This window comes from Bos taurus, chromosome 14 (genome assembly GCF_002263795.3).
Source record: "Bos taurus isolate L1 Dominette 01449 registration number 42190680 breed Hereford chromosome 14, ARS-UCD2.0, whole genome shotgun sequence".
Taxonomy (NCBI): domain Eukaryota; kingdom Metazoa; phylum Chordata; class Mammalia; order Artiodactyla; family Bovidae; genus Bos; species Bos taurus.
The window spans coordinates 30,468,352-30,540,440 of NC_037341.1; the positions used below are offsets into that span (position 1 = coordinate 30,468,352).

Below are 72,089 nucleotides of genomic sequence, written 5' to 3' on the forward strand. Positions count from 1 at the left end.
CTGTTTTACATTTTGGTTTGCTGGCCATGAGGCCTGTAGGATCTTAGCTCCCTGACCAGGGATCGAACCCACACCCACTGCATTGGAAGTTGAAGTCTTAACCAATAGCTGCCAGGGAAGTCCCTAAAGCTTTATTATACAACTTAAAACAACAACAAAAAAATTGAATCATCAACTGGTGTTTAGATCTTTTAGAATTTTGTGAATAGTTATATGGTGAAAAGATTTGAAATCAGCTTTTAAGTTGGAACTTTTCCCATTTCACAACCCTAACAAAAATGAAATATTTACCACTAAGCAAGTCTTTTTAGTCGCTTACCCTTGTGAAGCCAGGATAATGATATTCAAGGCCTGTTCTGTTTGCTTTCACCGAAGACAGTGTGATCATGCTACTTTTGGTGACTTGCTTCCTAAAGTCTCACTGCAGAAAGGGCACTGGTTTCACAGTGAGACTCCTGGACTACATTCTCCCCAGTCCTGGAAGCCCATCACCAAGTCCTTCCTGAGCGCTCACAGAGGGCATTTGCATTTGTTGTTGACAACTGTCGGCTTCACCTCTTCTTATAACCCCGTCTAAATGGGGTTTGTAACACTCCCTCCCACCCACTCCCTTCACTCCCTGGGGAGGGAATGCTGGCCCCTGTTCTCTGTCACCTGTCAGAATCTATCCTGCTGTCACTGGCTTATATGGACAAGTCAGTCTGCTATCACGTGACCCACGGCTGCTAAAAACAGCTCGAGGGCCACTGTGAATCTGGGTCTGAAACAATGTCCTCCGCCGAAAGAAACGCAAAGGACACTTGATCACCCAATCCTTGGAATTATTTCCAGGTATCACTTGCAGAAGCTGTTCGGAGCAGCCTTTCCCTGGCAGAGCACACAGGGACGGCCAGGAGATGAGCGCATCTTTGAATTACAAGTCTTTTTCCAAAGAGCAGCAGACCATGGATAACTTGGAGAAGCAACTCATTTGTCCCATTTGCTTAGAGATGTTCACCAAGCCTGTGGTCATCCTCCCTTGCCAGCACAACCTGTGTAGGAAATGTGCCAGTGACATTTTCCAGGTAGGTTTGTTGGGAATGCAGACGGTAGAAAAGGTTTCCCTCTTCTCCAAACCCAGTGCTTCACTTTGAGGTGAATTTCTTTAGAAAGCTTTATAAGGTTGCATTTGTTTAAAAAAAAAAAAGTTTTTAAAGTGATTTGCTTTGTGCTTTGGTGTCAGCCTTCTGCTCTCAAATCTAATTTTATTTCAATACTAAGAATCATATTTGTTTTAAAAAATGGATTCTGTTTCAAAATCTTGGGCAGTAAATGAATTACTGGAGTTTCTAGCTGGAACTTTTGGTTATGAAAATGCTGGGTGGAAAAGAACTTATGCTGAAAATGGTCCACCGCACTGGACCATGTTGGCCACTTGCCAACCACTTGCTCATAAAGCCCTGTGGGGTGATCTTTAGCAAGAGAGTTGATATTGTTTGTAGTGACAGAGAGGGAGAGAAAACCTGAGGAAAGCTACCTACGGCACTACTCAATCCCTCTTTTCTTGCTTGGCAAGAACAGGCCTCTAACCCATACCTGCCCACAAGAGGAGGCACCACTGTGGCCTCCGGGGGCCGGTTCCGCTGCCCATCCTGTAGACACGAAGTGGTTTTGGACAGACACGGGATCTATGGGCTTCAGAGGAACCTGCTGGTGGAAAACATCATCGACATCTACAAGCAGGAGTCCACCAGGTATGGTTCATCGTGCGTCAGACACGCTCGACGCTTGTTTTTATTGTTTGTTTTAGTGGGTCACTCTACCGAAGGAGGAAATGGCAACCCACTCCAGTGTTCTTGCCTGGAGAATCCCAGGGATGGGGGAGTCTGGTGGGCTGCCGTCTATGGGGTCGCACAGAGTCGGACACGACTGAAGTGACTTAGCAGCAGCAGCAGCAGATACTGAATGCTTATTCACCAATCATGAGCTAATTGGTTTATGGGGAAATGTTTTTCCAAGTCAGTCTTTCCCAGTGGGAGTGAGAGTTCCTCTTGGGAGGAGAGGAGGAAACTGATGCCCCTGCCTTTGTATCGATTTAAGACTGAAGTAACTCATTAACACTAATCTAGTTCAGACGGTATTATTGAAAGAGGCATAATACTGCCCCCACCCCAGCCTTGTACTGTGTGTTAGTTGCTCAGTCGTGTCCGAGTCTTTGTGACTCCATGGGCTGTAGCCCACCAGGCTCCTCTGTCCATGGCATTCTCCAGGCAAGAGAGCTGGAGTGGGTTGCCATTCCCTTCACCAGGGAATCTTCCTGATCCAGGGATCGAACCCAGGTCTCTTGCACTGTAGGTAGATTCTTTACCATCTGAGCCACCAGGGGAGTACACCTTGTACTACTGTCCCTTGTAGATGTTTCTGCATGTCACAGGTCCTTTACAGCTCCAGAGTCTACACAGCCAACAAACTAGAGTACAAAACTCTACAGAAAATGAAACAGAAATGGCATCTTCCAAAGTCAGCCCGTTATTAGTTCAGACAGTCTCATTTTGAACTACCTAGAGGATAATAATAAAAACAAAACCCTCTAACAGAGTTAGTCATGGTATTGACTCTGGGAAGTAGCAAAGCAAGGCAGAATTCCGGGCTTTAGCAACTTAAGAATTTAGAGACACGGGAGGAAAAAAAAAATGGAGCTCAGGTTATGTTTCCCTATTCTCTAGATTGTTCTTATTGTATATGCTTGGCATGTACCTGCTTATTGACATGCAGCATCTGCATCAGTCATTTTATTTTTTTTGAAAAGGGCATTTTTACTCATCGAATCACACTGGCTATAGAATTCCTTTCCTAGAGACAACACTGCGGGAGTCCATTCCTAGAAGGCCTGGTGGGAAGGGCCCTTTTTCAACTGTACACAAGTTAGTCTGGTCCACAACGCTTGATAGCGATACTGGGACCATCTAGAAATGACCTCACTGTGCTTCCTAGTAGGAGACACAGATTCATGGAATATCTGCCGGGCTTGAAGAGCCTGGGGCTCTTAGAAGGAAAGCTGTTCCATAAATAGAACATATAATTATTATAATCGCTATGGTTATTCATTTCTGCTTAAGATTCAAAACTAAATTAGATAGCGCCACGATATAGATGGCACTGGGAGGAAGAGTTGCCGATGACAGACTGAGTCAGCAATTTCCCTGGCTTCCAAAATCTCTTGAGAAGGAAAGCACCACTGTTATAATTAAGATCTGATCTCCTTTTATTTCATTACTTTAAGATACACACATCTATCTACTTTTTTTTTAAGAGACGGTGTACCTGTCTCTTAAAAAAGGTACACTGTCTCTTAAAGAAGTTAATTGGCCAATTAATAACCAGCTGATTATTATGGCTGTTTATATACCATCTGATTCAGTGTCCGAGACAGTGCCTTGCACAGAATAGTTGCTCCTGAAGTGCCAGATGAACAAGCAACACCATAGATCTTCCTACACATTCTACTTATTGCAACAGTTTTCTGTTTTGCTATTTGCCACAGTGAGAGCTTGAATGATGTGGAATAATAACCATAACTGTTACGTAATCCAGAGAAGAGGAGATGTTAGCATTTGTAGCATGAGTAAAACGAGACATAGGCTGGTTTTAACTTTAAAGTCAGTGAAGCACATCTGCCAACAAATAATGTACAGGTGAGCAAACCGTATAAAAACAAGGAACCAAATTTCCAACATCGAAGCTCAGAGCTGAGTAGACTAGTTTTTGTGATTATCAAATTCTTCTTGAACCTCAGACTTGCTTTTGGGGCACTTTTAATTGGTAGCAGAACCACCAATTGTGCTCAGGGCTTGGGCACATGTTTGGATACAAACACAGTTGTTTCCTGAGGGCTGGCAGCTTTACCAGCCCAGAACCCTAAGCCTCAGGGTACAAGAGGAGACTCTGAAATCACTTGGATATACACAATGAGATAAACCCTGGCCCACATTGGGGTGGAGGCAGAAAGGGCAGGTGCTGGTCAACTCTGACCTCCCACAGAATGGCTAGAAATTGTAGATCTCGACAAAGCCTGGCCTTCTTTTCTGGGGATGGGAGGCCCTCCGTGAAATGCAGCATGTGGGATCTTAGTTCCCTGACCAGGGATCGAACTCATGCCCCCTGCGGTGAAGCATGGAGTCTTCAATGCTGGACCATCAGGGAATTCCCAACCTGGCTTTCTTATCGAGCCTTCTGCCGGGTGCTAAACTAGCCACAGTTCAGGGTGGAGGTGAGGTGATGCGAGAAAGAACTAATTTCACCAACATTAATAATAAACATGATGAAAGTGAAAGTGTTAGTGGCTCAGTCCTGTCTGGGTCTTTGTGACCCTGTGGACTGTAGCCTGCCAGGCTCCTCTGTCCATGGGATTTCCCAGGCAAGAATACTGGAGTGGGTTGCCATTTCCTTTTCTGGGGGATCTTCTCAACCCAGGGACCAAACCAGGTCTCCTGCATTGGAGGCAGATTCTTTACCATCTGAGCCACCAGAGAAGCCAATGAATACGATAATTAACTTTAAAATACAATAAGCCAAACTAATATGTGTTGAATATGTATCAGCCACTGTTCAGGGTGCTATACACATGAATCATGTATAATTCTTTAATTTTTACAGTCTTGTGAGGTTGTGATTATTATTGTTGTTGTTCAGGGGCTCAGTCCTGTCCAACTCTTTGTGACCCCATGGACTGCTGCACACCAGGCTTCCTTGTCCTTCACCATCTCCCAGAGTTTGCTCAAACTCATGTCCATTAAGGCAGTGATGCCATCCAACCATCTCATCATCTGTTGTCCCCTTCTCCCCCTGCTTTCCATCTTTCCCAGCATCAGGGTCTTTTCTAATGAGTCGGCTCTTCGCATCAGGTGGCTAAAATATTGGAGCTTCAGCGGTAGCATCACTCCTTCTGATGAATATTCAGGACTGCTTTCCTTTAGGATTGACTGGTTGGATCTCCTTGCTATCCAAGAGATTCTCAAGAGTCTTCTCAAACACCACAGTTCAAAAGCATCCATTCTTCAGCACTCAGCATTCTTTATGGTCCAACTCTCATATCCATACATGACTACTGCAAAAATCATAGCTTTGGCTATATAGACCTTTGTTGGCAAAATAATGTCTCTGCTTTTTAATATGCTGTCTAGGTTGGTCATAACTTTTCTTCCAAGGAGCAAGCGTCTTTTAATTTCATGGCTGTAGTCATCACCATCTGTAGTGATTTTGGAGCCCAAGAAAATAAAGTCTCTCACTGTTTCCCCATCATTTGCCATGAAGTGATGGGACCAGATGCCATGATCTCAGTTTTTTGAATGTTGAGTTTTAAGCTAACTTTTTCACTCTCCTCTTTCATCAAGAGGCTGTTTAGTTCCCCTTCACTTTCTGCCATAAAGGTGGTGTCATCTGCATATCTGAGGTTATTGATATTTCTCCCAGAATCTTGATTCCAGCTTGTGCTTCTTCCAGCCCAGCATTTCACATGATGTACTCTGAGTATAAGTTAAATAAGCAGGGTGACAATATACAGCCTTGATGTACTCCTTTCTCAATTTTGAACCAGTCCATTGTTCCATGTCTGGTTCTAATTGTTGCTTGTTGATCTGCATACAGGTTTCACAGAAAGCAGGTGAGGTGGTCTGGTATTTCCATCTCTTGAAGAGTTTTCCAGTTTGTTGTGATCCACATAGTCAAAGGCTTTAGCACAGTTAATAAAGCAGAAGTAGATGTTTTTCTGGAATTCTCTTGCTTTTTTGATGATTCTACAAATGTTGGCAATTTGATCTATCATTCCTCTGCCTTTTCTAAATCCAGCTTGAACATCTGGGAGTTCACGGTTCCCATACTGTTGAAGCCTAGCTTGGAGAATTTTGAGCATTACTTTGCTAGGATGTGAATTAAGTGCAATTGTGCAGTAGTTTGAACATTTATTGACATTGGAATATTCTTTGGCACTGTCTTTCTTTGGGATTGGAATGAAAAGTGATCTTTTCCAGTCCTGAGGCCACTGCTGAGTTTTCTAAATTTGCTGGCACATTGACTGCAGCACTTTAACAGCATCATCTTTTAGGATGTGAAATAGCTCAGCTGGAATTCTATCACCTCCTCTAGCTTTGTTCATAGTGATGCTTCCTAAGGTTGTAGTGATTATTATTATCACCTTATTAAAATTTTTAAATATTTTATCCTGGTGGCTTAATGGTAAAGAATCTGCCTGCAATGCCAGAGATGCCTCCTACACAGGAGACATAGGTTGATCTCTGGGTCGGGAAGATCCCCTGGAGAAGGAAATGACAACCCACTCCAGTATTCTTGCCTGGAGAATCCCGTGGACAGAGAAGCTTGGTGGGCTACAGTCCATGGGATTACAAAAGAGTTGGACACGACTTAGCGACTAAACAACAGCAAGGACAACTCAAAGCAATTTCTGTACATATGCATAATTTTAAACATTCCAGTAGCACTACAAAGCCTCTGAAGAAAGCAGCATTCCTGGCCCTACGGTCTCTTGGCTGCTAAGCCTCACCTCCCAGAGTCAGCCATGTTTAATTCTTTCCGTTTTTCTTCTGCTGTTTATCACCTAGAGCCCTGTGTCCACTGCTAGTAGCTCCTCTCCCTGGATTTTTCAGTTTTAGACATTACTTACTGACTTCACTGAAGACAACGAGGGCTAAACCCTTTCGTGGTTGGGCTTCACTTTCTATGATACTTTTACTTTCCCCTGGGATGAATCCCTTGTTTCCTGGATCCTTTGTCATCTCCTTTATTGGTTTACTCTATTGTTTTTGTGGAGCACATCCTCAAGTAATCCCCTAAAGTGTGCAAAAAGTCCCCCTTTCAGCCCTCCCCACACTCTCACCTTCTGGGTACCAGGACTCTGCAGTCCCAGGGCCTTTACAGGGAAACCTGTAAAACTGAGGCAGGTTGCTTCCTGCTTGCTTCTCTCAAGAAGGCTATTGGCAAAAAATTAAAAAAAAATTAAAAAAAAATTAAAAAAATGAGAAGAAGGCTATCGGCAGAACTAAGATGCAGTTCAAGCAGGTGACTTCTCTTTGTCAGATGTTCACAATTTCCAGCACTTGCTGCCATTTCTTCTTTGCTGTCACCTTGCTCATTTTTTTGTCCTTATTGATTTCTACCTTTTTATTCCCTTACTCTCATTGTAGTGGGATTTCAGCAGGAAATGTAAATAAGTAAATGCCTATGTTATCCTGGCATATTTAATTAGAAGATCCTTAGTCCAATTTTCAGATATGAGGAAAGGCTGAGCCTGAAAGAGCTGAAGGAACTTGCCTAAGGCCCCAAAGCCACCACATGGTGAAACTGAACTGGGATTAATTAAGCTTTGAGATCAGTTTGACTCCAAAGGTGATGCCTGAAATGTCAGCACCAGATGCCTATCCTTCAGGAAACTCCAGGATGGTCCCAGAAGTCCCAGAGAGCAGAGGGAGAAGGCTACAGACTCTCAGAGACCAGTTTGTATGGAACAGTAGGGGGCCCACAGCCGGCATTTGGCTCTGAGTCCCAAACCACAGCTAAGAGCTTGGCCACGCTCACCTCATGAAGTTGCCTTTATATCTTTATTCTATGCGCCATGTTGGTCCCAAGTCTGTCACGTGTTGTGAGGTGTCTGAATGTTTTCCTTCCACACCCAGGTGTAAGTGGGGGATGCCCCTCAGGCTGTGTAGCCACTCTGAACAAGAAAAGCCTAATAAGGAATATTGTAGGCAGTCCTTGGTCTGTATTGCATAATGAAAAAGTCATCTCAATCAATAACTACATAAAGAGGCCTGTGGCTGTTTCCACAATATTGCACACACTGCAAATGTCTGAGCTCTACAACATTATCTGTGATCACAGCTGCTGACTTCGGAACAGCACATGGGACAAAGGCCACTTTTGGGGAATGTCTCAGGGGAAGGGCATCAGCAGTACCATCTCCCAGGAAATGTGCTCCAGACTCTCGCTGACATTTATTCCGAGGTGGAGAGACACAGAAGGGAAGGTTTTAGAGGTGGTGAGGCCTTTGATGATGCAAAGACCAAATCACCACTCCTAGTCTCTAGCTAACCCCTGGAGGCCTTTGTCATCTAGTCTTAAGATATTTATTTATTTGGCTGCACCAAGTGTGAGTTGTGGCACTCAGGATCTTTAGTTGCAGCATGGAGGCTCTTAGTTGAGGCACGTGGGATCTAGTTCCCTGACCAGGGATTGAACTTGGGCTCCTTACATTGGGAGCACAGAGTCTTAGCCACGGAACCACAAGGGAAGTCCCACCTTTGTTATTTAGAAATGGAGTTTTCAAGATGTTGTCTGGTCTCTTCCTTGGTCAGTAAGGAGAGTCAAGTGACCAAGCTCTCCCCATTGTTCACATGCCTTCTCTAGAGGAGCCGTTTTACTTTAGAGCATGGGGAATACTGGCAAATTCCCTTCCACCTCTCACTCATACATCCAGCAAATATTTACTGAGCGCCCACTCTATGCAAGGCACTGTTTTGGGCACTGGGAACCCAGCAAAAGAAGACAACCCATGACCTCTGCCTTCTTGGAGCTCATATCCCATTGGAGGAAACAGACAATAATATATATAATGGGATAGCGCATACGTGCTCAGTCGCTTAAGTCATATCCGACTCTTTTGTGACCCCATAGACTATAGCCTGCCAGTCTCCTCTGTCCATAGGATTTCCCAGACAAGAATATTGGAATGGGTTGTCATTCTCTTCTCCAGGGTATCTTCCCAACCAAGGGATTAACCCACACGTCTCCTGCATTGCAGGCAAACTCTTTACCACTGAGCCACCTGGGAAGCCCCATAATGGGACAGTACTCAAGTCATAAAAAAGAATGAAATATTGCCATCTGCAGCAACATGGATGAACATAGAAAATACTGTACTTAGTGAAGTAAGTCAGACAGAGCAAGACATTTTATGTTATCACATATGTGGTATCTAAAAAAATAATATAAATGAATCTACATATAAACCACACCTTTACAAACCAGAAGGAGATTCACACCAGACATAGAAAACAAACTAATGGTTACCAGAGGGGAAGGGAAAGGGGGAGGAATAAATCAGGAGTATGAGATGAACAGATACAAACTGTGATACAAAAAATAGATCAGCAACAAACATTTACTGAAAACCACAGGGAATATATTCAGCATCTTGTAATAACCTATAATGGAAAATAATCTGGAAAAAATGCATATAAAACTGAATCACTCTGCTGTACATACCTGAAACTAAAACAATATTGTAAATCAAATATACTTCAATAAGATAAAAATTCTGTCCCAAATCTGAGATGCTTCTAAATAATCATGTGTTAGGGAAAATGAGGAAAGCTTGTGAACTTGTATTTAAATTTTTCAAACACTTGTGAAAACTATTAACAGCCTCAGGCTTTGGATAGGTCATATCCAAATTCCAGATTTTGTATAAGTAGGCTACACCTCTACTTCCAGTAGGCTGGACTCCCCACCATGGTCTCCAGAGGGAGCCTAAAACACCATGCTGCTGCTGCTGCTGCTAAGTCGCTTCAGTCGTGTCCGACTCTGTGTGACCCCATAGACAGCAGCCCACTAGGCTCCTCTGTCCCTGGGATTCTCCAGGCAAGAATACTGGAGTGGGTTGCCATTTCCTTCTCCAATGCATGAAAGTGAAAAGTGAAAGTGAAGTCACTCAGTCGTATCCAACTCTTAGCGACCCCACGGACTGCAGCCTACCAGGCTCCTCCAACCATGGGATTTTCCAGGCAAGAGTATTGGAGTAGGGTGCCATCGCCTTCTCCGCTAAAACACCATAGATGACGCAATTTTGATCTTGATGTAACACCTAAGCCTCCCTGATGGTCAGGAGAGCATACGGCTGTATGAACCTGGGCTCCTCCAGGTGATTCTGCAGCCAACAGTTTATCCTTAAGCACCAATGACTTGTCACTACCCTTCTCTGCCTCTTCATAGCTTGGTCATTTTCTCACTAGTACATACAAATCCAATGCCCCATTATTACCTTGGCAGCTCTGAAAAGTTTTGGTTGGTGCTGACCTATTGGGAAAACTGAAAGTTGGGAATTATCTGTGAAATTTGCACTTCCAGTTTACCACCACATCCCAGAACAGCATTTTACATTTTCCTTTTTGCCTCAAGTATCCAGTATAATTGTTCACATCCACTAAGAACAGACTACCTACTCTTAACCACTGCTGAGTCCTCAGGAAGTTAAATAAATTTAATTTTTTGGGCTAATGGTAGGAGGGGACCCAAACAAATTAACAAAGCACTCGCTGACCTTTCCCCTCTTACATACAACTACTTCCAACCAGCACGGAGGTGAATGATCAGAGATCTGGGCTTCCCCAGCCTAGACCTCTCATTTCTTCTGCAGGGGCCAGAGGCCACAAGGGTGGGGAGATGGGCCTCAGAGCTAGTACACACTTAAGATTTCGTTTTCAGCTGCCTCCTCTTTACCTGGATTTGTAAAATGTCTTTTGAGAGACTCGTGAATTTGGTGCTGAAGCGGCGCCTAAGAATCCAGTACTCAGCCATTAAAAAGAATACATCTGAATCAGTTCTAATGAGGTGGATGAAACTGGAGCCTATTATACAGAGTGAAGTAAGCCACAAAGAAAACCAATACAGTATACTAACGCATACATATGGAATTTAGAAAGATGGTAACAATAACCCTGTATACGAGACAGCAAAAGAGACACTGATGTATAGAACAGTCTTGTGGACTCTGTGGGAGAGGGAGAGGGTGGGATGATTTGGGAGAATTTCATTGAAACATGTATAATATATATGAAACGAGTCGCCAGTCAAAAAAAAAAAAAAGAAATCCAGTGCTCAACTTGCAGGAGTTGCACTAGCTGGTTTTTAAATCTTGAAATCAGCCATGGGGAAGCCCTCACACCACAGAAACTGGCAAAAGCTACAAGTCTGAGTTTCCATGTCCTCACCCCAAGGCTGGTTAAGTTGGTTAATTAGTCAGGACGCTGCTGCTAAACCCATAGGGAATTTGGAGGGTTCTGAGCACGTGAGAGGAGCCCTGGTAGTCGCTGGTGTAGGGTTGCTGGGGGTATGGGCATTGGGGGTGGGGAGGGAGGTTCAGCCAACCACGCTCAGCTATGCTGCAACCTGAGCTGATTCATCCACCTTACCTCCTCCCAGACCAGAAAAGAAGTCCGACCAGCCCATGTGTGAGGAGCATGAAGACGAGCGCATCAACATCTACTGTCTCAACTGCGAAGTGCCCACCTGCTCTCTGTGCAAGGTCTTCGGGGCGCACAAGGACTGCCAGGTGGCTCCCCTCACTCACGTGTTCCAGAGGCAGAAGGTAACACGCCCTCCTGTCCCTCCTCCAAAGCGCCTTCCAAGTGCGATTGAAGGAGAGAGGCCCACAGGCAGGACCATAGGGCCCCGAGGCTGCGGGGGAGAGGGGGGTGTTGGCAGAGCCGGAAGGACTGCTGCATGCCCGGGAGAACGGTGGGGAAGGTGGGAGAGGGAAGGGTGCAGGAGGTCAGGAAGGGGTGTGGAGGGGAAAGGTCGCTATTTTTCCACCATTACAGGTTTAAGATGAATACTATTATGGGGCCTAGTCCCAGCTCAAGCTGCTCAAACACTGAGGTTCAGCCCATAGGAAATAAAAGGATAACTTCTTACTCCAGTCTCAGAATATTTTTCTTTGTTCATCAACCAAAGATTCCTTTGGCCCTCCTCAAGGCCTCTTCTCCCCCTCTCCTAGATGGTGGAGTTACAATGACTGGCATTTTGTTAAATGTTTCCTTAGGCTAGTCCTCATGCCTGGGTTAAACTGACCCCCTAGGTCAGCCCAGAAGGCCTCCTTTGGGTCTGACACATGCCACCCTTGCACCCCCTACTCCAGGGCCTCAGCATGACGCCCTCATTATGAGCAAATATGGGGTGTCCCAGCTTATTGCTAACCTGCCAGCCTACAGCGCACAGGCAGGTAGGAACTTACCCATTTGATGCAAGTGAACGAGGGGTTGTGGGCTCAGCGAGCTGTGGCCGAGTCTTAGCATCTAGGATTTGAGCAGCTCCACATCTCAGCTTCTTCCTCTAAGAATCACAGATTACACAGTTAGTGTTTTACTGACCAAATATAGAACGGGAATCAAATTTGGAAGTCAAACCTTTGGGTGACACCAGTTACAACCAGTGAGTACTAACTGCTAAAGAAGCAGGATTTAGCAAAATAGCTATACAGTTATTTATTGTTCTATCCACTTATGACTTACCCACCTTTTCCTTTTACCTGCTCCTCCCCAAAGTCACAGCCTATTAGAACTGAATGGTACCTGGGTCACGGATGGATGGAGGCAGGCTGACAGGACTTCCGTTCTGCTCCTGTTTGGCCAGAGCAGCATTATTTGATCCATTGGGATTATATATTAGCTCCCATTTGGAAAAAGGGTTCTGCAGCTTTAAAATGTTTTACAACCACTGTTCCGGTCCAGTCTTCTCACATTATGTGTGAGACAAGTAGGGTCCAAACTGACTACATGGTTTGCCCAACATCACAGAGAAGCTACAGGCAGAGTTGGACCAAGCATGTAGGATTCCTGAGTCCCATCATTCCCTAAGTATGAATAGTGGAATCGCTTCAGGTCAAAAGAGCCTGAGAGGAATTTTAAGCTAAAAAAATGTTTTCCCCTAAAAACAGTGAAATGTTAGTTTCAAATCTGTAATGACTGAGTCTAGTATATTAGTATTTGCTTGCATCTAGCACAGAGAAGGGTGCATCACAGGTATTTGGTGAATAATGAAATATTTCCCTAGTAAAACTAATCCTGAAGGCTTCCTGGTGGTCCAGTGGTTAAGAGTCCACCTGCCAGTGCAGGGGACATGGGTTCGATCCCTGGTTGGGGAAGATCCCACGTGCTGTGGAGCTACTAAGCCCATGTGCCACAACTACTTCTCATGCTCTGCAGCAAGAAAAGCCACTGCAATGAGAAGCCTGTGCACCACAACAAAGAGTAGCCTGCACTCGTGGCAACTCGAGGAAGCCTGCATGCAGCAACAAAGACCCAGCATAGCCAAAAATAAATATGTAAATCTGAAAACTGATTCTGAGCTGCACTATAATTCAAATAATTAAAGGTCCAAATAATTCATGTTGGACCCCTGATGTCACATATCGGTCTCCATTCAATTTATAAACAGTTCTTAGAATTATTTAGCTTGAATGTGCTATTCGCTGTCTATGGCCTATAATTCAGTGTTCTTAATGTTTTTTGGCAGGGTCACCGTCTTCATTAAGAATTTGAGGAAAACTGTGAAGCTTCTTCCCAGACAAATGCATTTCTACACCCATCCTTCCAGGATTTTATTTATAAGATTAGGAGGTTCTCAGACCTCTCAGCCTCACTGTTCCTCATTAGCGGGTTCCGTGGACCCTAGATTGAGAACTCATGAGAACAGTACTAAGATGAACCCATAATCAGTGGAGGACTAGAAAGCCCTCTTCCAAAAATCTTCTACATCCTTCCAGATTTTATTTATAAGATTAGGATCTCAGACCTCAGCTCACTGTTCTCTCTCCAATAGTCCGAGCTCAGTGATGGCATTGCTGTCCTAGTGGGAAGCAACGATCGGGTCCAGGGGGTGATCAGCCAGCTGGAGAGCACCTGTAACGATTGAGGTGAGTCAAGTGGCTTCAAGGGAGGGTAAGCCACGCCTTAAAGCCCTGGGGTTTGTGAGGCGGTCCTTCCGCCAGAGAGTCGAAACGGAGTGCATGGCCGACTAGCCACGCTAAGCAGTTGTGCCCAGACACAACCTAGAAATCCCTGGTCCAACATTTCAGTCTTTCAGAAGGGAGGTATAGAATGACCTCCCTTCTGCATGCGTGCATGCTAAGTTGCTTCAGTCATGTTCAACTCTTTGCAACCCTATGACGATAGTTCACCAGGCTCCTTTGTCCATGGGATTTTCTAGGCAGTGGTTGCCTTGCTCTCTTCCATGGGATCTTCCTGACCCATGGATTGAACCCATGTCTCTTATGTCTCCTGCATTGCAGGTGGGTTCTTTATCACTAGAGCCACCTGGGCAGCCCAACCTCCTTCCTGATGTGTCTCTAAAACATTCACCTCCTGGCACAGGAAGAGAAGATACCCCATGAGGCAACAAGGCAGATTTTACCACATTCGTCAATGTGGTGGTTACATGTTGTGGTGTTTCTTGGGAAACCCCATTTTAAAGGGTTAGCTACAGAAATATCAATTTGGGGGCTTCCCTGGTAGTCCAGTGGTTAAGACTCTGAACTTCCAATGTAGGGGTTCTGAGTTCAATCCCTGTCCAAGAACTAAAATTTCACCTGCCACATGGCATGGCCAAATTTAAAATAAAAAGTCAATTTCCAGGTAATGACAATGAGTGTTGTTAAAGCAAAAATTTTTGTGGGGATCCAAATGGTCTTAAGAAATGCTATTTGGTACTTAAGAAAAGTCGCATGCAGATTTGAGCTGCATGGTGGTGTTGTTCAGTCTCTAAGTCGTATCCAGTGTTTGCAACCCCATTGACTGTAGCCCACTGGGCTTCTCTGTCCATGGGATTTCCCAGGCAAGAATGCTAGAGTGGGTTGCCATTTCCTGCTCCAGGGAATCTTCCTGACCCAGGTACTGAACCTGCATCTCCTGCATTGGCAGACAGATTCTTTACTGCTGAGCCACCAGTGAAGCCCAGTGTTCCATTCACCTGTATTCTTACAAAATGTGTATTGCTGTATGCATGTCTTTTAATTTTATAAATGGTATTTGTTGTACTTCTCATTCTGCTTAATTTTTTTAAAACTAAACATTATGCTTTAAGATCCATTCACATGTACATTCATTCCTTCAGTTTTCTCCTGGGAAAACAGAACAAAGTATCCATTTTATAGAGTTTAACCATGAAAAGTTAAATAAGCATAAGCATAGTGCTTATCACAGTGCCTGGCATATGGAGAGCGCCTGATAAATACCCTAATCTGACCATTTTATTGCTTGAAAGGTGAATTCTATCAAAAGATAAAGGCCTGTTCCTAGATAACTCCAGGACATCATCTCATTTTAGATTTACACATCACTGAAATCAGGATCCTCTCTTCTCCATACTCATATTCCTGAAAAGACTCATGATGGATTTGGAACTGGTTTATAGAAGGAAAGTTTCCTCTTGTTGAAGAGCTCAGAGATTCTAAAATGGACAAACTTTTTTTTTTTCCCTTTTTCCTTATTCCCAGAAAAGGCCAAATATGACTTTATCATTAGGCCATGAATCAGCACTTAGTATGGTACCACCCTGAGTCTTGAGTCTATAAATAGGAGTGTGTTGCTTGTGGGCAGTGAGTTCGTCTCTATACCCATCTCTACTCAGACCTTCATCAGAGACCTCCATCAGGGGAATGGGCTTTCTGTCTGAATGTTGAGGCTGGAAAACAAAAACAAGAAAAGCCCTGGGTGACACACTGCCCTTGAGCAAGTTCAAAGGTCTTCGCTCTATTCAGACAGCGTCAGAGGACACTGAGGGCAGGGAGAGACTTGACGGCAGGTTTTCCTCCTGGAGGGGGTGGGCACCATCCTTCCCTAATTACACGCCCTCTCCCTGTGGGGCCCCGACACCTGCCCTTTGAGCAGGTTCCTTGTGATGTCTAATTTTGTCCCTAATCGTGTAATGTCTTGCAGGGTTAGGCTGGGCAAGCACCCGGCCTAGGACCAGCCCCTGAGATGCTGAGCTTACAGTCAGACCCACTAGGGATTCTTGCTTTACAAATCACGTGTGCCACTGATGTGAGCTTGAGTGGACACGGGAGTGGCTTTGAGATGGATCGCAGTCATGAAGGGCAGTCTGAACTGCATTGTGGGGAGTGGCGTTCCCTTTTTGCTGTGGGCTGAAGGTAGATGGAGGAACTATGGTCTTTTTAGTCCTCCTGGCTCTGAGACATTCTCAGAGCTCGTGATGGCAGGTTGTTGGAGGGCCTTCTGGGCTGTTCTAGACAAGCCCAGCATGATCTAAAGCTGTATTTACCTCTCCAGACCTGGAGCTCTTCTGGGACGGACTGGGACAGGGGAGGGGGCTGCTGGTGGGGGTGGAGAATTGTACTGCCTCAGGAGCTCTCTGCTTCCAGAAACATGTGCTTGGTTTTCATTCCTCATTCCTGGAAAATGTTCCTTCCCCCTTGTCTTTACAAAAGGCATCTATCCTGTTGTTCTTTGATGTTCAGTTGTGTCTGACTCTTTTCGACCCCATGGACACACCAGGCTTCCCTGTCCTTCACCATATACCAGAGTTTGCTGAAACTCATGTCCATTGATTTGATGATGCCATCCAACCATCTTGTCCTCTGTCATGCCCTTCTCCTCTTAACCTCAATCTTTCCCAGCATCAGGGTCTTTTTTAATAAGTAAGCTCTTTGGATCAGGTGGCCATAGTATTGGAGCTTCAGCTGCAGCATCAGTCCTTCCAATGAATATTCAGAGTTGATTTCATTTAGGATTGACTGGTTTGATCTCCTTGCTGTCCAAGGGACTCTCAAGAGTCTTCTCCAGAACCACAATTCAAAAGCATCAATTCTTCGGCACTTGGCCTTCTTTATGGTCCAACTGTCACATCCATACATGACTACTGGAAGGGTCATCAGAAAACCAAGAGAGCAGACTATTTGCACTAGCCCTCCTCAGGCAGCCAGGCTAGAAATAATCTTGTTCTATGTGGATGCCCATCTAGGGGAAACAACTAAACATATTTGATCTTGAGCTTTTCCGGTATCTGAAAACTACCACCTTTAATAAAATCCTCCAATGATTTTACAATGACAACAAATCCATTATATTTCCAAAACAGTGATTTTTTTTTTCTTTTTTTGGCCGCACCACACAAGCATGTGGGATCTTAGTTTCCTGACCAGGGACTGAACCCATGTCCACTTCATTGGAAGTACAAAGTCTTATCCACTGGACTGCCAGAGAAGTCCCTACAAAACAGTGGTTTTACCTGAACAGCTTTGAGACAATGTCCATGCAGTTACAAATATGAAGTAATGAATATAATAACAATCATTTTAATAAGCAGGCCAGAATTTTTAAAGCAGCCTAACAGATGCTTGAAGAACATATTTCAGAGGTTTGAATTTTAACTGTGCCACTTAATGATATAACCTTGGGCAGTTACTTCTGCTTCCAGTCCTTCACCTGCCTCATTGGTACAGGAGGGTTAATAAACTCTTTACAATGTTGCTGTGATCACTAAGTGGGATAAGAGGCACATGCTGGGGGCTCCCAAAGTGTTACCTTGTATTGTTCTCACACTCTGCTTGGAAAGAGCACACTTCACCTAATCATGCTAATAATCATTTGAGCATCTTTTAAATGGTGTTCAAATAAGGCTTCAAGATCTTGACCAATTACAATGGCAGGGTGAAGCAACTCCCTGCAGTAGGAAAAACTGAAAATGAATGGAAGTAGATATTAGCTCTATGCTTTGTGGCTTTGTGATAACTTGAAATATTGGCGACAGAGGGAGGCCGGGCCCCTTCCAGGAAAGGTGCCAACTCTCCACAGCAGACTAGAGTGAGTCAAACAGCTGCTTGGCTGGGCTTGAGCTGGTCTTGTGGTTTCAGTGACTTGAGGGGCTCAAGTCAGGGCTGGTACACCTGACCCTCAGCCTTTGGAGGGTTTCTCAAAGATCTTCTAAATGATCTGGCCTAGCCCAGAAAACCTCTAATGCCAGGAACACCTTAAGTTATAGCATAATTATTCTTCCGACATGAAGTGGGTGGCAACACCATGTGGTGTCCTGAGACCCCTGGCCATTGAACAGAGTTCTTCTGCTAATACTTCACAGAGGTGCTGAGCTGGTGGGGGAGAGGCTGAACACCAGTTTATGTCCCTCGAGGGGTCGTGGTTTTCTAATTTGTCTGCCCCTTTTCTAGGGAAGCCTTTCAGAGACCAGGGTTATCATCCTATAGTCTGCATTTATGGGGCTTCTCATGTGCTCATGACCAGAATTGGGCTTTACCCATGAGGGGTTGGCCTTGAATTCTTCAGGAGAATCATCCTACTTTAATATAGTTTTTCTTGAGCATGATTAACCTACTGTCTGATTTGGGGCAGGTGTCGAGGGGAGAAGGAATGAAATCCTGTTTGGCTTAATGAAGGTAATTTGGAGGTACTGTATGTCAAATGAGGCTAGGTGGACCCTTCCAGACCCAGAGCCGCTGTTTTGAACAAAGGTGTCTAGAAAGTTGAGGAATGTGGTGGAGATATGAATGGGCTGGGTTGAGTCACAGTTGCTCAGTGACAAGTGGAGGGCTCAGAGCTTATCTTCAGCTCTATTTTGGTCACAGAGTCATGCGCCTTACATGGCAAGAGCAGTAGACACAATGGTCTTAGGCTTTTCTGTCATGGCCATGGCACAGTCCCAAGCTGGGACTGACGTCACTGGGCTAGAATGTATAATTCACATTTCAGTGGTGTTGATGATCATTCTGAAACTTGCCCCATGTGGAAAAAAGTGTTCTATGTATAAAGAGGCACTTCACAGTCTGAAGACTCCAAATATCTCCACATTTACCTAAAGTTGTAGAGCCTTTGGAACTGCAGAGTCAGAAGGGACCTTAGCAATCATCTAAGCCCATCTCTTATTGTACAAATTAAAAAAGCAAACCTGTCCTGAGTTAAATGTTGTCCCTGTAATTGCCTAGCTATTTTTTTTCCTAGCTATTTTTTGCTATTTTCTTTTGAGTGTTGAATGAAGAAGAGATTTTGAGCATCCACTTAAATACATGCCTGTGGAAGAGAACACGGTATTAATAGAAACTTGTGAGGGCTGAGGACTCCTAAATACAAGTCATATTTCATTCATCCAGTTGTTCAGACCATGTTCCTCACGTGTACATTGTATACCATATTCTGACACACAATGCGTTGAAATAGTGATGAGATAAACAGAAAAAATGTTCCTGCTCTCAAGAAGGGTTTATTCCAGAGGAGGAGTTTAGACAGTAAGACAAACAAATAAGATTGTTTTCAGAGAGGAATAAATGCCAGGGGAAAAGGTGAGCCAATGGAAAAATTATAAGGCCCCTTCAGACAGCTATTTTGCCTTTTTGCATTTTCTTTTCTTGGGGATGGTCTTGATCCCTACCTCCTGTACAATGTCACAAACCTCCATCCATAGTTCTTTAGGCACTCTGTCTATCAGATCTAATCCCTTTAATCTATTTCTCACTTCCACTGTATAATTGTAAGGGATTTGATTTAGGTCATACTTGAATGGTCTAGTGGTTTTCCCTACTTTCTTCGACTTAAGTCTGAATTTGGCAATAAGGGGTTCATGATCTGAGCCACAGTCAGCTCCCAGTCTTGTTTTTGCTGAGTGTACAGAGCTTCTCCATTTTTGGCTACAAAGAATATAATCAATCTGATTTCAGTGTTTGACCATCAGGTGATGTCCATGTGTAGCATCTTCTCTTGTGTCGTTGGAAAAGGGTGTTTGCTATGACCAGTGTGTTCTCACAGCAAAACTCTATTAGCCTTTGCCCTGCTTCATTCTGTATTCCAAGGCCAAATTTGCCTGTTACTCCAGGTATCTCTTGACTTCCTACATTTGCATTCCAGTCCCCTATGATGAAAAGGACATCTTTATTGGGTGTGAGTTCTAGAAGGTCTTGTAGGTCTTCGTAGAACCTTTCAACTTCAGCTTCTTCAGTATTACTGGTTGGGGCATAGACTTGGATTACTGTGATATTGAATGGTTTGCCTTGGAAATGAACAGAGATCATTCTGTCATTTTTGAGACTACATCCAAGTACTGCATTTCTGACTCTTGTTGACTATGATGGCTACTCCAATGCTTCTAAGGGATTCTTGCCCACAGTAGTAGATATAATGGTCATCTGAGTTAAATTCACCCATTCCAGTCCATTTTAGTTCGCTGATTCCTAGAATGTCGACATTCACTCTTGCCATCTCCTGTTTGACCACTTCCAATTTGCCTTGATTCATGGACCTAGCATTCCAGGTTCCTATGCAATATTGCTCTTTACAGCATCAGAGTTTACTTCCATCACCAGTCACATCCACAACTGGGTGTTGTTTTTGATTTGGCTCTGTCTCTTCATTCTTTCTGGAGTTATTTCTCCACTGTTCTCCAGTAGCATACTGGGCACCTACCAATCTGGGGAGTTCATCTTTCAGTGTCCTATCTTTTTGCCTTTTCATACTGTTCACGGGACCCTCAAGGCACACGGCTTGGCTCATAGTTTCATTGTGTTCAATAAGGCTGTAGTTCATGTGATCAGATTGGTTAGTTTTCTGTGATTGTGGTTTCCGTCTGTCTGCCCTCTGATGAATATGGATAAGAGGCTTATGGAAGCTTCCTGGTGGGAGAAACTGACTGAGGGGGAAACTGGGTCTTGTTCTGATGGGCAGGGCTGGGCTCAGTAAATCTTCAGTAAATTTTCCAGTAGTCATGTATGGATGTGAGAGTTGGACTATAAAGAGAGCTGGGTGCTGAAGAATTGATGCTTTTGAACTGTGGTGTTGGAGAATACTCTTGAGAGTCCCTTGGACTGCAAAGTCCATTCTAAAGGAAATCAGTCCTGAATATTCATTGGAAGGACTGATGCTAAAGCTGAAAATCCAATACTTTGGCCAGCTGATGCGAAGAACTGACTCACTGGAAAAGACCCGGATGCTGGGAAGGATTGAAGGTGGGAGGAGAAGGGGACGACAGAGGATGAGATGGTTGGATGGCATCACCAACTCAATGGACATGAGTTTGAGTAAACTCCGGGAGTTGGTGATGGACAGGGAGGCCTGGCATGCTGCAGTCTATGGGGTTACAAAGAGTCAGACACAACGGAGCAGCTGAACTGAACTGACTGACTGAATGAAAAGTTAATGATAAAACCTAATAATTCTGCTTTGATTGACAGGCTATCTACTTACTCTTTAGTATATGATCATCTATTGTTGATTTTTTTTTCCATGAAAAAGCACCCCCTTGCAGCCACACATCTTATTTTTTATTTGCACTAAAATATAAGAATGGCTAAAAATTAGAGCCTGTCAATTTTAATATGTCTATAAAGGCAACATCTAAACAATGTTTTTAAGATAAAATTTGTAGGTTACCTACTTGCTTCTAAAGAAGAAACCAAATGACTTGATTTTTTTTTCTTTTCATCTAGATGTTATGGCATTGGTTAGAAATAGTCTACCTATCATTTTATCATTTCCATGTGAGCAAAATAGTATTCCCTTTATATCCTCACCCCTTTTTGGTATATTTTACCCATACTGACTTCTCTCTAAAGACGGGATGGATTTTTTTTTTTTTTTTTGTGGCTGCCCCACATTGCATGTGAGATCTTAGTTCCCAGACCAGGGATCAAACCTGTGAAAAAAGCAGTGGAAGCACAGAGTCTTAACCACTGGACCACCAAGGAAGTCCTGGGATGAATTTTTACTTTCATTAAGGTATTACAAATATCTTTAATTTGTTCTTCTATATAAATAAATATAAATGTTACTGTCTCTGGCAGAACCAGGAGGAAGGTCAAGTTGCAGTCAGAGGCTTTGCATCAGAAAATGCTTGAAGGCCAACGCCTAGTGTATTTATGATGGAAGTTACTTCAATTGTTAAACACACTCATGCAGAAACACATATGTGTGGGCGTGCATGCACACACACACCACACCACACTACACTATACTCATAGGAACCACAGGCATCATATTTGAAAAAGTGAAAGTGTCAGTTGCCCAGTTGTGTCACTTTATGCAACCCCATGGACTCCTCCGCCAGGCTCCTCTGTCAATAGCATTCTTCAGGCAGGAATACTGGAGTGGGTAGCCCTTCCTTTCTCTAGGGCATCTTCCTGACCCAGGGATTGAGCCTGGGTGCCCCACATTGCAGGCAGATTCTTCACCATCTGAGCCACCAGGGAAGTCCAAAATATTTGTAAAAGTAATCTTGAAAGTTTGGAAAGTATACGTCTTGATTCAGTTAGTACACAGAAAAATGGGGGAGGTACTCAGCCTGGAACTGGGCTTAAAGATACACGTCTTTTTCCTCAAATAAATGAAAAGCTATGACAAAAACAAGGAGAAATCTTTGAGGTGGGGACCTTTATTTCGTGTGCAGAAGAGAGAAACACGGTTGCAGCCATGCTTTTGCATGTGACAGCTGTCCTTTACAGTGTGCTGTCTGCCAGCATTTTGATAATGCAGAGGTTCACATGTTCTGCATTCCATTTTTAGGTTGCTAGAAAGACTCCGCTGAAAGCGTTCCAGGTCCACATTTACAAAGGCACAGTGGATGTGACATCAGAGCAATCACTATCAGTAGCAAGGTGGCCTCTGAGAGTGTTTTTTTTTTTTTTTTTCCCATAGCATATACACCTGTTCCCTAATTGCCTCAGGGGGCAAGTTGATAAACTGAAGTGTTTGGTGTTCACTGACTTTCACGGCACTTTGAAAGTCTCATAGCCCAGAAAGATGGAGGGTTGACCATGCTAATATCTCATGTGTTTCTTCTACCTCAGAGTATGTGTGAAAAATAGAATTTCAACTTCATGGAGTGTTTCTATTTCTCATTTGAATATGACATTAGGTTAACCTGAACATCTTAAGTGAATTTCTAAAACTTTGTAAGTACCATTTTCATAATTCCAAAAAATAAGCATGTTTTTTTCCCATTTCAGAAACAGAGTTGTCTAATTCTTACATATTTTACATAGAATTATATAAAGGCACATTCAGCAAGAGGAAAAAGAAAAAAAAAAAAAAAACAAGTGAGGTTTTCCTCTTAGAAAGTAGAAAGTACAATAATTTCCCTCCCATCCACCTGAACGCTGGGAAAGTATGACAAGTGTTTTGATCTTACAATGCTTGATACCCAGTAAGCACTTAGGGAATCTTGTTAAAAGAATTATAATGAATGTGCTTCTGAAACAATTTGAGGTTTCTTGCCTGTAAAAGCCTACCTTCAGCTTTCAGCACGGTAGCTTTGTGAAGAGGCATATATTTAGTTCATAAGTGGTTCACATACATTTTTTTCAAATTAAAGCAAATCACAGCTATTTGGTTGGAGTAGCAAAGACCCAAGAGCTCAGAAACCTTGGCTATATGTGAGGCATCAATGCTAAATGGCAAATGACTTGAGAAAGTGACTTAACTCAGCTAGGTTTCAGTTTCCACATGAGTGAAATGATTGGTTTGGAGCAGGTTACTTCTGAGAGTCCGGGCTTCCCAGGTGGCGCTAGTGGTAAAGAACCCACCTGCTAATGCAGGTAGACGTGAGATGTGGGTTTGGTCCCTCGGTCAGGAAGATTCCCCTGGAGGGGAGGGCATGGCAACTCCCTCCAGTATCCTTGCCTGGAGAACCCCATGGACAGAGGAGCCTGGCAGCCTGCAGTCCATAGGGTTGGACACAACTGAAGCGACTTAGCACACATGCACTCACTTCTGATCGTCCACATAGCTTCAAAATTCTACAACTGAATGACTCAAATTAAAGAAAATGGAATCTAAATTTCACAAACATTGACACAGTGCCTATTGTATGCTAGGCAATATTATGAGTGCTTTACACCATATATAGTCATATAATAATAAAAAAGTACACGCTGTGCATGGGGTAGCGTTTTGGATACTGTAAAGTACAAGCAAATGATAGTTGCTGTTAAAATGACAGCAATTTTATTAAGGGTCAATATAACACAAATCATTTTTTAAAAGCAGACTAAAGGGCTTCCCCAGTGTCTCAGTGGTAAAGAATCCACTTGTCAATGCAGGAGACACGGGTTGATCCCTGGTCCAGGAAGATTCCCCATGCTGTGGAGCAACTAAGTCCATGAGCCACAGCTACTGAGCCCGTGCACCTAGAGCCCCGGACCACAAGTAGAGAAGCCACCACGATGAGAAACCCATGCACGGCAACCAGAGAGTGGCCCCTGCTTGCCACAACTACAGAAAAGCCTGCTCACCAACGACGACCCAGCACAGCCAAAAATAAATAAATAAAATTATTTAATTTTTTTTAAAGAGCAGGATATTAACAGAAATAATATGATATAGGAATAAAGTAGTTGTTCCATTTAAACCACTCAATGTTAGATGGCTGACATAAGCTATCTAATTTTTATCTGGCTAAGAGAATACTTAGTCACTTATTTGACTAAGAGAATCCCACCTGACTGGGATTTTCAGGTGGCTTAGTGGTAAAGAATCTGCCTATAATGCAGGAGACACGGATTTGATCTCTGGGCTGGGAAGATCCCCCAGAGAAGAGCATGGCAATCCACGCCAATCTTCTTACCTGCAGAATCCCATGGACAGAGAAGCCTGGTGGACTACACTCCATGGGGTCACAAAGAGTTGGACACGACTGAGCAACTAATCCACCACCACTACCATACTTAAACTCATTCCAAAGCAAGATATAAAACTATTATATAAACCACCACCACTACAACACTTAAACTCAGTCCTGTCCACATTTAAAACCATGTCTATGAAATTCTCCACTTACAAAACACAAGATTGAAAAATAATCCAGGGGGTTTCCTGGCAGTCTAGTGGTTAGGATTCAGCATTTTCACTGCCCTACCCGGGGTCCAGTTCCTGCTCAGGGAACTCAGATCCTGCAAGCTGTATGACTCATCAAAAGGAAAACAAAATCATCCATCCACTTGGCCAATTTGATTGACTGGGGAGAGTCTTAAGCAGCAAGTATAATAAAAATGGGATTTTCAACACATGAACACAGTAGGTATGTATACCGAAAGGATAGCCTGAGGGGAAAGAAAAAAAGTATCCTACATAAGTCAAGTTTCTTTTCTCCTGAAATGCCCATGTAATTTCTCCAGACACTCTTTGAACACTAACATTAGCTAACCCAACAGGAATGCTGCAGAAAACAGAAACAGGAACTCTGTGAGAAGTTTGATTACCTGTATGGCATCTTGGAGGAGAGGAAGAATGAAATGACCCAAGTTATCACCCGAACTCAAGAGGAGAAGTTGGAACATGTCCGTGCTCTCATCAAAAAGTATTCTGACCATTTGGAGAATGTGTCAAAGTTGGTTGAATCAGGGATACAGTTCATGGATGAGCCAGAAATGGCAGTGTTTCTGCAGGTAGGTATCTCTGGCCCCAGAGGAAACAAACCAAGACGGTGGGTGCTGAAGGACTGTCATTGAATTTTCAATATTTTCTGTACATCTCACTTAGATCTATCTTCTCAACTAAAATATATGTGTTTATCTCTCCATCTGTTTAAACTATTTCATAAGCATATATTTAAGGAACCATGGAGTTGCTTAAATATAAGAGGGATCTGGTATAGAAAACGGTAGTTATTTACAGCATTTAAAAACTAAGCTATGAGATGTTTAAGAGACAGCAAAGGAAAGAATTCAATTTCAACACATCTTTGATGAAAACAATTTAAGTAGGCTTGTCTTTTGTTTGCTTCCACAGAATGCCAAAACCCTGTTACAAAAGTAAGTAATTTTCATTTTTTGAAAAAAAGTATATCTTTCATTTTTACCCAATGCCATCAAACTTTACACAGTAACAGAAAGTGGGAACTTGTCTTTTTGCAGAATTTCTGAAGCATCAAAGGCATTTCAGATGGAGAAAATAGAACATGATTATGAGAACATGAACCACTTCACAGTCAACCTCAATAGAGAAGAAAAAATAATACGTGAAATTGATTTTTACAGAGGTTTGTTATTCTTGTGACCATTTGCCCAAAACTGCAGGTGTGTGACCGTGGAAGAAGGTTTTGGTGGGAGGAAAGGGGGATTCAGGATCATCTCCATAATGGATGTTGACAACTTCACAAGGATCATAATCCAACATGAAGCTCTATTTCTTGACAGAATCAAACAGTTTGTGGATGTTGTTTATTTAGCTTTGCCCATCACAGTGCTTGTTATCATTCAGTTATAGAGCATTAACTCTGGTTCATCAAATATTTAATAACTGATAGTGATGCTAATATCTCAACTTCAACCGTACACAATGTGTTAGCCATTATGATAATGATGTAAAGTGTCATCAGCTGTACGGTTAAGGATGAGATAAAAATAAAACATGGAAGACACTTGGATTTAGATACTGTACCATTAGCACTTTCACTTAAATATTAGAGGACAAGAAAAGTGAGTGAGTCATAGAGTGAGTCATAGAGTAAGTCACACCTGGAAATAAAACTGAGGCTATGTGATCAGATGTACTCAATGAGTTATAAACACATCCCTCTCATCTGGCCCAGAAATCCCATTCTTGGAAACTGATCCAGATGAGATAGTTGAAAAGAGAAGCTCAGTTAGATGATAGGGCTCCTTGGCTAGACCACTGTAATGCCATGGATTTATATCAGTGTCCACAGACATAACTTTAGAAGTAAATCTTCAGGATGGATGTTCTTTAAAAATTACTTAATATTGTCTATCATTAATATTGCCTGAGGAAATATTAAAATCAGTGGGTTATAGTATTGATACTATGTATAAGATAGGTAGCTGAGAACCTACTGTATGCAGGGAGCTCAACTCAGCACTCTGTGGTGACCTAAATGGGAAGGAAATCCAAACAAGAGGGGATAGATGTATACTTATGGCTGATTCACTTTGCTGTACAGCAGAAATTAATACAACATTATAAAGCAGCTATACTCCAATAAAAATTAATTTTAAATAAACCACATTGAAGACAGCACCCCCCAAAAAAAAAAAATCAGATCAGTGGGTTTCAAAGAGTCATGGCATTAACTGTGGCAAAAATCATCCTTCACTGAACAAAGGAGGTGAGAAATTAAATAGGACCAGGGTTTTGTGTGTCTTCTGACATAAGGAAGAGATTTGCTTTTCCATTTAATTTGACAGAAAAAAGTAAGTGACAGTCCCAGCCCTCCAGGAACTGGCAGATGTGACAGAGCATGATGGATATGGGAACAGGCTCTGGGGGTGAGGCGGATGGTGCACGGTGGTCGAGAGGACCACACTTTGTACTGGGGAGGGGAGCAAGCAGGGTGGTGATGACTGGGACCACTTGCACAGCATCATGTCCACATTTAACTGGAAGTGCAAGCCCCCTGCTGTTGTCGAGTGTCTGATGGAGAGGATTTCCGTAGCCCTGACCTTAATCTGAGCTACAAATATTGGCCAGTCATGTTTTTCATGGCCGCAATGGTAATTATAACAATATGAAAACGCATTACCTTATCAGAGGATGAAGACGAAGAAGAAGAGGGAGAAGAGGGAGAAGGAGAAGGTGAAGAAGAGGGAGTAGAAGTGGAAGAGGCGGAAGACGTCCAGACTGAGTCATCAGGGGGAGATCAAAGTCCAGAGAAAGGCTTGGAGCCCTCTCCACCGACCTTGGAGCTCCAGGCTGCCCCTGAGGCACCCCCAGTTCCCTCTCCGGACCCCCCTCCAGCCCTGCTACCTGCTATGGAAGCCCCGGTGACACAGGTAACTCAGTTATGAGTTCCCTCTTGCAGGACACGCAGGTGTGCCTCCTTGCTGAGCAGCTCAAACCATTTATTCTACCTCAAGTAAAGGAAACGCCACGCCAGGCGTTTGTATATGGAGGACACGAGATTTTAGGGCCGTCACAGTGTCAGGGAGAAAGTCTTCTAGGGCACTCAGCAGGGTCTTTGTGGTTATAACCGGTTGGCAAGACTCAGTTTCACATAATTTTCCCACCCTCAAATCTGAGGCAATCTATGGCAATTGTGTATGTGTGTGTTAACATGTGAATTCATAGAGAGCTGAGAGCATGGCATTGACTTAGTATAGATACAGGGTATAGGCTGAGAGATAAAAATGGTTATATTTTCAGAATTTTGGATTTTCTGTAGGTAATATGAAACTAAATAGAGAAACCATGCTAGTTTATGTCCCTGTTGCTTACCCTGAAACAGAACTATAGCTTTTGGTCAATGGGCAAATAAAGGAAGCTGAGGTTTCCTATGTCTCTGTTATTTGATGAGATAATGTGTTGATAGAATTGTTTTTAAAAATTTCTTAGGAAATTAGCTCATCCCAGACACTGTCTGTGGTTGTCCTGTGGCTGACTTTATGTTTTCTAAGATGTCACTGTTTGGTTCTCAAGCGTCTGTATTGACTTCACGACACCTTTGACAGTCCCAACCCGTTGAGTTTGTGGGCAATGAAGACTTATCAAAAAAAAAAAAAAAGTCCTGGTTTCAATGTGGATTGGAATTATCAATAGAAACAAAACTGCAAAGAGGGAACTCAAGAGATGGAATTATATCTTATGCTCTGTCTCCATAGGAAACTAAGCTAAAAGACTATAATTCCTGGAATCTTGAAATTCTGGGTGTACCAATTGCACTGAAATCGAAATGGGTATGATAATTAAATGACAGTTGGGTTTGATCAATTAGATTTCAATTTGGGGGTTGAGAAAAGAGGTTTTGGGGGACCCACGTATAATATACAAAATTAATTCTGGCCAATAGTTTGCCCTTTCTTCCATTATCTGCTACTTTATAAGCAAACTTTGTTTTAGGCTTCTGCTGTCTACCTGACCAAGGCCACAGTCTAGTGAGACAAGCCCAGGAAAGACGAGGGGGCACAAATAGACGCTGAGACAAGAATGCTGGCTGCATTCCTTGGCCTGAGCCCTTGTGGAGGGTGGGCTGAGCTGAAACACGCACTAGATCGGGCCCACACACAGAGAGCTATTCCTTTGCAAACCTGAAGGGAACTAAAATCCACTGCTTTTCTCTTTTTTTGCTTTTGAATTTATCCATCCTGTGAAGGGGGAGGTGGTGCCCACTGGCTCCCAGCAGACCACAGAGTCTGAAACTCCAGTCCCAGCAGCAACGGACACTGCGGAGCCCTTGCTTTACCCTAGTTGGTATAAAGGCCAGACCCGGAAATCCACCGCCAACCCACCTTCCGCCCCAGGGAGCGGAAGTCTCGCGCGCGTAGGGCCTTCAGGTTCCAAGGATGTTCATGCGCGGAAGGCTGAAGGGGCGGAAGCCGCAGCCAGGGAGAGGGCAGCAGTGAGTGGTAAGGATGCTAGCTCACCTGCAGCTACTTCTCAGGTTAGTGTCAATGAATGCTCTGGGGTCTGAATGCGCCCTGCGCCGCCTGGTCCTGCTGGGATGACAGCAAGGAGGAAGGGCTTCTGAAGGGGCGGACAGAACCTGGGGCCTGGGGGATAAGGGGAACGACTCATCTGTCCCAAGTTGGCTTGTTTTTCTAAGCCTGACATGAAGTGAAAGAGACACCAATTTGACTTTACTCTGCCCATGCGTGGAGACTTCACACCTGGTTGCCCAGGGGCGGGAGTGCAAGCGGGCCTGGCCCCTAGGCATGCAGGTGAAAGCTGCTTGTCTGCAGTGACTGCCTGGCATCCCTGGTCCTCCTCTGCACTGGCCACTGGCCCTTGTTGGGCCTTTTCTGCGTCCTCTCTGAGCTTCCAAAGACTAATCACTTGCTTCTGTGTCGTTCCCAACACCTAGCAGGCACGTTTGAGTCAAGTTCTATGTCGGCTCTGGAAAATAACCTCTGATTCTTGGGTTTTGGTTTTCGGAGCGTGCTGGTGAAGGCTGGACAAAGATAGTGTTGGCTTTATTAAACCAGTGCTTCCTACGCATGTGCTGCTGGGAGCAGAAAAGCACAGACTTCCCTCCTTTGGAATTTGTTAAGGGGTCATTTAATACTTTTTTTTTTTTTCTTATCAAAATACAAGTTTGAAGTTCTTCCTAACACTGGGCTAGATGTTTGCATGGCTCAAAGATTCCATAGAAGAAATCTTCTACAATTTCTTCACAAAGAAGAATGTTCATGGTTACTCCATACCCATGAGTATTCTTAAATGACGTGTGGGTGTTGCCCAGACAGGGGCTGGCGGAAAAAATATGCTCGAGTTCCGTGCTCCTGGGTTATCAGGTGATTTCAACAACAAACAGCATTTTTTCAAAAATCATAAAATTCTTACTGTTTTAACTATCTGCTCAAGTGAACCTCGATTTCCATGAGGTAATAAATGGAAATGATTTTTGGAAAATTCAAAGATGGACTGCTTTCGTGCCATGTATTTATTTTCATGAATGAAAAATGACAAAAAAGATATGTTTGTGTGAGGAAATCTTTGAAGGTTATTTTAGGTTGTAAAAAAAGTGGAGTAGAAAGTTTTCTAAAAGACGGATGGAAAGTTTATTTCTAGAAAGTTTATGGGATTCCTTACATACTTAGTGGACATTGAGTCAGGCAGAAAGACAGTAATACAATAACCCAAGATAGGAGCACAATCGAAATGAAAATGAAAAATCCATCTGAATGAAGATGAAAATATTATTTGTGATAATATCAGTGAAGCTTTCTTCTTGTTTTCTCACAGGAGTTAGGAATCTGCCTAGCACTTTTGGCTTTTCTTATACTTCACTACATCTGGCGTCAGATTCAATGCTTGATTTTTACTTTAATGGGTAGGAAATCTTTTCTTTTCCCTTGACTAACATCTCATGTAGCTCTTCAATAATGTTTCTCTTCTGTAGGCCCAGAGATGAATTTCTCCCCCAATTCTGAGGCTCTGCCAATCTAAAAAGACCCAAGTTTCCAAGCACTACTCGTGGCCTCACAGCCCCTTCCTGAAGAGAATCACTCCGTCATCTAATCCTGCATGGAAGGGGATCCTGACTCAGAACGAGACTCATTGGGCAATTATTCAGTAATCCAGTGGGAGTGGACCCTCCATAATAGCCACTGAAAGTGTTAGTCACTCAGTCCTGTCCGACTCTTTGCGACCCCATGGACTGTAGCCCACCAGGCTCCTCTGTCCATGGGATTCTCCAGGCAGAATAGCCATTTGAGGAGGCCATTTTCCAAAGGTGTCCAGAATGCTATGAGTAGTCTGCTCTTAGATGGATGACCAGCTAAGGCCTCATACAGGACTATGCAGGTTTCCATCAGTTCAGTAGCAGCCTATCATCTGCCTCACCAGAGAGGTGCCCAGGTGGGCAGGTAACTGCTTTGGTGGGCAGGTGGACCAGGTGACTTCTGGTTCTCTCTGCACCCTCAGAGTCCACAGTGTCTCTCCTAAGAGAGGGGAGCCCAGGCGCAGTCACAAAGGGGGCATTTTGGCCAAGTGAGATCTGAATGAATAAGGAGCCAGAGGGCCAATGTTCAATCTACTGGCTATAACAAATTAGAACCAAAGAAAAGTCATAAAGCCAACAGTATATTATTTTTGGTATGTTGTCTCATAGTCAAGCCTTTTCTTGATGACTGTTAAGGGGTTTAGGGACTAATCATCTTACTCCTTTCGTAACCTTTTGAATATTATCAGCTTCATGAGTCATATTTAAAGATTTAAACCCCACATAGTTTTGAGTAAATGACGCTGCTGGACCTGAGACCCAGCTCCCTGTGCCTGTGGCTCAGAAGTGATCCAGGGTGACTAGAGCCGAAAGGGCTCAGCTATTTCTGGCTCGCTGACTTTTCCGGGTTGACACTGACTCTCTTGGAAGTTCCCCTCATAGCTCCTTTCTGCCTCATTAGCTGTCTACTCAGCAATGGCAGTAGGCTCCCCATGGGTCCCTGCTATGTCTATAACTGGGTGTGAGTGGCACCTACCCCAGTGTCTAATAGTCAGCCATAACCTGTGTATTCTAGAATGTTCTGAGTGTCTTGGTCAGCTCAAGGGCATAACTCCTCCTCCTGTCATTTGTGATGAACAACAGGGGGAGGAAGTTATCAGTGATGGGCTCAGTGGGGCAAATGAGGAGGGAGAGAATAGTCCGTGCATAATTGGAATGTCCTGAATAATTGTGGATCTGAATAATTGTCTGAAGAGTTAAGTTTATATTCTGAGAGTTCAGGTTTGGGATTTTGTTGCCATATGTCCTTGTAACGCTTCTCTGAGGCTGCGGGGGAAGTCATGCTTCTTGTCTGCTGTCCATTGGAGCCCCTGTCATGGATGCTGTCATTCACATGCCTGTCGTGAGGGTGAGGCAGGGGGGTGGGGTTGTGGGTGGAGGGTATGGTGAATTGACTTTCACTACTGCCAGGAACCTTGGGTAGTTCTTGGTGTTTGAGAAAGAGCCTTTCACTTAGAGAAGGACATCTGTTTATGATGGAGGACCACTCTTTGATCCCTGCCTGAAAGGAGGTATGGACAGATTAATAGAGACCTCACCACAGCATCAGATTCCCCATCCCTCTGAAGGTTTTGCAGGCCTGATTCACCTTCACTGCCTCAGAACTCAACTCACTAGATATTTGTCTAATGCAATTTCCTTATTGAAACTAAACTTAAAGATATAGAAGTTGGCGGAATTTAGATAAAGGTATATAAATTGGTATATTTAAACAGGCTCTATATAAGGTGGTTACAGCTCTTATTTAATTATATTGTGGGATAAACGAGGCTTCCTTGGTGGCTCAGAGGGTAAAGAATCTGCCTGCAATGCAGGAGACCCAGGTTCGATCCCTGGGTCGGGAAGTTCCCCTGGAGTAGGAAATGGCAACGCGCTCCAGTATTCTTGCCTGGAAAATTGCTTGGACAGAGGAGCCTGGCAGGCTACAGTCCATGGGGTCACAAAGAGTCAGATATGACTGAGTGACCAGGCATGCAATGCAAGGTTAGCTTGTAGAATTTCACACTTGGTTAGTCTTTCCGTGAACATTTAGGATGTGACACGCAGGTTCTCCTTGATTCACTGGTGGTCTTACCTCTCTTAACCCATCCTGGGAAATGAGGTGGCCTTAGAATGACAGAAGCATCTCAGGCTCACTTGCTAATCTGTAAACTCACTTGAGCCCCATCAGCAGAACCATAATCCATTTAAGAAGGAAGATGTTTCCTGATGCTTGCCTCAGGGCCATTCACACAGTGAAAACTACCCTGTTCTTGCTGTCTGTGATTTCTGATGCCGTAGCATGTACATTCTCTCTTCACCTAATGACATGGGAAGATTATGTGTTAGAAACTGGTGATGGCAAAAACCAGACGCTGGCTCTCTGCATTGGTGGTGACCCGGGATTCTGCTCTTTGTTAGATCAGAGGCACACTGTTGCCTTCTCCACCTTGGTTCTCCAAGAAAACTAACTGCTCAGCAAGGTTTGAATTCAGGGCCTGTGTCACACTGTGCAAAGGTCCTATACATTAGCTGGTCTTCAGCTGCAAAATCAACCCTTAAAGTTCCCACCCTTTTAGACCCTGCCTGTTGTACACTCAGTCAACACAAAGAGTTTGGTGGCAGTTATATCTGATCTACTTCCTGTGTTAATTTTTAAATATTTTTTTAAGAAACTGCACCATGCCCCAGTCAACCTCAGAAGACAGGGCAATAATAAGTGGGGAGTGCACTGTGATCAGGCGGCTGCGCTTGAAAAGCAGCTTCTGTGAGCCTCATCTCCAGGGAGATTTCCTGGTCCACTCTGCTTCCTCCATTGTCCTCCTCTTCCTACACTGCTTATATGCTAACTACACCTGAGGGTTAGCACAGGTTCCACCCCCACACCCACCAGGACAACTGGGTTTTATATCGGGAATGTGTGGCAATTAGATTTTCCCAGAAGCAGGAGCAGCAGCAATGAAAGCCCCTCCACATTCCCCTTCGCCCTTCCCAGTGAGGCTTAGTGACTGTGGTTGGAGAAATTTGTCCAAACCACTTGATGGGAACAGGGATGTCCAGAGAAATGTCTCCCTGCTTGGTAGATTAACTTGGCAGCTGCTCTGGCTGACACTCGAGCTGGACCCTGGCAGCTGCCTCAAGGTCAGAGGACCCCAGCCCCGCTGCCACCACACACATACACACACATTCAGAGAGCCAGCTGCTGTGAAGGTGGGGTTTTTGACATTAAAATCTCTGCCATTTCTGCCTCTGTAAAGAACCACAGCTCACATATTTCACCAGAGCACGAAGCTGTAGTTGTCAGGGACCCTGAAAGCTTTTACCATATCATAGCTATTTGTAGTTGCAAGATTAGAATATCCACTTTCCACCGCGCATTCCTCAAGTCTGAAAATAGACGAGCAAGTTGGGTAGAAACTGTGCTATGGCCTGGGGCTCAGGAAAGATCTGTGAAATCAAGAGGAAGAACTTCAGTTCAGTCGCAACTCTGGGCACTTAATTTCTTTGAGCCTCAGTTTTCTCATGAAGAAAATGAAACAACTACTTGATGAAAGGATTCATCTGTTTGCACAACATCAGAGAGCGAAAAATCTGGTACCAAGAATCTTGTCAATTGTTTCAGGATGTTTTCATTGGGAGGGTTATGAATTGAGGCCTGACAAATCATTCTGGCAACTGTAATAATAGATTCACATAGCCCACTGCATTTCCCCAAATGTATTTCTTGCCTTGAAGCTATTACACAAATCCCTAATTCCCAGACTATCTCCACATCTCCTGGACACCAATTTGGCTGAATGTTTACACAGCTGTGATTACCCTTTCAGATTCCATAAACCCCATAAAATCCAGGTCTGAAGTCTACCTACTGGTGCTTAGACCTCATTGCCCAGTAGAACAAAGGACTTAGAATGTACACAGTAAATGTAGTCATAGAAGATTAGATGAATGAAGAGATGAAAAATAGTGTGATTTTTAAAAATTTACCTATTTTGATTGTAAGGTTCAGTAGGTTTTGACAGGTATGTAGCATTATGTGGCTACAGGCCACAGTGAAGCTATAGAGTATCTCTATCCTCATGTACCTTTGCGGGTAATCTCCTTCTGGCATCCCAGCTGCTATTTTGCTGGTCGTTATAGTTTCACCAGTTCTAGAAGATCATATAGCTGAAAACATCCAATATATAGGCTTTTGTGACTGGTTTTCTCACTTGGCATATCGTTCTTGAGTCATCCATTTGGTTACATGTATCAGTAGCTCATTTCTTTATATTCCCGAGTAGTATTCCATTGTATGGAGGTTTTCCAGATTTCTTTTTTAATTGGAGGATAATTGCTTTACAGTGTTGCCTTGTTTCTGCCATACGACATGAATCAGCCGTAATTACGATTTTCCAGATTTCTTTCTGTTTGATTTTTGGTTTGATTTCATTGTGGAGAGAGAATATTGTCTATATGCTTCCAGATCTTTAAAATGTACTAAGCTAACTTGGTGAATGTTCCATGTGCAGTTGAAAACCGGGTATTTTCTGTTGTTGCTGGTGGAATGTTCTATGAATGTCCATCAGGTCAGTGAGTGTTGTTCAGGTTCATTATATCCTCATTGATTTCCTGTGTACTTGTTTTATCAATTGCTGCTGCTGCTGAGTTGCTTCAGTCGTGTCCGACTGTGCAACCCCATAGACGGCAGCCCACCAGGCTCCCCCGTCCCTGGGATTCTCCAGGCAAGAACACTGGAGTGGGTTGCCATTTCCTTCTCCAGTGCATGAAAGGAAAAAGTGAAAGTGAAGTCACTCAGTCGTGTCCGACTCGTAGCAACCCCATGGACTGCAGCCTACCAGGCTCCTCCGTCCATGGGATTTTCCAGGCAAGAGTACTGGAGTGGAGTGCCATTGCCTTCTCTGTTATCAACTGCTAAAAGAGGAATTTTGAGAGATCTGACTATAATTGTGGATTTGTCTATTTATCTTTGCAGTTCTATCAGTTTTGCCTTATGTGTTTTGAAACTCTGTTTAGGTACCTAAATTAGCATTGTTATATTTTCTCGAAGAGTTTATCCCAAGGAAAGTGTTAAAAAAATAACTCTCTGTGTCTGCCTGCTTGAATGGGTTCACATATACTGTTCTTTAAGGTAGGGTAGAAAAGTTAGAGGGCAGATGGGGGTAGCCTGGAGGAGGACAAAGCTTCACCTGTTCCAAACAGCTGGCCATGGGAAGACTCACAGCCTAAATCCAGCACACCTGTCTCCCCTTCCTCCCACAGCCACCAACAAGGCCTAGCAGAGCAAGGTCTTGACAGCCGAGGCGCCTGCTGCTTTTAAGTGACTAGGCTCAACTTTACAATCTGATGATTAAGGTCTTTGGGGCCCTATTTTTAGTGTAGATGTAAATTGCTTTATGAGCTAAGATGTCTGTACATTTTAATGACATGCTTCTGTCCCAGTTCACTCCTTGTGCTGTCTACACCAGTTTCCACAGGACTGCAGAGGCCCCCCCAGCTTGGGCCAGGGCCTTCCAACCCTGGGCTTATCCTCTTGGCTGACAAGGTTCCCCACCCAAAGACTGACAAGAAGGTGCAGATGGTCCTTCCTCCTGTCCTGAGGATTGCCAGATGCTTCTAATAGAATATATCATGATTTCAGAGACAGAGCATCGGGGACAATGTGGGTGACCCACACCTTTGGATTCTCTACCCTAAAACAGCAGAAGCAGTGTGTGGAGGGCAAGTCCAGTGCAGGAAGTGTCTCCAAGGAAAACCAGCCCGTGGCCATCTTAGTTCCCAGCCCACGTTCCATAAATGTTGTCCTTTGAGATTATAAAGGTGCTCCTCCAGGGAAAAATAAAAAACATTTCTTAGAAGAAGGAAGGAAAGAAGAAAGAAAGAAAGTAAAGAAGGAAGAAAGGAAGGGGGGAAGAAAGTTACATGGTACTAGCCAAGATTCTCTTCTCTTCTTGAAGCCCAGGGTTTATTTCCTAGACTCTCAAAAACCAATACATGTGTCCCCAGACCTGAGATCTTATCAAATTTCCCTACCTAAGATTTAATCTCCTTGAAAATATCCATATTTTCTTAAACTGGGATGAACAGTAGCCAGTGTTCCAAAGAAAAGCAGGTATGTGGAGCCCTGGGTCCCCACAACATATCACATGCAAAAAGATAAAATAATTTTCATGCAAATAACCTTTGAGACCAAATCATTCAGTCCAATTTTAAGGGTAAATATCAAGTCCACCTGCCACTAGGGACTCGGTGGTGAGCGATGCCTGAGGCAAAAGCTTCTATCCTTCGTGAGATTAATTTCACAAGGTATCAGAGAATGTTTAAAAAAAATAAACCAGTAGACCAAGAATATGATTTCCCATGAGTTTCACTACAGGTCCTATGTTCTTTGAAATGATCTATTTAATTTTCCAAAACAAACTGAAATGAATGAAAATTTAACTATGTTCTCTAAATTTAATTGAGGGATTCAGGGTGTCAAATTATTTTCAAACAGAAATCTCTACTGAGAGCACTGCTTGTGTTATACAAATTAGGAGATTCAAGCTTATGAATCAAATTACTTTTAAGCCAGGCACCCTGACTATGCTGGAATTTCACTTGGTACAAATAGAGGAAAAAATGATCAGCACTCAGGCCTACATTTACTGCATAATATTATCCAGGACTTAATAGTCCTGGAAATTATAAGAAGTTCTGATAATGAAATGCAAGCATTTTTACATAGAAAAAATTTTGGAGAGAGGAAGGATTTTATTTAAAGAAGTAAGTTTTTAATGAGACTATTTATTATTGCTTTTTCATTTGTATCCTGCAACTGCAGTTTTCTCTTTTTTTTTCCCCCTGCTGGGAAAGTGATATCCTAGTAAGTGTCAGTTTGGGGGCTTTTCTAGAAGGGGCTTCCCTGGTGACTTAGACAGTAAAGAATCTGTCTCCAATGCGGGAGACCTGGGATCAGTCCTTGAGTCGGGAAGATCTCCTGGAGAAGGGAATGGCTACTGACTCCAGTATTCTTGCCTGGAGGATCTCATGAACACAGTAGTCTGGTGGGCTACAGTCCATGGGGTCGCAAAGAGTGAGACATGACTGAGCCACTAACACTAGAAGAAAAAAGAAAAAATCTGTAATAAAACTGTAGGCTATATTTCTCAAGATCAAATAGCTTCCTTCCTAAAAGTCACTTTAATAGGAAGCTGAAATGGATGTATCTGTTTTAAAGAGGGAAATGTAATGTAAATTATGTGTGAGCAGTGTAATAAATGAAGAAGGCAATAGCACCCCACTCCAGTACTCTTGCCTGGAAAATCCCATGGACGGAGGAGCCTGGTGGGCTGGAGTCCATGGGGTCGCTACGAGTCGGACACAACTGAGCGACTTCAATTTCACTCTTCACTTTCATGCATTGGAGAAGGAAATGGCAACCCACTCCAGTGTTCTTGCCTGGAGAATCCCAGGGACAGGGGAGCCTGGTGGGCTGCCGTCTATGGGGTTGCACAGAGTCGGACACGACTGAAGCGACTTAGCAGCAGCAGCAGCAGTGTAATGAATTCACTTCCCCTGGCAACATGTGCCTGCAGTCCTACAATTCCATGAAAACAGTGACATAGGCACCGGGGAGAGCTTTCTGCGGGAGTTGTCATGACAAAGCTACTTGAGTTTTACTTCTGCAGTTTTTTTAATGTTTGTCATTCTGATTTAACCTAAGGCCCTTATTAGTGCTGTACACCCTGTGGATTTTTCTCCCTTTATTTATGCATCTCAGTGATTTCCATGAAATGCCTTTTCCCCACTAGAACTCACAAAGCAAAGAACAAATCCACCACTGTTCATCTGAAAAACCAGTGCTGTGTGGCAAAGGCTGTAACTAAGGTGCACCTTGCTCTATCCTGTGCAAGGTCTTTCACAGAGATTCTCTCATTTAAACCTCACGACAACCCCGCACAGAAGGAATTTTTTAACTTCCTCATTTTTAAAATTTGATATTGTTATTTTTTTCATAAAATTAGTTTTATTGAAGTGATTTACAGTGGTGTTAATGTCTGCTGTACAGCAAAGTGATTTAGTTATTATAAAACTTCCTCATTTTTAAGTAGAGGATCACAGAGGATGAGTGACTTTTTCCAAATTATGGAGCAGCTGGGAGCCTGGTGCCCAGTGACCCCTTGTCCACCACCACGGAGTGTGTGCCTGCGATAGAATGGAGGTCACACCCACATCTAGGGAAAGTGGGTGAATCCCCACTTTATCAGGGTTGATATGATTGAAGATATAACAGTGTGACCGAGGGTTCTCTGCATTGACTCACCCCTGGTGACACATTGGCACAGAGAGGTCAGTTCTAGGCTTCCACCCCCTGCGAGAAAACACCAGTCCTTCATTTGCTGACCCCACCCCCCACCCTGTCTCTGACTTGTGGGGGTGGAGTCAGCCTGTCGCACATGCTCAGCAGCTCTGGCTGCCTCTTTTCCCTTTGGGGTTCTGATCTCAGCACTTTAGAGTTACTCTGAGCCAGTTCCTCAGCCATCCTGTTTTCTCCTCCATGAACTGGGCATAACAATACCATCGACCTCCCATGGCTCTGCTCTTGAGGAAAACCTATTGTTTCCCTCACACAAGGCAAAGAAGTCCTATCAGTGAGGAATTGATAATCTAATTAGCATCCTTTGTAATAAAGCTCTCCTTTCAGAAAGGCTGAGAACATGCACCCACACTCTGCTGGACACATAATGGCGGGTCCATGCCTGAGAAGAAGGCTGCTGATAATGTCTGCAAAACTGTGACATCGACATTTTCACTTCTCCTTCCTGCTCCCCAGCCCAACTCCTTCTATTCCTAGAGGCCCTACAAAGTCAGTACACCAGATGTCTTCTTCCAGGTTAAGAAAAAGGAGTGAATTTAATTTCTTCTTGTTTCGTAGGCCTGGTTTCTGATCTTCCCTAACTGAGCAAGAGGGAGGCAGCTACAGGCGGTGAAGCCCCCAGATCAGCTCCATCCCTCCCTTCCATCCCTCAGTGCTCACAGCTGTAAATTCTCCTACGGGGGAAAATGCCCTTTAGTGAATGTTTTCTTTCCATGGCTCCTTGTGTTGGAGGGGAGGGTGTCTTCTTCACCCTTCCTCAAGCATCCACTGAGAATGTGCTGTATTTTCACAACTCTGTGCTGCAGTCCTGACATACCTCAGTTGCTCTGCCACTGAGCAGTACAGACTGTATCCCTGTGATGGAAATGCCCAGGATAGACCTGCCCAACTGAGTTTCCGGGGCTCAGGCTCTTGGCTGTGAGTCACAGACCAGGCCCCAAGCACTGCCCAGGCCTTGATGACTGGCCCAGGCTCTTGGCTGTCCTGGAATCCATGATGCTTAAGCTATCTGAGGCCCGAGGTTCAGGAATGCTGAGTAGGGAGCAGCCAGTGCTTGGGTTTAGTCTTTCTGAATAAACATTCTGACCCTGCCCTCAGCATTCCCCCTTACACCTGTTTCCAGCATCTGGCACTGACTCTCTGACTCAGCCCAGCAGGTGCAGGACAGACCCTAGTGGTCACCCACCCAGCAGCCTCCAGTCAAGCCTTACCTTTCCCACCCTCATTGTTTTAAGGCAAGTGGCTTTCACTGTAGAAGGCCAAAGCTTCCTTTGGATTGGCCCAGAAAGACTGGCTTTTAACATGCAGTGGTAACCAGACCCTTTCGTCAGGTAGAATCTGTGATTGCCATTCGAAGCGGCTGAGTGGAGGGGATGGTCCAAGGGTGGGGTCTGGACACAGTTTCCTCACTGCCAGCCCCCCTCCCCTTCCTAGCCAGGCATGTGACTGACATACATATAGCAGCCAGCCCGCAGGGTTAGGCAGGACAATTTCTAGGTAAAGTGGTAAATGGCAGGACTGGACCTGAAGCTGTCAGCATCCATTAATCTCTTGGTTGCAATTCATCTGATCAGTTAGTATCACTTGGATATGCCTGAGGGAATGGAACCCGGGACAGGTACAAGGTAACGGATCAGAATCGTGGGTGCTACAGAAGCTGGCCATTTGGAGAAGGGCCAAGGCTGGTACCTTACAGAGGCCCTGGGAAGCTGAGAGGCAGCCCGAGGGCACTGGTCGCTCGTTACGTGACCTGGCACAGCTCACTCTTTTATTTTAGGTCAGCAAAAAGTAATTCCTCTTATTAACATGGCTACCCTGACTTATGCCAGCGTAAATATCAGGAAAGCATCTGTCTGGTTTTGTTCAATCAAGTGGGCCAAGCTGCCTGTAGGTAAAGGCACTCATGCTCAGTCACTAAGTCGTGTCTGTCTTTTCTGTGACCCCATGGACTGTAGCTCACCAGGCTCCTCTGTCCATGGGATTTCTCAGGCAAGAATACTGGATGGATTGCCATTGGCTTCTCCCGGGGATCTTCCCAACCCAGGCATCGAATCTGCATCTCCTGCATTGGCAGACAGATTCTTTACCACTGAACCACCTGGGAAGCCCAGTATCACTAAGTAAACTCCCACTATTAGGCAACCAATCTCCAGAACTTTTTCACTTGCAACTGAAACTCTACACATTAAACAACCTCTTTCCATTGGTGCAGCCCTTGGCAAGCACCATTCTACTTTCTGTTTGTATGAATTTGATGACTCTAGATAGTGGGATGGTACTGTATCTTTTAGTGACTTGCTTATTTTACTTAGCATAACATCCTCAAGGTTCACCCCTGTTGCAGCAGGTGTCAGAATTTCCTTTAAGATTGAGTAGTGTTGGAGAAGACTCTTGAGAGTCCCTTGGACTGCAAGGAGATCAAAACAGTCAATCCTAAAGGAAATCAACCCTGAATATTCATTGGAAGCCTGATGCTGAAGCGCCAATACTTTGGTCACCTGATGCAAAGAACCAACTCATTGGAAAAGACCCTGATTCTGGGAAAGATTGAGGGCAGGAGGAGAAGGAGGTGACAGAGGATGAGATGGTTGGATAGCATCACCGACTCAATGGACATGAGTTTGAGCAAGCTCCGGAAGATGATGAAGGACAGGGAAGCCTGGCATGCTGCAGTCTGTGGGGTTGCAAAGAGTCAGACATGACTGAGAGACTGAACAACAACAACACTATCCCATTCTGTGTATATGCCACATTTTGTTTATTTACCCATTGATGGACACTCAAGTTGCTTCCTCTTAGATGTTCTGATAGTGCCACTGTAAACATAAGTGTACAAATATCTGTGTGAGTTCTTGCCTTCAGATCTTTGGGGTATATACCCAAACATGGAATTGCTGGATTGTATAGCAATTCCATGTTCAAATTTTGAGGAACTGCGATGCTCTGTTATACCATTTTACATTCCCACCAACAGTGACAAGAGATTCTTTTTCTCCATGTTCTTGCACCTGATTCTTGATGTCTGCAACTAATTAAAGTCTTTGTCAAAGTACCATGCACAGTTCAGGCCAAGCCAACACTGGCCATAGCCTGGAACTGTTCTGCACTCAGGAACAGATTGGCCACAAGCCTCTGGCAGAATGCATGCTCCTCCATCTCCATCAGCAAGAAATGGCGCTAGATGATAACATGAGAAGGATGCTGCCCACACATCACTCAGCCCTGAGTAAAAGCGCCTCTCATGACCCTCCCCTTCTGTGCAGGGAAAAGACACTCTAGTACCATAATCTGACATTGCATTCATTCCCTTTTAAAGGACATTTGGTAGCAGCAGCAACGAAATCAAAGGCAAATAAAAGGTTTTATGTTTCTGACTGAGTCTGCTTCATGAATACCCAGAATTTCTGGTCAAGTTCATCTGACAAAAATAGTCTTTCCTTTGAGCAAAGGTGTGTCACCCCCTTCTGCTGGTCTTCTATGGATCTTGACTGAACTGGTCTCACAGTTGAGATGGCAAAGTCTGCCTCCCTATTCTATCTCCTGGTTTTATTTTATTACTAAAACTCACACTTCTTAACTTATCTGAAGCCCTGTGCTGACAGAGCAGTGTTAAATGATGGTTGTAGGTTTGTTCATTTGTTACCTGAGGAAAATGTGTGAAATTTAGAAATAATACGGGATGAACAATCCTTTCTTCCCTTGGTCATGCCCCTTGGACCAAACTCCAACTCGGACAAACTCAAAAGCAGGTAGAGAAGATCAGTGCTTATCATTCTCTGTCCTTTGTTCAGATTCATGGGACATCAGTATTCCTAAGAAATAGCACTTCCTGTGATGAAGGAGAGCCAGCATTTGGAAAACTATTGAAAAGAATGCATATATAAAGTTCTCTTGGGGAAGGCTGTAGGGAAAATGTCTGCTTATGATTGAATGCGTGCATGTGTGCTCAGTCATGTCCAACTCTCTGTGACTCCATGGACTGTAGCCTGCCAGGCCCTTCTGTCCATGGGATTTTCCAGGCAAGAATATTGGAGTGGGTTGCGGTGCCCTCCTCCAGGAGATCTTCCCAACACAGGGATCAAACCTGTGTCTCTTCCATCTCCTGCATTGGCACACAGGTTCTTTTACCACTGGCGTCACCCGGGAAGAACCTCTGATTGAATAGACTGTGCTTATAGAAAGATTTCTAAAATTTTAACTCATTCTTCCTTTATGAGAGAGGCATATTTAAAGTCGGGCCACATGGAGATACACTGGACTGGGTGATGGATAGTCATGATTACAACATGCTAAAAGAATTGAAACATACATGATGTCCAGTTCTGAAAAGATGAACATCCCCAATACAACTGTCTTTCTTTACTGAGGGTCCTGGCTGTTGTATATCATTCCTCACAAATAGTCCCCAGGTGATTCTGCCTGGCAGAGGAGCCTCTTCACTAATATGAAAAAGAAGAAAGGAAGGAAGGGAGGAGATGGACATTTATGAAGCACTTAATATAAGTAAGTCACATACAAGTGCTGCTGCTAAGTCGCTTCAGTCGTGTCCGACTCTGTGTGACCCCATAGACGGCAGCCCACCAGGCTCGCCCGTCCCTGGGATTCTCCAGGCAAGAACACTGGAGTGGGTTGCCATTTCCTTCTCCAATGCATGAAAGTGAAAAGTGAAAGTGAAGTCGCTCTTAGCGAGTCCAACTCTTAGCGACCCCATGGACTGCAGCCTACCAGGCTCCTCCGTCCATGGGATTTTCCAGGCAAGAGTACTGGAGTGGGGTGCCATTGCCTTCTCCGGCAAGTGCTTTAGGTACATTATTTATTCAGTCCTTATGACAGCCTTGTGGGATAGGGTGCATGAGTGCTAAGTCACTTCAGTCATGTCCAACTCTTTGTGATGTATGGACCGTGGCCTGCCAGGCTCCTCTGTCCATGGGGATTCTCCAAGCAAGAATACTGGAGTGGGTTGCCATGCCCTCCTCTAGGGGATTTCCTGACCCAGGGATTGAACCCATGTCTCTTATGTCTCCTGCATTTGCAGGCAGGTTATAGGGTGTCATCTCTGTTTTACAGAAGAGAAGAAAAAAGGCTCAGAGAGGTTAAGTGTCTTGCCTGAGTCATACTGCTAATGAATTGTTATTCTGGGATTCGAAACCAGACTCAGCCTCTTTGCATAAAACTTCCTTGCTGAGATGGTTAGGGATCCTCAAGTTCACATAAATAAGACCAAGGAGACAGTGTAGTCACCTACAGATACTCAGAATAATCTCTGCTCTTGGCCCCCACTCTGGCACCAGCCTTTCTTCTCTGAAAGATAGCATTTGTCCATATTGTTAGAAGGAAAAATCTAATAACTGACTGAAATGTGAGGGTGTTAAAGCAGAAAACCCAAACTATTTGATACTAAGTTTTGAAGGCTGTAGGCTATTAACTGCCAAAACATTTTAAATGGAAGATAGGTTTTCCATTGGGCTTCCCGGGTAGCTCAAATGGTAAAGAATCTGCCTGCAATGCAGGAGACCTGAGTTCAGATCAGGTGTGAACCTGCCTGGTTCAATCCATGGGTCAGGAAGATCCCCTGGAGAAGGACATGGCAACCCACTCCAGTATTCTTGCCTGGGAAATTCCATGGACAGAGGAGCCTGGTGGACTAAAGTCCATGGGATTGCAGAGTTGGACATGACTAACACACAGATTTTAATCTTGAATATAAAAAAGCACAGAAATACAAATTCCAAAAGCCATTGAAATAGCTTGCACACCTCCAGCAGTGTCACAAAGATTCTATCCCACACAGACTATACCTTACGCAACTAGTTTCACCCTTTAGATATTTCAGGAAAACTGTCACAGAAGTTTCCTCTAGATTAGAAGTTGTCTTCAAAAAAAGAGGCTACACAGTGAAGCCTGATGGTCTGTTCATCTATGTAGAATTCACTGTTTGCGCATACAAAATGGCTAGGAAAAGTGCTTTCTTTACATATCAATGATGTGCTCAGATCACTTGGGTTTTTTGTTAGGATTCATGAGAGTAAGGTGACTCTGATGGGGACGAGAAGAGTTTGGTGTGCATAAACAGGCTCTGTCAGTTCAGTGGCTCAGTTGTGTCTGACTCTTTTCGACCCCATGGACTGCAGCACACCGGGCCTCCCTGTCCATCACCAACTCCTGGAGTTTACTCAAACTCATGTCCATCGCATCAGCGATGCCATCCAACCATCTCATCCTCTGTTGTCCCCTCCTCCTCCTGCCCTCAATCTTTCCCAGCATCAGGGTCTTCTCCAATGAGTCAGTTCTTCACATCAGGTGGCCAAAGTATTGGAGTTTCAGCTTCTGTATCAGTCCTTCCAGTGAATATTCAGGACTGATTTCCTTTAGGATTGACTGGTTGGATCTCCTTGCAGTCCACAGTTCAAAAGCAGCAATTCTTCGGTGCTCAGCGTTCTTTATAGTCCAACTCTGACATCCATATATGACTACTGGAAAAACCATAGCTTTGACTAGATGGACCTCTGTCAAGATGATGTTTATTCCACCTTAACTTCAAGGACATTCAGGTAGCTAGCCTGTTACCAACAGAATCTAATAACAGCCTTTTTAAAAAGAAGCCCAGTCACACTTGATGTCTCAGCTATTCCTTTACAGAAAACTACCTGCTTCAGTTTTATTCTAATAAAAATAATATGATTCCATGGCTAATATGATTTCATGGCCCCTCTTAACTTTTTATCAGGGAGTAACATGGCAGGGGGAAGGGTAATCCTAAGGCCATAAGGACTTGGGATAATTTTACTGAACTTGAAACATTACCCCCAAATACATACTTAGGGCGAAATCGGGTAAAGTGTAGGACAAGTGCTCATTTTTCACTTGAAACTGTTTTGAGTGGCAACAAAACTACACACTCACTGAAGTCCTGCTTTGCCTGTGCCGGTTGTTATCCAATCATATAGCAGCTTCAAAAAATCACCCTGGGCGTCTGGGTTGAATGCATGTGCCTACTTCATTGCTTTGGTATCAGCAGCCTTCTAATCTCACAGGATAACTTTACCAGTGACGTCATCAGAATATGTTAGTCTATGTTCGGTGTTTCTCCTAGGAAGAACTGTGTGTGTCATACCTTCCACGTAAGGAGTTTGTGTTTTTACAACACATTGCATTTCAGCAAGACTTCTTTATGAGTGTCCCTGATTCTACTAAACTTTTATTTTTTAAACTCAAAGCATCATAAATACATTTCACTTTTGAGATTAGATTCAAAATCATAACCTATGATTTGTCTGGTATCTATAAAAGATACCTCACTAGAAATGTTTATGTTACTAGATTTTATTGCCTAGAGAAATGAATCCTTTCTCAAAACCTACAGTTTTGCAAAATTTGCTTATATATTTTTCACATGCTTTTAGAAATTCTTAATTTAGCAGTGGAGAGATTATGTCATGTGATGTAGCAAAGTCATTTAGGATTTTATCTTAGACTTTTCTAAATCCAAACTCCTGTTAGTTTTAATGTGATTTTCATCTCAGTAAATGATATACAGGTCGACTTAAAAAAAAGTAGAATAGCCTATACTCTTTCCCTAGAACTTTCCTCCACTGCATGCATACTTTTATCCCTGCGTGTGAAATCCTTTCATGGCTCTTGGCCACAGCCAAGATAACCTGAGCTTGCTCTCCATCCCTAATAATAATTATGTCCTATATAATTATTATTACCTTTTCTCCTCGGTAGAAGAGGGACTGGACCAACTTGGAAAGGACTGGCCTCTTTTGCCTCTGACGAAGGTTCTCTTCTGTTGCAGGCTGGATTTGAGAACCCTCCCCTCCAGAGACAGGCTGCTGCCTCAGGGAGTGGGAATGGAGCTGATTCTGAGCCAGCTCGCCATGTCTTCTCCTTTTCCTGGTTGAACTCCCTCAGCGAATGACTCTCATTCCAACTGCTGCGCCTCTGCCTGCCTGGCTGAGATATTCACAGGCAGCAGGGACCCAGATGAAACTAGAATCATATAAAGGGACCTCTGAATGGCATTTCTACCAAAAATACCCTTTAATTCCAGATGACTTAGCTAACACATTGAGGGAGAACAATGCTCTGAGAAGAAAGTTGCAGAAAAGCACTGGGGAAAAAAGGAACTTGATCTTACGCAAATTTTTTATTGTGTGGGAAATGTTATGAAGGGTGTGTAGGTGTGGTATGTGTGTGTGTACATCAGTAACAAGTGGCAAGTGTTGAAAAAAGTGGGCACTACACTCGTCTCTAATAGGCACTGGCTATTGTTCTGATGTCATAGTAGCTCTTACTCTCTTTCCTCTTTAACAGTGCAGGTGGTCAGTGAAATTCAGTGTTAATTCAGAAGTGACCGATTTATCAATATATGGACAAAAGGTAAATCATTGACCAAAGATATGAGATGCTTCACAAAGCTTTTCTCTTTTCCACAACAGATGTCGCTGGATGGATATCCAGAAATGTTCTTTGTCTCTGGTGACACTTTCCTAGTCCAGAAGGCAAAGGCCAAGGACATTTCTTGTGACATTTTTCTAATCTTAGTTTCAAATATGCAGATATCACATACTTTACCTGAAAAAGACTTTTCAACAGGAACTGTCTACTGTCTCATGTATCCACTGAGGCACCAATCTGAACTATAGAGCAACTGCATGTATTTAAATATATATATACACACACACACAATACACATTACACATGTACATATATATGTATTTAAATCATGTGTTGTCCCCCCATAACACCTCATTCAAAACATAAGTTTTGTAAAGTTAAGTTTTAACTTCACTCTGTATGAACTCTTAAATAAATGCTGTTTTTAACAACTTAGTCTTACAGTGATTTATTGTGTTCATATCATTGTATTAATCCATTAGTCAAGTGAATCTAAAGGGTCTCAAGGGAATAAGCATCTTCATACATCCAAATTGATTTTGAAATATTAAACACTCAATTGAAATTTTAAAGTTATAATTAAACTACCAAAGGCAAGTGCATTATAAACTGTATTAGGGGTACTGTTTGATTTTAGAAGTGCATAGAGATAGTTTATATTCCTAAGAATTAAAGAGATTAGTGTTGGCATAGACATAAATGAGGTGTTTGTAAAGTTATTAAAGTCAAAATGTGCTTTATAAGAAAAATGTTCCCAAGGGGCACTTTGTAGCAACTACATTTAGTTGTTTTAAGTGGAGAGGTTATTGTTTCTATTAGAAGACAGCAATGGAAAATAGAAAAAAAATAATGGTACCAAAATAATAGTTTGGTAAAGTAAAGAAAAAAACAACACAGCATTTTGGCCCTTTAACTGGAGGGAAGCCTTGCCACAACCATTAACCTCTTTTTCCTTTCTTCCTTTCCTGTCCTCCCCAATTATGTCACATCTTATGACAAATCAGGGGGTTTCCCTGTGGTAAAGAATCTGCCTGCAACTCAGGAGACCCGAGTTTGATCCCTGGGTTGGGAAGAACCCCTGGAGAAGGGAATGGCAACCCACTCCAGTATTCTTGCCTGGAGAAGTCTGTGGACAGAGGAGCCTAGCAGGCTACCATCCATGGGATTGCAAAGAGTCGGACACAACTGAGCGACTAACACTTTCATGAGTGACTGCTGCTACTGCTACTGCTAAGTCGCTTCAGTCGTGTCTGACTCTGTGCGACCCCATAGACAGAAGCCCACCAGGCTCCCCTGTCCCTGGGATTCTCCAGGCAAGAACACTGGAGTGGGTTGCCATTTCCTTCTCCAATGCATGAAAGTGAAAAGTGAAAGGGAAGTCGCTCAGTCGTGTCCGACTCTTAGCGACCCCATGGACTACAGCCTACCAGGCTCCTCCATCCATGGGATTTTCCAGGCAAGAGTACTGGAGTGGGGTGCCATTGCCTTCTCCGTCATGAGTGACTAATACTTTCTATAGTTAATCAGGGTTGAATGTTATTTCTGTTATGAATCAATATTTCATTTATAGAATTACCAAGCCTCAGAACTGCAAACTTACTAAATTCTTGAACTCAATCTCAGAGGGGTAATCTGAGGTGCAGAGATGAGTCCAAGGTAGTTGCAGGATTTGTGTGAGCCATTGACATATGTTTATGGTTTTAGCAGAAAATAAAAATGCCAGTTTTGTTTATTCTTGTGTTGATGTCAATTTGGAGGAAGTAAGGAGCTCCGTTTTCCCCTGTGAGCATTGGAGAGGAAAAATAAAGTCGTGATTACCTTTGCAGCTTTTATTAGAAATATAAATATTCAGCATTCCCTTACAGAGCCAAATTGATCAAGGATTGGAAATATGTTTTATTACTGAAACGTTTACAAGGAAAAGTTGGTTCAAAGAGCTTACATATTTTTGTCTCACCCACCTAGAGAATGATATTCTTTTTGGCTCAAAACACAGTAAAATCAGTATGGTGACTTATGTCTACTACTTCAAAACATTTTCCCCTGGGTCTATACTCTCTATAAAACACTGTTTAAGACACCTGGAAGTAGAAACTAGAAGTATAGGACGCAAATTACATATTGTCGCTGTTACTGCATGTGAATACACTGTGTGCATGCTAATTAAGGAGTCTGGGCGCTCTTGCTGTACATCCTCTACATCTCAATCTATATAAAAATAAACATGGTATCAGAGCAATGCTATGGTATAGAATATTGTATTTTTATTTTTCAATTTTTAGATTTTTAAATTCACTTTTGTGCTAAATACAGAATCTTTTTAGCCAAACGCACCGTTTCATTTCCCAGCAATGTCCAACAGTTTCCTGTTGTTATGAGCTTGCTGTGCTAACTGATCGGCCTTGGTCATTTCCAAGACTTCTCGGAGGAGGTGGAAGGTGAGATCCAGGGAGATGGGAGGTTCCTGGGATCGCCTCTTCCTGGCGGCCGGCGCCTCCTGGCGGCTGCCGAGGGCGTTCTCCGTGCCGCGTTCCGCGGGACCCGCTGGGCTGTCGAATGGGCGCCGGGGCTGCAGCAGCGCTCGGAAAAAGTTGGCGGCCACCTTGTCCGGAGAAAGGCGACTGCTGCTTCTGCTGGCGAGAGGCGAGGCGGCGGGAGAGAGCGGAGCAGCCCGGGTCTCATCGAGGTTACCCAGGCGGAGGAAGTATTCCTCCCCAACACGGAGTAGGGTGGGCAGAGCCTGGGGTTCCTGGGGCTGCGGCGGCGGCTGGAAGAAACTCAGGGGCTGGGGGTGCTGTGATGCCTGCCGGGCACCCGGGATGGGCCCCCGGCTGAGGAGGGCCCTGCATGGCGGGGAGGGCAGCAGAGCCACCAGCAGGACGCCCACGGACACGAGCAGCCGCAGTCGCATTTTAGCGGGCGCTAATTGCGGTACAGAGGTGGGCAGGGGGCGGAATGAGAGAGAAAAAAAGAGAGAGTTATCAGAGTTGAGCTCCACTGGGAGTCTTCCCGCAGGACGACACCCACAGACCCAGCTCCCGGCGCGGGTGGGGCGCTGTCCGTAGTGCTGAAGCGCCCGAATTAGGACTTCCAGAGATGGAGTGAGACCAAGGGGAGCAGCTTGGAAGGGCAGGGCGCAGCAACAAGGCTCAGTCCCGCTCCAGGCTGGAGCGACTCTCCTTACAAGACTCACTTAGGGAGGGTCCCCGAGTCCCCTGTCTAACGATTCCCCCAGATCAATTCCCCGGGCTCTAAAGAAGACCTGCAAATTCGTGGTCTCAAGGGCTCTAAACATTCCCCCCTCCCCGCGACCCCACCACCACCCTTTCCGGATGTTTCAGCTTTTCCTCCAAACAGAACTGCTGCCTCTCCTTCCTCTTTTCCCATCCCTGCCCTCGGTTCTCTCGGTGGTGGTCGGGATGGATGGGGGCTCGTTTACACAGCGAGGATTAACGGCCAGTTCAGGTAACGCTGAGCAGCCGTCTAAGTTTGCTTTTAGTAGCATCTCAGCTACTATCTATTGGAATCTTGTGGCACGGGCGCGCACAAACGCGCGCCCACGCGCGCGCGTTCACACACAAACACACACACACATATACACACACGCCTAGGAACAGCCGGCAGCGCTGCGCACACCCTGGCAGCTCAGGCAGTGCAAAGCTGGAGGCGCAGTTCTGTCTAGGCGCTCCCTACCTTCCGAGGTGCTTCTGCAGGTGAGCGGGGCGCAGCGCTTCTCTGCAGAGAAAGTCTCTGGGGCTTTTTTTTCAGCGGTTCTCTTCCCTTCTCCTTTCTCTTCCCACTCTGTTCTTTTCCTCTTCTCTTCCTCTTCTGTCTCTCCACGGACGTGGGCTCTGAGTTTCTCCACACCAGAGCCTGGAAGGGGATTTTATAGTGTCGACCCTCTTCAGAAACCACGCAGCATTTGCCTAATAAGCTGACGCTCTCTTGACAGCTGGATTGCGCGCTGCCTCTGCTCCTGCATAAATCATAGGGCCCTGCCCGGGAACGAGGGGCAGAATTTTTGCTATCTCAACACTGAATCTCACATCCAATTATATCAACAGATATTTATCGCCTCCTTGATGACGTCAACGAGCCCTAAAATGGAAGGGCTTCTTATGACTTGTCCATTGACAAAAATTCTTGAATGAGATTTCCCAAGTGTGAAAACATACTGGCCTCTTACTAGGAAAGGCCAAAGGGAAGGTCAGAAAAGAGAGTGAATGGGAGGGGAGAGAAGGGGAAGGGAAGTCTATCAACACACAGTCCTGTGATAGGGGGTAACTCTGGACATTTCCCTCCATTCTTCCACCTAACTCCTCTGACCTGCTGTGTCAGGCAACTCCTCAGCATCTGAAAATATCCCTCTGCTAGAGACAAAATGTCCCATTAACTTTCTGCCTGGAAAAGAATGAAGAACAAGGAGATGGGATTGCAGGGACATCCAGCTTTTAAAGCTCTAGATGCTTTATCCTCCCAAGAACAGATAAAGAAATTATGAGTCTGCAGAGGTAAGATCAAGAAGTCTCTTGAAACACTGCTCAAGTTTTTTAAATGATGCAAGAGCTACTCCCATGAGGAAGAGGCACAAACCAGAATCAGCGAGGGGTGCAACAAAGATTTTAAGGTTTCCCAGAATCTCACTGTTCCTCCTTGTTCTCTTCTCTCAGAATCTGAAATTAACTGTGGACTTTTCTGTTCCTAAATTAGAGAAAGGGCCAGTAAGAGGTAACTGAGGTAAACAATCTTTATCTAGTCTCCTTAATGCAAGCCCAATGACAGAAGCATCCATTCTAACTTCCCATTCTATACTGGGAAAGACTTAAACTGCTTGATTATAGGGCTGAATTTATCAGTTACATGTTTTCACTGATGAATGTTGAGCCTGTAAAAATGATAACCTCATTCATTTTACTTCCAAATACTATTAACATCCATGACAGTGCCCATATCAGGAGTACCCAGGTTGTTGTTTTAATTATTTCTTTTTCTAAATTCAAATATGCTGCATGGGAACCTGATAAATACATAAATGCTCTCTGGCACTAACACAGAATTGAATGCCTATAAAACCACACTAATATTTCAAAATAAACTGATATCATATAGGTGGGAGGTTGTTAACCTGTAATTGTGCAAATTTTGTTTGTTGTTTAGTTGCTAAGTTGTGTCTGACTCTTTGGTAACCTTGTGGACTGTAGCCTGCCAGGTTCCTCTGTCCATGGGATTTTCCGGGTAAGAATACTGGAGGGGGTTGCCATTTCCTTCTCCGGGTGATCGTCCCAACCCAGGGATTGAATCTGCATCCCTTATATCTCTTGCATTGGCAGGCAGGTTCTTTACCACTGAACCACCTGGGAAGCCCAATATATTCTGCAATTCAAAATGCAATTCCAAACTCTAGTGTCTATGATTCAATTCAGCTTCTAGATAACCATCAAAGTTGTTTATCAGAAATTTCCTGTTCCTCATTTCTGGTTACCTCTGCTTATTCCTTTGTAGCTAACCTGACAAATGATACAATGCATATTTCAACTCCCATTTTTGAGTCTATACTAATTCACAATTGCTCCAAGAAATAAAAGGAAGGTAAAAATAAAAATTCTGGCTGTTTCCAGAGAAGTCAGTGCATAGTTGGATCACTGTACTACCGAATGGACTTTTGACATAAGAGAACAGAGAAAGAAATATGTCTTCAGGGGAAGATGTGAGTTGTTACAGAAGATCATAATCATAAAAACTAGTTGAGCTTTTAGAAGAAAACTGTGTTTTATGTTGGTAAGAAAATAATCATTCTCTGTCCCCACTGACATATTTCAGCTTGGGTATCAATCTGGAGGTGAAAATAGGTTTGGAAGGGGAAGTTGAGGTAAACGAATACAGAAGTAGAACTAGGAAAGGGAAAGACAACAGGTTTAGCTGGGAAGACCTGGGAGGTTCCTCCAGAGAGAGTGAAAGTGTTGGCTGCTCAGTTACGTTTGGTTCTTTGTGACCCCATGGACTGAAGCCCGCCAGGGGATTTCCCAGGTAAGAATACCGGAGTAGATTACCATTTCCTTCTCCAGGGGATCTTCCCAACCCAGGGATTGAACCCATGTCTCCTGCACTGCAGGTGGATTCTTTACCATCAGAGCCACCAGGGAAGCCCCATTGAAGACCCAGCTTATTCCAGGCTTTGACTGGCCCCAAACCTTTTGAGATCTCTCTCCTCTTTGGCCATATGGAGGATGCTGTTTTAGTATAGCTCCCTCAACACTGTTGAATCCTTGCTGTGAGATTTTCCTTGAGCAGATAGTTGGTTGGGAACAGTGGCTCTCACTAGGGGTGAGGAATAGAAGGCCTAGATCTCAGTGGAGGAGTTGTACAGAGTAATCCCTACTCACCACAATTTAACCAAAAGTTAGATCTCACCAAATCACTGAGCATTCACATCAGAAATGACTGGAAGAAATCATTTGGTTTTAACAAGAGCCAGAAAGGTTAAGTGACTTACGTGAAGTCACTCAGCTTGTGATAAAAGTCAGAATCAGAAACTCCATTCCCTTGACTACCCACCTGTATTATCTCCATAATATCACAATACCCTTTGAACTTCCTTTTCCAGTAGAGACGCAAGAATAAATTAAAATGAGAAGATGAATCTAAGTGAAGCAATATGTTTACACACTAATCCTGAGTTACCTTTTCTCAGACTTTCCGTATATTAATAAATCACCTAAGGCAAGACAGCACAAAGATGCCCTGAGCATGTTGATGCCCAGGCCCCAACCTCTGTGCACGCGCTGCAGTGTACCGTTAGCTGAATCTCATCACTGTAACATGAGGTTTTCAAATACACTGCCAACTTAAGATGCATTGATTTTTCCACCTTAGTTTACCTTGGAAAAAAGAGATCTTTTGAGAAAGTATAGAGCTTATGTAGTTCTCAAATTAATGACACAAATGTGTGATTGCAGAAATAACATACTGCAAGAGGACTTACATATACAGAAAACTAAATAGCCAAGTCTGTAAAAATTACCACTGACAAATTTAATGTTACATGCAGGAATAAATTCTTCAAAGGAGTCACTGGAGAACGAATTTAAATGCTTTCAGAGCCTAAAAACAAGCCAAGAAACATGGGCACGAAATAGGGATTACTTCATCCTTACAACCATATTTTTCAATAAGAACATATTGGAAGGGTATAGTTAAATTTTAAAAGGCATGGCACAGCAGTTCAATGAGTAATGAAATATTAGGAATAATAGATACCTGCTGGGCATATTTCTGCCATCTGCATCTCCCTGACTTTGAGGAGATCCCAACACATGCTTCTATTAGCAAAGTTCATAGCAAATGAAGACAGTCTCCAGATTTGTTAACTGAAACATTTGCTGAAATGAATCTACCATCTCCAATGACAGCCTTTAAAAATGCCAATAGGTGGATAGGTAGTTTGGTCATTGTACCTTCCATAGGTAGCACTAGGGAAAGGACCTCAAACAGCACAAGTATCTAACTGCTTCACCAGTAACTGTAACTTTTATTAATCTCTTCTGATGATCAAAGCCATTCATCCTCCTTACAGAAGACTTAAAAAACTGGAAAAGTGTAAAGTAGAATACAAAATCCCTCACATTCCAGAATATATAGTCTCCATTAATATTTTGTTTTCTTTGAGACTTTTCTCTGAGTGCATACATTTTATGTAATTGGATTAAGACTCTGTTCCTAATTGTGAATTTCTGCCTAACAACAATTCTTCCTCCTCCTCTTCGAAACTTAAAAGTTAACTGGCCAGAGAAATCTTCCCACCCCTGTTTCCTCAGCAACCACTCCATATCCTCGGCTCCCCTTCCTCAGCCGACCTTTTGCAGCCACTTCCTCTTCCATGCTTCTTCAGACACCACTTCATCTTTCCTGCTCTCCTCATTTCAGAAGATCATTAATCCCTCCCACCTGCTTACAGTCTTTACCCTGTTCTCTTCATCTGGGGTTTATGCTACCACTTAAATGAAGTCTCAGGGCAGTGTCTGGGCGGGGGGGTGTTGGTAAACATGAGTGCATTTCAGAAGACCTCTCGAAATGCAGTGTGGAGAGTAAACTGGAGGGGCAAGGAAGTGGGCAAATGAGTTATGGTCTTTGGGTCATTACCACTGGGCCCCTACAGAGTGAGCATCACACGCCAGTGGTGGCGGGAGCTGTACAGGACAGTGGCAGGGTCTCCTGTGGATCGTTCCAGGAGCCCAGGATACTAACCACGGGCAACCACACTCCCGTCCCAAGGCTGGTGATGGTAAGGCTTCCTTTCATTTTCCCATAAGTCAACAGATCTCTCAGCAGCCAGAAATTGTCCCTGGGTGCCTTACCTCCTCCCCTCAGAAAACGGAATGTTACCATTCCCAATGTTTGTTGCCTGTCCCTTTATTTTTCCAGAAGTTAGGTATTAACTGACCCTGGGGAGATGACTCAGAGCACTGGAAAGGAGACAGGTTTCTGCTTCTCTAACAAGCCCTTGTCTTGATAGACATGACTGACCTTTCTATTTACATCGTAATACATCAGATTCTCTGTTTTAGGCTCCCGATAATGGATGGAGGGCAGTGAGAGGATGTGTGTGAACTTTCTGTCATGAAGGGCAATTTGCAGGAACTAATCATCTTACAGTAGTTGGTCATAAGAAAGAAATCCATCAACTCAGCATCCTAATTAGGTATTTATATTCATGAACATTTCTTGACTCTAAGGAAATTTTTGCCAAAGAACCCTCCTAGGAATGTTACCAGTGTTACAATGGGAGAAAAATGAGGGGCTGTTTAAAGTTTTGTGGGTTTTTTTAACATTTGTTTTCATTGACTTGGCTGTGCCCGGTCTTAGTTGTGTCACTGGGATTTTAGCTGTGGCATGTGAAATCTTAGTTCTGTCCTGTGGGAACTGACCAGGGATGGAACCCGGGCCCCTGCGTTGGGAGCTTGGAGTCTAGCCACTGGACCACCAGGAAGCCCCTATTTACAGGTTAAATAAAAGCTAAACACATTTTTTACTGCAAAATTTTCTAGTGTTTAAAAAACTTTATTCTGAAGTGTAAATCCCCAAGTCTTCAGCCTCTGCCAGGTGTATTTGACCACAGAGCATGTTCATTCATTGTGAGACAAGTTGGGAGATGCAATAAGCGAAGACATTTTATGAGTTCAGCTACACTTTCTTTCTTTAAAGAAAGAAATTCTTTAAATTTCCATGATTAAAGCTGCTAATATTTTACTTCTTCCAGGGGGATAATTTCAAATGACACATTTCACCCTTGAAGAGAGGGTTTCAGGGTATGGACACAAGTCTATTTCCAGTATTTCTGAGGATCACCTGCCAGGGGAGGGGTCACTTTATAGAAAGGAGCTGCTGAGCCCTCCCTTGCTACTCATGAAACAGACTGTTCGCACACTTCCTGGTCAGGGGAAGGAGTTGGTCTCTACAGTAATTTAGCCCAGGGAAATCTGTGAGCCCACCTTGCAAAGGACGACCTTCTTCAGCTGTGAAAAGGCAGAAGTTTCCTAGACAAATTGCAGTTGGAGATGTCAAGTTTCTTCCAAAAGGAAATTTGATTACTCAAGGGGCAGTAGGCAACAAGAGCTACAGGGGTAGACAGAGACAGGCAGCCAGTACTCAGGAGCTGTGGATCTCAAAGATGTTACTGGCTCTGGTTTCAGACCCTTTGTGAACCTTGCTACAGGCTCTATTCCTCTCCCAAGGCTTTTGTCAACCATCTGTGGGAAACATGATGTTAGCTTTCAATATGAAATCTACAGTTAATTTTTCGTGTGTGTGTGTGTGCTTGTTAATCTGTCTTGCAGCTTGTTGTGAGCTCACTTCCCACTTCTTTATAACTTCTAGTACACTGCTCACACAGGGTGTGTGTTGGTTCTCAGAGACTGACTATGTATATCCTACCTAAGAGAAAGGCTGAGACTTCCCCAGTGGTCCAGTGGCTAAGATGCCACGATCCCAATGCAGGGGGCCTAGGTTCAAACCCTGGTCAGGGAACGAGATCTCACACACTGCAACTTAAGATCCCAAATGCTGCAATGAAAATCCCGTGTGCTGCAACTGAGACCCATCACAGACCCGTCACAATGTTTAAAATAAACATTTTAAAAAAGAGAGAAAGGCTACCTCAGTTCAGGGTGGTCTCATAACTCTAAGTCAACGAGCCCTTGAAAGGAGGGTTGTATGAAACCTATGTGTGGGAAAGAAAGGATCTGTCTGATTTGCCACATTCACTGTTCTCTTTTGCATAAAATTTGGAAATGATCTGAACAACAGCATTCTCAGGATAATGGAAAAGATTTAACAGCCTCAAGCTGCAGTGAAGTTTAATGTTCCTATTCATATAAAGTTAAATATAGATACATACTTGAGCTCCATTTCATTTTCCAACTTGTTTTCTTTGTACTTTAATTCTTAATAGCTGTGAAGTTCTGCCTTGTGCTAATGTACTTTTATCTTCCCAGCAACAACAATAATTGCAATGAAGGAATTTTTTTTTAATTTTCAAAGAGAAGTAAAATTATATAATCTGATAGATTTCTTTTATAAAAAGTTATGCAGACTTTTGAGGCAGAATACTATATCTGATTCCTTTTTATAAAGTTATTCATTCTAGTGTCTTTATATGAAGATTTCACTAAGAAATAAGCCTTGCAAATAGAATAAAGCATTCACCTGACTCTCCCTTCCTAAGGAGATACACTAGATTTCTGAGCATGGTAGCTGTCACATTACCTCAATACAGCTTTTACTCTATTACTTCCAAGCTGGGTGATCTTGGACCTGTATTTAAAATTTCCAAACGTATCTGTCAAATCATTCTAAAATGCCAGTTTCTCTATTTTCTCCTCTTAGGGTTGTGGAATGAAATGAGATAGAATATAAGAAGCATTCAATGAACACTGCACATCTGTTGCTAGGCTAATGACCTGGCTGCTATTTCAGTTGAAGAAGGTGCTTCCATCCAGTCTCAGCTCCTCAGGACCTAGAACTATGTCCGGTATTTATTAGGCTTGACACAGATCTATTAACAAAATAAAATAAGTGTAATCACCAAGTTTTTCTTCTTCTAATACTGGAGGCTTTTTGATGTCCAGCTGATCTAAAAAAATTTTTCATTAATAGACTTCATTTCCTAAGAGCAGTTTCAGGTTTATAGAAAAATTGAGCAGAAAGTACAAGGAATTCCCATATACTCTTTCTCCCCTCAACTCTCCTCCTGTTCAGTTCAGTTGCTCAGTTGTGTCTGACTTTGTGACCCCATGGACCACAGCACACCAGGCCTCCCTGTGCATCACCAACTCCCGGAGTTTACCCACCCTCTCCTCCTCCTCTGTGTTCACAAGTCCTATGTGGAACATATGTTACAACTGATGAACCAATATTGATACACTATTTGTAACTGAAGTCCACAGTCTACTTTGGGCTCACTTTGTATCGTACATTCTGTGAATTTTGACCAATGCACAATGGCACATGTCCACAGGACTACATCACACAGAATCATTTCACTGTCCTAAAAATCCCCTGTCCCTATAGTTTTGCCTATTCCAGAACGACATAAAGCTGGAATCATACAACATGTACCCTTTTCAAACTGAAACCCTTTCAAAAAGAAACCCTTTCTTTCACTTTGCAATATGCATTTCAGGTTCCTCTCAGTCTTTTCAAACAAAGGTACATTTTTTACTTAGGAATAGCAATATTCCTTGGCTGAGGACTCTTAAGGATTATTTCCATGTTGAAACTACTATTCTTAAACTAATCATTTACTGATTTAACTGAAAGTAGGCGCACTCACAGGGGGACTCTACATCTTAAAAAGGGGTTAAAAACAACCATTAACATTGATAACTAATATAAAAATACAAGGACATATATACTTCTCTTTTCCATTCCAAGATCAGTAAGTCCCGCTCTTCCTGGTGGGAGCCTCCATTACCCCACAAGTGGCTATGGACCTGTCAGGGTCTCCAGATGAGATCTGGATAACAAGGCACAATGACGGAGGATTCACTTTCTCTTCTCTCTACACCCTAATTGCTTCTGGGGAACCTTACTATCATTCCATTTGTAGTCTCTGCTCTAAGATCAGGCAATAGCAAATAGTCACTCATAATACATTTAAAAATCTTTTCTTCATCTTACCTCTCTCCCTGATCAAGCCCTGGAGGGTTCCCCCTTTTCCCAGATGGGAGAGAGGGTGGGAGTGGCACCAGCACAGGCATGGCCAGCGTCAGACCAGCCTGTTCCACAGATACTTGAGAAGCCTTTCAGTTGCCTTTTACCTTTTCTTAATGTTTACACCTTTCAAACACAAACAGTATGTCTCTCCACTGGTCTAAATTTAGAAAATGCACAAATCTATTTGGATCTTTCAGTGCTTTCTTAAAAGCCATCTCCCTGGGCACTTGAACTTTTCATAGGGCTTTTTCTGTGGAGATAAGGAATGAGGAGGCTCTTCAGCAAACCCCTGAAGCTGGGTTGTCTGGGTTTCTCTCTAGGGTTGCTGTTTCCCTCCTGTCCTACTTCCCTGTCTAATCCCGGGGGGTGGCTCCTGACAGCACAGTGCCACAGGGACCTCCATCCCTAACCATGGTTTCTCTTGTTTACACTTCTAGAAGCATTGCCCTCTTCATCTCTAATCCTCACTGGAACCCTACGGGGAAGGAGATGTTATTACCACATTCCATAGATGCAGAAGCGGAAGCTCAGAACTTGGTAACTTGGCTGATGTCCCCCAGCTGATATGTGGAGGGATCCTGGGATCCTGAAGAGCTCCTCCTCTCTATCCCATTCCTCTCGCTTAGGACGCCCAGGAGCTCTGGGAAGGGGTGGGGTGTCGACACATGCTTCTGAAGCACCATATTTACGCCCTGTTCCTTAGCTGTCTCCTTCCTCAGCACTAAGCGCCAGATGTGACTGAGGAATATCACACTGTTAAGGTACATATCACACAAACGAGAACACTCCCCAAAATGCCTAAGCTCAGTGCGAACAGCCTTGGTAACTTACCCAAGGCATTACACACAGTCATTCTGCTGTTTGCTTTGGTTTTTCTCCTTAATTTTAATCCTCACACCTCTTCTTTATAAACTATGCCAAATATTCCCTTTTGTCCATCCTTTGCTGCCATCCCCAGAGCAATTCAGACAATCTACTAATAAATGGCAACCCACTCCGGTATTCTCACCTGGGAAATCCCATGGATACAGAAGCCTGGCAGGCTACAGTCCATGGAGTCACAAAGAGTCAGATATGACTGAGCACCCATGCACACACTAAAAAATGTGCTTACCCAGGTCCTCAAAATAGGTTCCAACCTCTCCATGTCTGTGGGCCTTGAAAACATTTGTGTAGTTTCTCATTCTGTAATGGAAGTTACAGGTTGATGTTTATGCTTCACATCAATTTCTAAATTAATATTTGCTATATCATCCTGCTAATTGATATGTACCTTTACTGAAATTTCAAATCAGCTTTTTGAAGTGGGAGGAAGGCAGAAATCAACTTGCAAATTCTGTGCATAATGAAGTAAGGAACAAGCTCCCATAATGAAGACAAACAATTATACAACATTTGCATGATTCTTTTTTCTCACAACATGAGACAAGACACGGCAGCTGATTAGCACGCTGCCTTTGCTGCGAGTCTTGCTTCTTCTTTCCCCACCATGTGGTAGGATTCTCAGAGCCAAGAGCAGGTCACACTTCTTGGTCAGAGTTTTCCAATATTATCCTGGGGTCTGCTGGGCAGTCAAGACCACCCTGCCAACTTCAGCCTAACGAAGACTTCTTACTCTGTGACTACCCTGGGGTTGTGTCCTGCAGCTGATACACGTGTGCTCCGAGTGAGGCCCCCATTCAGGTTTCTAACCACTGAACTCAACTGGCCAGAGAGGACTGAGAACAGTTCTCACTAGTCCCTAGAATATTTCCTGAGCGTCTACTATGTCCCACCCCTGTGGTTGGTGCTAGAGATAAGAATGAACAATGAAAACCCCTGCTGCCCTTGAGATATTCACTGCCCACCAAGGAAGACACGTTAGTAACAATGACATGTACGGTGAGTGCTCTGTGCATACGAAGAAGGGAGTCCACTCTGATGGGGGGAGGGGGCAGGGAGGGTTCAAGAAGAGCTCCCCAGAGCAGGCAATACCTGAAATGAGACTGGAAGGAAGAACAGGAATGGCCAACAAGCAGAGGAAGGATGGTCACTGCAGACAAGACAGCCTCAGAGAAAAGAAGCAGAGCTGGAAGGATGATTCAGTATTCCAGGAATGACAAGTGGTTTCCTGTACTGAGCGAAAGTGTGCAGAGAGGAAAGAGCCCCAAGGCAACGTGAGAGAGGCCAGTCGATAAGGGCGAGCTCCAAAGGACTCTCAACTGGACATGAGATCCTGGGCTAATGGAGAGTCGGTGAGATTTTAACAGGGAGATGACAAGGAAAGATGTGTATTTCAGAGAATACATTCAGGCTACCTGGACCTGATGGATATCATGTAAAATGATTATGATAATGAATGCTTTGGGTGCCTGCTGTGTGCTAGGCCCAGCGCTGGAGAAGACACCAGTGAGAAATCCTATAATCAATGCTGGCAAGCTTGGATCTGTCCACAGCGCCTCAGAAGCTGTCAGACAGCCTGTCAGAAAGTCTTCTCCAATTCAAATCCCAGCCCTATGACTTCCTAGTTGTGTCACTGGGTAGGTCATGTAACTTTTCATGCCTCAGTTTCTTCATCTGTGAAATGGGGCTACTAGTAGAACTCACCTCATAGAGTTATACTGTGAGGATTAATTGAGTTGTATGCAAAGTCCTCAGCATGGCTCTGAAACAGGAAGTGAGTAGGATTTGTTCTCACTGTCAACTATGACAGGGGCTCGAGGTGGAAGCCGTGGCCTGGAGAGACATTAAATGTGAGAAAAGGCGGGGTGTGGGACAGAGGGGGAAGTCCAAATGAATCTCATCATTTTGTTCTGGGCGATGAGGCAGATGGTAAACTCAGCAGGATAGTCTGGGATGAGAGGATGGCAAGATTAACTTGGGAAATATTGATATTGAAGAGCCAGGGGATGTTCAGGTAGGAATATGCACGTGGGATATGAGCCTACGGGGAGAATGGGCAAGGCTGGAGAACTGGAATCTTCAGGAAGAGGTAGAAACTGTGGCTTGGAATGGCCCAGGGGGAGCAGGATGAGACGAGGCACCCGAGAAAACCAGGATAAGGGGCAGCTGGAGATCACAGGGGAGGCTGACAAGAGCTAGTTCAAGAGCAAGAAGGAGCATCCAGAAAAAAAAGGTACCACGAGGCCAGATGAGGGGTGGAGCTGAGCTCTCGAAGGAGAGGAAGTCAGAAAAGCAAAACGCTGCACAGGAGTGCCACGGTGTAAGGACTGAGAGAAATCCAATCGGTTTGACAGCCTTTTGGTGGCTGTGTCAGTCAGGGTCTAGTTAGCAGAAGAGAAACCACACTAGTTATTTCAACAGAGAAAATGTAATATAAAGAATCAGGTTAACAGGAGTTAGAGCTGAAAAGGCGAAAGGGAACATGGAGAAAACACAGAGACTGTTAACTACAGGAGCAATGACCTCCCTGAGCACCAGGGAACCAAGGGCAAATATGGGAGTCACTGGGATCCCAAGCCTTGGAGAAGCGGCACCCCCAGAGCTGGGTGCTGCCCCCTCTGCAGCTCAGAGGGATCTCAGGGAGCTGGACTCAGGGGAAGGGTCCCATTTGGCTGGTGCCTTAGAACCTGGAGGGTGGACCCAGAAGAGCAGGAGCTGGGACCTCTGAGGACGAAGTCAAGAGGGGGCTCTGGGGTGCTGGCAGAAGCAGGACACTGGACCCAACTGCCACATCTGGCATGTGGGGTTGCTGCTGTGGAGGTACTAACTAAAACAGCAAGCAGCAGGGAAGAGCAAGCCCTTCCTGTCCCCCCATCCGCTGGTCTCCCTCTACTGTCCCTCTCAGCAAGACTCAGATTACAGAGAAGAAAGAGTTGGCCGACTCCTGGCCCGAGGTTCCCAAAGCAGCATCTACAGAGGTGGTTTGAGGCTAAGCAATCAGAATTATAATTTGCACAGAAATCCTCCCAAGGGTAAGTTAGTGTTTACAGGAAAGCCATCTAGCATGGGTTGAGAAGCAGAAATCAAGACAGTAAATCAGGACCAGTTTTCCAAAACATTTTGCAGTAAAAGAGAAAAGAGGATAAAGTGGTAGGAAGAAGTAGATGCAATGTTCAGGATGGCTGTTTAACTACTGGGCCCTAAAGCAAGCTTGCAGAAAGGTGAGCGCCCATGCTGGTGACTCAAAGCATCTGAGGAGATGGGAGGTGGCTCTCGACATAGAACTGGAGTGGGGGAGAAGTGGGGAGTGAGGGGACTGGCCGAGAGAGAAGCCAAAGAACATGAACTTCTCTGAGAGGTGAAGAAAGATGTTGTGCCAAAACCAGACAAACCAAAATACCCGCTTTGTAAGTGATGTGCTGAGTCTACTACTAAGTGATCCCAACAGAAGGTGCCCTCATCTCATAGTGCGCAGAATCTTTCTGGTGTCCGCCTGGATCCTCACGCAGGCCTTCTCTAACCACCCTATCTGTCTAAACTTTTCACCTGCTCTCCTCACACACTTGAAATTCCCTTTCTGCCTATCCTCCTGAGCACTCGCATTCCATCTACCGTAATTATTGGGTTTATTGTTGTCTCTCCACAAGAGACACTGTGGCGAACACAGTTTTGTTCACTGTCATAATAACCTAAAGTGAAAACAATGCTTGACACAAAATAGCCACTTGATAAATATGTGTTAAATACACGAATGGATGAAATCCCCAAGCAAGCACTACTGAAACAAAACATAACCCTCCCATCAATCAACCAGGATTCAGCCACTATCTGCTGGGCCCTAGCAGGATACTGAGAAAGGGTATGGAGGAGTCCCTTCTATGACAGAAGTTATGTTTGAAAAAAATGAAGCAACTTAGCCCACACAGTGACAAAAGAATGACTGAACTCTGCCCGCTGTCCTCCCAGGCTGCACTCTCCCCTGCATATCGGTCTCCAATCATCTGTCTCTTCCTTGGACCCCTGAAGACTCACAGTCCTCAGCAGTCTTTCTGCTCCACAGCCCAGGGTTCACTGTCTTTAGCTGGTCAAGGTCGTAGTTCCATGGGGCCGAGTTCTCAACCCCTCCTGGGAGCGGGATTAGAGGGTCTGGGCCCAGCCATGCAGCTCACACGCACCTGACACCTGTGGGTGTTTTGAAAGCCTCATCAGAGCTGACTTTGACGGGCAGCAGAAGCCCTGCAGGCAGCAGGCTGCCAGGACTGTCAGCCCCACTGGGGTGATGGGGGACGGGGGTCAAATCACCACCTGTCAAGGTGTTAGAAGAGACCTCAGACAGTTTTATGGATGCAGGGGATGAAAACCCACGTCACTGAATGAGCATGTGCTCTCCCTAGACTAGTCCCATACAATTCTGCTTCTTCCTTTCTGAACAAACCCAAATTTAGTGTGCCCAATGCAAGTGCACACATACATACACCACATGGAAATGCACAGACATCACACCCCCTCACAACACACAGACACAAGCAAGGCACTCGAATCACACACACACAACCACAAGGCTTATTCTCAGCCAGAGAGTTTCGGGAAATAACTAACAGAATGAATGAATGAGTGACACTGATGTTTTATCTGTAATCATTTAACAGAGGATGGAGCATAACAGCCACCTACTATCAACCCTTCCAGTTTTAAACACTTATTTACTGATACTGGAGTTTAATTTCTCTTAAGAGAAATTCAAAAGTCTGGAGTAAAGGGTTCCTCCCAACACTTTTGCTGTTACTACCATTTATTATTTTTAAAAAATCAAATGATTTGTTGAGGACCTATTCCTTTAAAGAAAGAGCTCTCTGAGAAGAATGGTAGTATGTTTACTAATAAAGTATGCTGAAACAACAGAGTTGAGTTAATGGAAATTACACTGGACTGGGAGTGAACAGGATTCCAATCCTGTCTTTTTACAATTATTAGATGCAGCTGTCTGCAAATTAGTTCTTCCCTCAGAGTCTTGATTTTCTCATTTATAATCTGGGAGGTGTGGTGGAGAGTCTTTACTTAAATATAATACACTGATCCTCCATGCACATCTACATTCTGTCCTAACAGTTCCTAAAATATTAAAGAAGGAAAAATACTAGACACTTTAACATGAAAACCCATTGTGGAGACAGGACATCAACAAACTTCCAGGGGATGGAGAAAAGAGGTTGGAGTGGTGACTAATCAAACAAGTAGAGGAAGCCACAGGCTAGAGCAAAGAAAGAAAGACATACACCCATCTGTCTATTAAACCTGGGGTTCTGGAACATCAGTTGCTAATAAAGGTTGGAGAAATCCACAGACTGATTCTCAGCTACGGGGGGATCTTGGTTTACACTCAGGGGACATCTGTCAATGTTTAAAGACATTTTTGATTGTCATGACTGGCATCTAGTGGGTAGATGATGAACACCCTTTGATGTCCCATACAGGTATCACACAAAAAATGGTGAAGCCCCAATGTCAAAACTGCCAAAGTTAAGAGACTCTACTCTAGACTCAAGAGTTAACATCAGACTTCCAAATGCTCTCCTTACTGGCAGACTGACAGACATCCATCTATGGACTGCACTGTGTCCTTCCAAAGTTCATATGCTGAAGTTCTAATCTAGTATGTGACTGTATTTAGAGATAGGACCCTAAAAGAGGCAAAACTTAAGGTGAGACCATTAGGGCGGGCCCTAATCCAATAGGACTATTGCCCTTATAGAAGAACAAGGGACAGCAGGGATACACACGCATAGAGGAAAAGCCATGAGAGGATGCTGTGAGAAGATGGTCATGTGCTAGCCAAGGAGAGAGAAACGGAGAAACCAAACCTGCCCACACTCGGATCTGGAATTTCCAGCCTCCTAAACTGTCAGAAAGTAGATGTCTGTTGTTTAAGCCTCATGGTCTGTGGTATTTTGTTATGGCAGCCCTAGCAAACTAATATACCCAATATACAAGTAATGAGAATTCTTTTCCAAAGAAATGGAATGCCCATAGGGAAAAGACCTTCAATCTGCCAACTACAGGTCCCTAGGACTGTTGCCTACTTCCTCAGATGACATGAAGAGGAACTGCCAGCCTGCAAGCACTACCTCCTTTCCTTTTACCTGCTCCTCCCTGCCACATACAGAGCTCAGGGTCAGCTTATCGACTGGTTCTTATACATGATGGAGCAGCCAAAGAGCACTGAGCTTCTGAGGAAACTCTACAACACGAGAGAGAGAGACCAAGACAAACAAGCAGAACACACAACTCTGAAAGGAACAGACATAGTTTGGAAACACAATTTAACTTTTAAAAGTTCTCTTAATATTACTAAAAAGAGTAAAAATGTCATTGTGTCAACAAAATACAAACAGCTAACAAAGACGAGCTATTATAAAATAAAAATATGACTCTGTAATTCAAATAGATCATGAAGTCTAATAAACGACCAGATAGCAGAACAAAGAGATTTAAAAAAAAAAAAAGAGAGAGAGAGAAAAGGAAAGATATATAGAGGATGAATCCATGAGGCCTCACATCTAATCTACAGACTGACACAAAGAGAAAACCAAGAGGAAGAAATCAAAGAAATATCACAGAGGCTTTTCCAAGAGTCAAAGGACATCAGGATACAAGTTAAAATGCCAATCAAGCACCCAAGGCGAGGAGGTCCCTAAGTCATGTACGTGCATACACAGATGCCTCTAGACCCAGTGTTACGAGAGCCTAGTACATCAGTAATAAAGAGAAGATAATCAGATGATTCAGAAGGAAAGAGAAATTTTAAAGGTACCTCTAAAATACAAGTCCGACCAGCAGGAGACCTCATCGTCGGCTACAATGGATCTGAAGACAGTAGAGCAAAGGCCTTCAGAATTCTGTGTGGAAATGGATGTCAACCTTGAATGTCATATTCAATCCAACAAATAAGGATGAGGGAGCAAAAAGCCATTTCTAGAAACGCATAAACTGAAAACACTACATTTCACACCTGCAAGCAGTACCGCCTGGAGAGCCCTGGTCCTTGAGAGCGCCCTCTCTGAAGCTCTAAGTCCCCTCCAGGGTCTGGGATGTAGCAGTGCTGCACAGGACAAACCAAGCTCAGACCTGGTTCTGCATGGGTTCTGGCCTCCAGGGTATCTTCTTTGAAATTTCCTACGGCCTCCTCTAGTGCCTGGGGTCGCCGAGAGCCAGCAGAGCCCCTTGGTGGGGCATCCTAGCTTGGACCAGGGTCCACGTGGGCCCCAGTTCCTTTTGATCCCCACCCCCTGTGCTCTCCGACCATCTGCCCTGCACGAGTTCACCAAGATGCCCTAAGGACTCATGCTGTGGGGTTTCTTGAGGCTCTGGGCGGACCTTGGTTCCAGGAGGGCATCCTGGCAAGTGGATTGAGCCTGCTACCTGGTGTTCTGTTTCTTTCACAGAACCACGTCAGATTGGGCCATGTGAGAATGGCACTGACGATGATTTTAAGTGACTCTCCAACATCACACACAGGACAAGCTAGAGGGTCAGGACCAAGGACCTTCAGCCTGAGCTGCATGGGGGTCCCATGTCTCAGCACTTGCCTGGCTTTGTTTTGCGGTTCTGCCTCTGAATTTAGCACCCAAAGGCAACCGAGAGTGACAACAGGCATTCTTTATTCGGTGTGACCCCAGTTCTCTCCTGCCTCCACTGATGTGAGGACGTCATGTTCTTCCAGTCAGCTGAAGCCTTCCAGATGAGGGACAAACATTCCTCTACCCAGTGAGGCCACTCCTCATTTCTCCTATAGTCCTCTCCTTTGATGGCAGAGAATAGAAGGCAGGGTGCAGTTAACATTAAAATAATCACTTTCTAGGAATGCAGTGACTACTGCAGAAGGAATTCAAGAGAAGAGTTGGAAGACATATTGTTCTATATTTATGTTATAAAATTCCAAGTGGTAAATTCAGCATAACCAGGAAACAAATTATTATTCACATTTTCCTGCATACTCTGGGTAAGACTTGAAACTTGTGGTCATCAATAAAATACGGCAATATTCATGAGTGGCATGATGGACGCCACTCATAAGTAATGATTACAGCATTATAAGTAATGCTATAACCAGCATTCAATAAATGGTGTTATATTAATGCACAAATACAGATCTATATTGTTTCAATGCAAATAGGTTCTCGAGAGCTTGGCACTGTGAATAATAAGTCTTGCTAGTTTTTGCTTATAGTGGAAGGTAGCTAGGAATAGTGCATTTGGCAATAAAGAATACAGAGACAAAGAAGAACCTGAGCATACACTGACTGAACATCAAATATGTAAATATCTCACCTCTACCTAACATTCTAAATTACATCCAACAAAACACTGTACTCCACGTGGTCTTTGTAAAACTTTAAAAATTCGATTATTTATGCAGAAAGAGGTCCCCCCAAAATGACTTGTCTGAGACCTCCCATATCTAGGAGCAGTTTTGAGGAAATTATCTGAGGGTTGACTTTAGCCTATTAAGTACATTAAAACAAACAAAAACAGAAGTCCTGGGATCCAGGAAACAGGAGATTTGATCCAGAAAAGCAAAGACAAGTCTCAGAATAACAAACATGAGCACAAATCTAGAAATCAATCAGTGTGGCTCAGGAGAGAATAGAGGGTTCCTGGAGAAAAGGGAGAAACTCCTGGAAAAACAAAATGCCGTATAAGAAAGGTGACGCGATCACGGTTTTCCTCCTGGCTCTATAGTCAATCACTGTTACTTAACCACACTTAGGTGAAGGATTTATTGATTTTAAGCTTTTATAAACAACCTATAAATAAGGCATGAGACAATTATGATCATAAAACAGAATGGAAATGTCATCGACTTTAGTAACACAGACATAAAAATTCAAATGATAGAAACTGGGAAGCTCAAAGCAGTGAAGGGGGAGGGGCAGGTGCCAGTGGCCTCATCTTTCCAAGTGTAAAGTCAAGGATTATGGCCTTATGATAAACTTGGAAATGAAGGAGTATATTTTTGAAGTTACAAAGTTATCCCATGAAGAAACTAAAACAAAGAAGTAATAAGACTATATTGGGAGGATGGGGAAGGACATGGTAGGTATAATGAACTAAATACTCATACATCAGAGCAGCAGATGCAAGATAATGTCTAGAATTGAATTCATCAAGACAATACTTTTTAGAGAATGGATCAGAGGTGCTGTAGGGGCAGGAAATTTGTTTTTCATTATAAATATTTTATTTTAAAACTAAAGGCAGGCATTTCATTGATAAAAAGTAAATTTTAAATGTTTTGATGACTGAACAAGATGATTTCTAAGGTTCTTTTCATATCTAAAATCCAAGGGAACAAGCTCTCAAAGCTTAGTCCACTCAGGAAGAGCCCTGGGATTTTTCCCTTCAGAAAGGCTGACTATCTGATCAGGAGCCAGTCCACGCCACTGGGAATCTCATAAACGCTGTTTTGATAAAGGTCAAATTTTCCACTCCTGACTTTATCTTCTCAACAGCTCTAGGAAGCAATTATTAAAACCATCTGCATTTTAGAGATGAGATGCAATGAGACAAAATTAATTGTCCTGAATGGCATGAGCTTTAAATTGGTAGACTGCTGTTGGATACATGGCCTCATTACTCAAAATTCTTGTCTTTCCCACTGTATTATACTTCTTGTGCAGAAAGAGAAGACTAAGAAAAATTCTCTGTCCAAGAGCCAATCCCCCAGTGAGATGTTTATATAAATGCACTGCCCTGCAGTTAGCTCCTTCGGGAATCTGATGGGGGAAGCTCCTTCTCTATTTGGGCTCATGAACATAGGTGATCCATGAGCACACTTCACTAAGGCTTCAAGGGCTCATTAAAGGACCTGGAAACATCCATCCTAAGTGACTGGCTCAGACAGTAATCTTCCCGCAATGCAGGAGACATGGATTCAATCCCTGGGTCGAGAACATCCCCTGGAGAAGGGAATGGCAATCCACGCCAGTATTCTTGCCTGGAGAATTCCACAGACAGAGGAGCCTGAAGGCCTACAGTCCATGGGGTTGCGAACAGTCAGACAACTGAGCAACCAACACTTTCTTGAGTGACTGGCACCAACGTAGTATACTGCATTCACAGGGCACAGGCTATGATCCTTTGGACCCCCAACTGCAGCATTTTCCTGACATCTTTTGCAAGTCCCAGTCATGATGAGGTATTCCTGCACTTCCTTCTGATGTTGCAGTGAGGAGACTGCTTCCAGGACAAGTGGCTCTCGGGAGGGGAGGACCCCAGGAAGATGCTGGCTGGGATGCTTCTCATGCTTGCCAGAGAGAACTTCCCAGTACCTGTCTTCCCAGGGAGTGCTGAGCCACTCACGTTACCTGTCTCAGACTCCTGCTCAGTGCCACAAGGCTGCCGAACTTCTAAAGAGGGTACATTTCAGGTTAACAGCAACAGAGTCCTTGACCTACAGAAACACCACGGGAAACTGGAGAGAGCTGGTGTAAATTTCCACTGAGAATTTGACAATCTAAGTGGCTCTGCCAAATTGGAAACTGCAACCTCACAGCAACTTTGTAAACTCATTATGGTCCCTCTGATCCCTCCTCTTCTCTTTGCTCCTTTCTCCTCTCCCAATCCTGGCTTCCCAGAGATGGGCTTCACAGGGTCCACCCCCTTGGGCCAAAACAAGTTGCCCCTTCCCTTCCCCTTTGTCTCTGAGCTTCACTTAGGAGATGGGCCAGTGAACTGGATAACTAATAATACCAGATGCTATGTACTCCTGTACTTTACCTCCCAATAGCATGTCTGCATTCTCCAGGAGGCCTTCAGTGCCTACGTCTAAGTGCTTGACAGATGGAGAACATGTGGGCTCCGTGGCAGGTATACTGATGTGCTCGTCACTTTGAAGCAAGTAACTCAGAACTCCTCAAATCCTCCCAAAGCAGAAACACCTAAAGGCTGTCCTCGCACGGTGCCAGAGCTGTCCTGGGGCTCACGAGGAAAGACCTTAGCCCCTTAAAAGTCCAACTGTCAACTGTGCTTACTGCAGTAATATTAGAATATTTTTCTTTTGGCCGCTACATATTTCTTAATATTATATTTTAATATTATCTCAGTTTTGTACTCGGGTTTTCTTGGGCTATAGTGAGACCTGATTTACCAAAAATTTACCAAAATTACATTATTTAGCAAAACATACTTGGTGTTGATAGTGATCACCTCTTCAGTCCAAGGAAACAAGTGTATAAAGCTACCTTGACATGTGGACTTACATTTTTAGTTTTTAGAAACATTTAAAAAATTCATATTGTTATAAGCATTGGATACATTACTCCATCAATAGAAAATAGGTCTACTCCTTCAGTATATGGATAAAACACAGGAAAAGATACACTTAGGTACCAAGTAAATTGATGAGGAAGTTAAATAGTGATAATTTTTTTTCAAAGATGTGATACAAAACAAGAAGAAAATACTCATGTGAAAGATAATTTAAAAGCAAGCTAGCACTGGTTCATATTTCTTTTAAAGAAACAAAATGTAAAATTTGGAGAACAGACCTTAGGAGATACCAATATTATGGTAACACTTTCTATAGTCCCGAAGA

At 43.8% G+C, this 72,089-nt stretch overlaps 2 protein-coding genes across 2 annotated transcripts; one reads left to right on the forward strand and one right to left on the reverse strand.

Moving 5' to 3' along the window:
- The first annotated feature begins 739 nt into the window (after positions 1 to 739).
- Positions 740 to 47,835, forward strand: TRIM55 (tripartite motif containing 55). The gene is given in 11 exon segments (NM_001205502.2): positions 740 to 1,064; positions 1,561 to 1,733; positions 11,191 to 11,356; positions 13,588 to 13,672; positions 13,674 to 13,681; positions 24,926 to 25,159; positions 25,503 to 25,525; positions 25,628 to 25,752; positions 27,261 to 27,502; positions 28,819 to 29,106; positions 46,803 to 47,835. Coding segments are annotated over 11 exon segments (1,635 nt in total). The 5' UTR covers positions 740 to 896; the 3' UTR covers positions 46,926 to 47,835.
- Positions 47,836 to 49,585: 1,750 nt separating this feature from the next.
- CRH (corticotropin releasing hormone) lies at positions 49,586 to 51,267 on the reverse strand. The gene is made up of 2 exons (NM_001013400.2): positions 51,098 to 51,267; positions 49,586 to 50,326 (listed from the first exon to the last, which is right to left on the reverse strand). Exon 2 carries the CDS (start codon positions 50,313 to 50,315, stop codon positions 49,743 to 49,745), a length of 573 nt encoding a protein of 190 aa, NP_001013418.2. The 5' UTR covers positions 50,316 to 50,326; positions 51,098 to 51,267; the 3' UTR covers positions 49,586 to 49,742.
- Positions 51,268 to 72,089: the final 20,822 nt, after the last annotated feature.

Coding starts and splice junctions, on each gene's coding strand:
- CRH (NM_001013400.2), bottom strand. CDS start 50,315: ATGCGACTGCGGCTGCTCGTGTCCGTGGGCGTCCTGCTGGTGGCTCTG.